The sequence below is a fragment of the Amborella trichopoda genome, chromosome 6 (assembly GCF_054954075.1).
Source record: "Amborella trichopoda isolate Santa Cruz 75 chromosome 6, AtrichopodaSantaCruz75HAP2 v2.0, whole genome shotgun sequence".
NCBI lineage: Eukaryota > Viridiplantae > Streptophyta > Magnoliopsida > Amborellales > Amborellaceae > Amborella > Amborella trichopoda.
In genome coordinates this window covers 8966518-9038606 of record NC_142341.1, presented here as the reverse complement: position 1 = coordinate 9038606, position 72089 = coordinate 8966518, and the positions used below count along the sequence as shown (strand labels likewise).

The 72089-nt window shown below is 33.8% G+C and overlaps 1 protein-coding gene across 5 annotated transcripts; it reads right to left on the bottom strand.

The window, feature by feature from the left end:
* Nucleotides 1–17692: 17692 nt before the first annotated feature.
* LOC18438003 (UPF0481 protein At3g47200) lies at nt 17693–55114 on the bottom strand. Of its 5 annotated transcripts, XM_088869630.1 has the most exons (6): nt 54970–55082; nt 53893–54257; nt 45558–45631; nt 22740–24267; nt 20368–21326; nt 17693–18275 (listed from the first exon to the last, which is right to left on the bottom strand). In XM_088869630.1, exons 5-6 carry the CDS (start codon nt 21274–21276, stop codon nt 17868–17870), a joined length of 1317 nt encoding a protein of 438 aa, XP_088725756.1. In that variant the 5' UTR covers nt 21277–21326; nt 22740–24267; nt 45558–45631; nt 53893–54257; nt 54970–55082; the 3' UTR covers nt 17693–17867. The 5 variants fall into 5 exon arrangements, 4 of the variants coding, with proteins under 4 accessions (XP_088725756.1, XP_020525507.1, XP_006848274.2 ...); XM_020669848.2 differs by lacking the exon at nt 53893–54257 and having other exon boundaries at nt 17693–18287; nt 54970–55078; XM_006848211.4 differs by lacking the exon at nt 53893–54257 and having other exon boundaries at nt 54970–55078.
* Between the last annotated feature and the right edge of the window lie 16975 nt (nt 55115–72089).

Below are 72089 nucleotides of genomic sequence, written 5' to 3'. Positions count from 1 at the left end.
AATAAATAAATCATAATCATCCGAAGCTCTTAGATATGAAATCAGTGGCATAGGCATCTATAACAGTTGGATGTGAAATCTAGTGACTAAAATTATGTCAATAATCAAGTCTAGAATCTAAAAAATTATTTCTTGAACTTTATGACATAGTCTTGATTGTTAGATTTCATATTTGATGGCTAAAATTGATTTTTACCTTACAACAGGTATAAATAGTCTTTGTAATATACAATATCATATCCAAATATAAATAGTCTTGTAATATAGAATCGCATATCCAAAAGGTTACGAGGGAAAAAGTGTTGTTGTCGCTTATACGGGTGTCTTAGTTTGGATCAAGGTTACAAAACTAAATATAACGGACCATAACGGGATCGGTTCTTTCCCTCGTTTATAACGACAATGGCCAATTTATAGGAAAAATGAAGGTTCTCCCTTAAAAGGGGAAATGCGAAAATGAAAAGAGACAAGGGAAGATAAGCAAAATATACAAATAGAAAGATAATGTAAAACAAAGAAAATATATAAAAACTGAGAAATTCTTTCCAAAAAATGCCAGCCGTTACTTCTATTAATTTGAAAATAAATACCATTATAGAATATAGACATATTCTAGCATCTTTTATTACTAAAGAGCGCATGTACTATGTTCTCTCGGGAGGGTAGTTCAGTTCTACTCCCTCAGTCAGATGATTTATTTGGGAGGATTTTTTTTAATCTAAAACTTGGGAATCACCTAGGAATTACTAGATGATTATTCTGAAAAGATAAAATATGAAATTTGAGTTTTCTAACATGTAGATCTCACCCCATGAACTTGGTGGATTGTATTGTTTTGCTTGTTTTTCTTAGATGCGTGAGTTGAGATTCGAACCCTTCCCGATAAACTCGGTGCATTATAATGGTTTGCTTTGTTTTCTTAGATGTGTTAATGGGTATTAAAACTCTAGGGAAACATTTATTGTTTGTTTACCTCATTGTGGTCTGCACCAAACATTCTCGAATACTTCACCTCCACCGTCCACCGTCGAGAGTGGATGATGGAGATTCATGTAATACACAAACAATGTACTGCTTGTAATATATTCTAGAAACCCCAAACTTGAAAATGCAATGTTGTGGACTTCATGTCCTAATACTGCACCCAAAGACTCACCCCCTTCTATGTCCTTTTTCTTTTTGTCCTTTTAATTTATAGAGCAATCAAGATCATGTTCAGGAGGGAGGACCACAAAAAAAAAAAAAAAACTGTCTTACAGGATATGTGTTTTGCTAAAACTTTGTGTATTTTCTTTTCTATTGTCCTCTAAATTAAGTAGTGGTAGCCAATCGCTTCCAAAATTGGTTACTGGAGCTCTTATCCTTACCAAGTCTTTAGTGTGTGCTACCCAAAAAATGTATTTATTGTGTGTCACCTTCACCCCACAGCTTCCTATCACTCAACATTTTGAGCAAATTCAATGTTCAAACCTGTCACACACATGTCCTTCCCATGAGTGCAGCTTCACCAGAAGCATTCTATCCATGGAGGGGCCCCCACATTGAGCATACGTACTTCACTTGTATTCTCCTAGTAAACGATAGTGAAAGTTTGATGCATTGATTGTGATGTTTTAAAAAAAGTTTTATGCACATGATTGTCACTTCTTTATATTTTCCATGAAGAGTCTGATAAACTAACCATTCACTTGAAAGACTATGTTTCCTTGAGTTTTATTTTTATACAAGTGGTGAGTATATGATTGTTCCTAGGATCAATTTTTACGTTTAGTCCCGTTGCTCGGCAACACGCAGTTGTGGGGATTTTTTTTGTTTTTTTGTTTTTGGTAATTCAGTAGGGAAGACAGGCCCTTACCTGTTTTTTCAAGTAGATTACGAGTTAACTTTTTGAAAGTATTAGTGAGATGGTATTAGTGGTTGGAATGAAAACCACAATGTGATGAGTAGGTTATGGGTATTTTTGTGACTTAAAAATATTAATATCTAACTCTAGTTCACCTGCCATCAATTTCAAATCAAGAAGAAGAAAATGGTTTTGGGCACTTATATTCATCCATGGTGGATGGTCCAAAGTCAATCTTGGAGGGTGAACTTGTCTGCATTTTTTAAGAGTCAAATGTGTTTTTCTTAAATTGATCTTAGTGATGAGTATAGAGGACTTAAGTGCTTTGGTCAAACGAATCCTCTAACATAGTGCTTTGATGAGGGGAGCAGATGTGCAATTTGGTCACATAGGACCACTAGATCTTTTCTTTTTTAATAAATGCCTCTATCTTTTGTTAAGAGAAATGTGGTCCTATGCGACCATGTTCAGAAAACACCTTCCACTTGGGTGGGTTTGGCTGCAAATATCTCAAACTATCCTTATTGTCTCTATAATCAGTTTAACGCGAAAAAATATATATAAAATATGATCCATATGATCATCTTATTCTTCACAATAACCTCATGATCATCAGGTTATCAATTATCACCCTCCTATTAATGGGTAAAATCAGTGGCTTAAAAAATGCCATCCTCTCGTCCGACTTGGAAATCAGTCATCTCGTATTGATTATGTATAGAATATCATCCGGATCTAAAAGAGAACTGGTGATTTACTACAGAAAAATGGTGTTTTGTTACAGTACAAATGCCGATTCACCTGTCAGTATCGGTCTTTGGCCGGTTTACTATTTTTGCATATGTTTTTTTGTCGGTTCACTATTTTTTCCGCACAGTAAAATGATGATCCAAATTGCCGATTCACCGATCCAAACTAAATTTTGTGATGCCTGATACGGATCACCGATTCGTTTTCTAAATCACCACGTAAAATTTTGATGGAAGTGAGTACAATCCAACTAATAAATTGCACTTTTCTTCATCCTCTCATCCTTGTCCAATCGCATTTGATTGAATAGTCAAACATTCATTGTTTTCAAGAGAAAGAACAGTTAAGAACTCAATCGTATCTCCAAATCAATTCCCACTTAAAGAAGTCCATTTAAAGAGCAATTAGATCTAGGATTTAACACCTTGAAATCCTTTTCGTTTCTTTTTCTTTTTCAATTAATAACAAAATGAATAAATAATCATTTCAAAATTTTGAGCTCATAAAATACACTAGCGTTTTCCTGTGGCACCAATTCTACAATTTTGCCCCCCAATACCACCAAATGCCTGCCCTTAGTTAATAGTTGTCAGCAATAATTGCTTGGTCTTAGATAGGTTAGGTACAGCATGGGGTTGGCTCGCTGATATCCTCCTTGATAAAATCTATGGTCACTAGGAATCGGGATTGGGCTTGGGCTTGGGCTTGAGTGATTTCTAAAGTCATCCTGGATTCTTGAATGGTGGATAACTTCTAGTCGTTCAAACTAAAAGGGAAGAAAATAGAGGCCCGTATCAGTATAATGTTTTAATTTTTTTTTTTCATTTTTTTTATTTTTTTCTATAGATTGGATTAACTTGGATTTTACGAGTCAACTTTCAATCGAGTGCACCAAAATAAATATAACCAATAATTTTTTTAAATAATTAAGGGCAATGATTTCATGCAACGGTTGTATAGTAATATAATGCAACAACTTTCAAAAGCTATGTTAGGGCTATTTGTTTGATCCAAAATTTAAAATATATGCTATTTTCATTCTAATGAACAATAATAAAAAAGAAAAAAAAATGAAATTGTAACCTAGAAAGTATTTTTTTAGTCCAATTAATATAGGCCGTCCATTTTGGTGAGATACTTAGATCTAGGCATTAGAATGATCTTTTTTCTTCAATTTTTTTAAATAATTTTATTATCATTAGATTAACAATATTATCAAAGAAAAAAATGAATTTGAATTCATAAAGACCTAGATCTTGGAATTTATCACATGGACGGTCTAGATTTATTGTTGGAGGGGACTCATTTTGACCATATATAGGGTGCAAATTATTATTATTATTTGATTGATTATTGAGATGAAGAGAGTATGCGTGCAAAATTTTGGGTCATACAAATACTACAAATATGGTTTTTTAGAAGTGTAGTAGCATTATACTATAATAGAACCGTTGCATGAAATCATTGCCTAAAAATTAATTAACCACAAAACCCCTAAAACATTCATGACTATTTTTGTCAATTTATATTTTTCAAATTCTTTTTTATATTTTCTTTTTTAGGTTCATCTTAATGCAGTAAACAAACATCAACATTTTCATTTGAATCAAATTTTGAGGAAAAAGATTTAAAACTTAAATACTATATACACTGGTGGCCATCCATTTTCATTCCTTCTAATTTGAACTACTGGGTGCTTGTGGACTATTTGAGTGTCCACAAGATGTAGATGCTATACCCTCCCTTTAAGTTAATCATAATTAATTTGACAACAAAATTTTCAAGACAATTTATACTTAAACCAGTAGTGTCAAGCATGTGGTTGGCATCAACTATAACACCGACTAACGTGTCTTCCTATTTTTCAGCATTTTAGGACCCAAAAACCACTCCAAGTCGCTGCAAATCCATTTTTGCACCATGAATTTGGAGCTTCAAAACAATGCATATCCGATAATCCTAACAAATTAAAATGAGCAGTAAGTTTATTAGTGATGTAAAAAATAATGGTGAGGACTACAAGAGGTGTGGATGGTGAGGGCGATGATGAGGACATTTCGAATGTTGGCCTTCTCCATACTGTTGTGGAGAAGGATATGATTGTTGATTCTTTTAAGAGAGCTTCCATGATGGTATTGGCTCTTTCTCACCACCGTCTAACAATCTTTTTGGTCTTGTAACTGGCCTAAAAGAGCGTGGAATCTATCGTATAAACCTGTTGTGAGAAAGCTGGAGGACAATCATTGTGTATTCATTTTGACGTTATCAGAGGATGTGTGGAAAGTGATGCAAACTCCAATATGACGAGTTTAAGGTAAGCTTTTATCTATTAGAGTATGAATCTCCCTTGTTCATTCATCTCTTATTCGTAAAGATTTCAGTTGGGTTAGATTTTACGGCATTCCACTGCATGCTTGGAACTTTGATGTTTTTCAAATTCTTGATAATTCATGTGGTGAGTTTGTTAGCATGGATCGGACCAGCCTCAATAGTCGTGGTGATATGTCATATATTCGGATGAGGATTAAGAGAATTCATTGCCACCTAATTGTAATGTGATTAGGCTCTCAATTAAAGGTGAGGATGTTTTTAGTTCGGGTTCAGATTGAAGGGCTTAAATCTGTTTTACATCCAGTTGAGAATGAGCGATCAGGAGAGAGTGTCCATGAATCTAAGGAAGCTGAGGAGCCAGATTGGCAGGTGGTGGGTAAGAGAGGTCGAATTGTCGACAAAGGTAAGGCCAAAGTGCAGGGGACAATGGTGGTTAGTCGTAGAAGACAATGGAGGCAAATCCACTAAGGAATAACATCCGTACACATGGTCACTACCAAAATGACAATTGGAATGAAAAAAGAAATAATTCTACAGTTACCAATTTCAAAAAGATATGGGTCTAAAAGAATAAGCAGGTTAAGCAAGTTAATCAGATTGACGGATACGCTAAATTAAATTGTTTGAAAAATGTTGACGTTCAAAGTTATGAGGTGGGGTCCACTACCGACAAGGAAAATATTAGAAAATATTCTATTTTTTATATAGATAAATCGGTGGTAGTTGGGAATGACATGGAAAAGGAGCTTTATCATCCCAAGGGCGGCGGTGAGATTTGTGTGGGGGATTTGATTGTCCCGATCAATCAGGTGCCCCTTGAGAGGCATGCAAGTTCATTGATAAGAATAAGTGGCTTTTATGCTATTAATTTTAGAAAGAGGGAGGAGTATAGCTTTGTGAAGACTGATATTTATAGTAAGGGGAGAGAAAGACCTCTTAGAGGAGATTTTGATATCTCTCTTCTTCTTGTTCAGGCTGCATAAAGCTATTGCTCTAGCTCTTGCTGTTGCGTGGTGGAGAGGAATGGAGCCCTGTTACCTATTGTTTCAGAGGATCATTCTTAGTCGAGTGGTTAGGGGGCCAAGAGTCCCTCTTGTACATTAGGGGTTGCCCATTGTTGTTTTAGATGGACTTGGTGCTAATATAAAGCTAATTCAGATGATTCCGGCAGCAGAGTCTTTTACGTTCTCTTCAGGCATGGAGGAAAGTGATTCTAACAATGAAGTGGAGAACCCACCCCCTTTGGCTCTTTTGAATGATGTTGGTGGGGTGGTAGGGGAGCTAGGTGTAGCTGAGGAAGGCTTGCACACCTCGGTGAGCGGTATTGTTGATTTGGGGGAGGGGGATGTGTGGTTATTGAGCTAGATGTGAATAATATGGGAGGGGACCAAAACATGTTGGGGTTGGGCATTGGAGATTAAAGGGAGGAAGGGGAGATTATGGATGATATGGTTCTGATGGATGATGATGCCGGTAGTGCTATCGTAATCGGGGAGGAGATTGATCAGGGTGATCACAATAGGCCATTGGTTGACAAACTCGAAGATATAGAAGCATTATGCGATGACATTTGTAATGATCCTAAAATTTCAAAAAAAAAAAAAGAGAAACTTTTAATAAGTGATGGTCCATATGAGCATGATAGTCCTTAGGGACCATCACTACTTTCAAAAGCTTTTGGTTTAAGTTTTTGCTGCTTTGCCACGTCCGCTTTGCCACGTCCTTTAGCGGACGTGGGCTTTAAACGTTCAGGTGTAATATAATTGTTACACCTCATGTATGAGGTGTAACTTAATAAAATAAAATAATAAGGTGTCTTAAGAATTAAATAGGAGAGGCGAGGACTCCCACCCTAGAAAATTTTTGAGATCTTTCTCTCTCTAGTCGAAACGTAGTGAGCTCTTTCTCTCTTTAGCCGAATTTTTATCGGAAGCTCCCTCTCAAATATTTTAGGCAAGTGACTTCATTATCTTGAAAAATAATCCGTTATTTTTAAAAATAAAATGAAATAATTACTTCTGCTTATTATCATGACTTTTAGGCGCAATAAATTTTATGCGCAAGCGACCTCATTATTTTGAAAAATAATCTTTTTAATAAAATTGTGATATTTTATCTATGTTAGAAATCTTAAATGCTGTAAATTCTTAGAAAAATAAATTAATTTATTTTTCTTGTCTATTGTTAGAAAATTGTAGATACTGTAAAATTATTAGAAATAAATGAGATTTCTTTCTACTGTTTTTGAATATTTAGACATTGTAAAATTCATGTGAAAATGACTGCTTTATTATCTGAAAACTGATATTTTTGCATTTGATTACAGCATTGTCTGTGAAATGTTTATTTGCGAATTGACATCCTATAAATTGTGATAATTCCGTATTCGTGAATTTTTATAAGAGCTTTTCTATACATATTAGATTGACAATTATGCTAGAATGTCTTTAAGAACTGCTACCTTTGTAAATTTGAGCCCAAAATATTTGACTGGTTATTTTTGAAATGTTATTGAAAGTGACTGTAATTAATGGTTTCAGTGAAATTCATATTAATAATTTCAGTGATATGTTGAGTATATGATATTGTAGCTTTCGAATGTTTAAAGAGATTTAGAAATACTTTAAGTATGCAAGTGGACTCATCCGGTTCGCCGGTGAGGTATAAGTGGACCTATCTGGGACGCCGGTAGGGATTACGTGGACGCATCTTGTACGTCGGTGAGGTATAAGTGTACCTACAGGGATTACATGGACCTATCTGAAACGCCGATAGGGATTAAGTAGACCCATCAGGACGCTGATGGGGTATATAGGTAACCTCCTTGGGACGCCAGTAGGGTAATTTGAGAAATCTTTTGAATTATGCATTGTCGTTACAATGTTATATGCATTTCAATTATTCGGATTATAGTTAATTATACATTTTTGAAAGTGAAACTGTTAACACATTTCTGTTAATAGATATCCTTTTTTAAAATATTGATATCTTTCAACCATGATTATTTTTAGGATTATGATGATTAATTACTGAGTAGCCAAACTCATCAAACTATGGTAAACATTTTATTTCAGGATAACTGCGGTTTCATTTTGTGTACTCCTCAGGATCAACTTTAGAAGATATTGTAGTTGTGCTTAAACTTTCTTTTGTTACTTTGTAAGAATTTGTCACTGTAAATTTGTCTTATGAAGAGATGTATATATGTTTTGACTGTCACATCTCAGGAATATCAGTATTGTAAATTCTTGGGGTGTGACAACATTGGTCTGGGATTTCGAGAGCCCATTGCCAAGGTGCTCTATGTGATAAATGATATGATCAAGAATGCTAAAAAGAAAGGAAAGCTCAAAACTGGTATGCCATCGGTGAAGGTGGATGATGGTGGGGGTGTTGATCATTCTGTTGTGGGTAAGTGTGTGGCTACTCCCACACGATTTTCACTTCATTTGGTTGCTAGGAGAGAGCTCCAGCCAAGGAAGCCTGCTATTGTTGTTGAGGAGAGAGGAAAGGAAGTTGTACCTGTTGCAGATTCAAGCTTGTCATCTAGCTCTGACGATGATCCTGGTTTGGCCAAAAGTGGATCCTCCTTGCGTTTTAATGAAGGTGTGTAGTTGGAATGTTCGTGGGCTTGGTGGGGCTAGGAGGAAATGGGAAGTCCAGCTCATAGTCAAGTCCCTTATGCCTGAGGTTTTGATGATGTAGGAAACAAAATTACCCAGTCCATCAGTTAATTTAGTTAGGGAAGTCTGGGGGTTAGGACCTTTTGTTGAGTCTGATTCTATATGCGCATCCAAGGGTTTGTGGTCCTTGTGGAACCCCATTGTTTTTAAACTTGTTGATTCTTTTCTCTCTGAAAGAATCATTTTTGTGATTTTGGAAGGTATTGTGGATGGTTTCACTTGGGTTTGCTGCAATGTTTATGGTCCGAATGATGATATGATTAAAAAGACGGTTTTTTGAATATTGTGTCCCATTTAACTATGAACTTGCCTTGTTGTATTGGTGGTGATTTCAATATGATAAGATGGCCCGCTGAAATCTCTTCTACTTCTTCTCTTAATAATTCCATGAGGATTTCAATAGGTTCGTTTTGAGGCACCAACTTATTGATTTGGCAATTAGTGGTGTGCAATATACTATAATAGCATCAATAATCTGATTCAAAGTAAGATTGATCGATTCTTGATCTCTAATGATTAGGAGCAACATTTCCCTTTGGCTCGAGTGGTGGCTTTTACCAAAATTTCCTCGAATCATATTCCTTTGTGTTTGCATACTAATAACAACCAATTCGTCCCTAAACCATTTCAGTTAGAATTGGTGTGGTTACAGGAAAGTGATGTTGTTGATATTATCAAACATACATGGCAAAACTCTATCATTATAGGATAGTATGGCTTTCGAGTGCATAAGAAATTGATAAGTATCAAGCATAAGTTGATTCAATGAAATAAAATAAATGTCAAATCAAACAAAGGATTCAAGAGAATATGTTAGACCTGGAGGTGGTGGAAGCTTAGATCCAAAATGGGGGCAACTTAACTGATGTGCTTCGTGAGGAGAAGGTTAGCCTTCTCAACTCTCTTCATGAGAAGCTTAGAGCAGAAGAGATCTATTGAAGCCAAAGAGCCAGGGTTAAGTGGTTTAAAGAAGGGGACTTGAACACAAAGTATTTTTATGCGATTGCGAACTCTAGGAGAAGATAAAATGACATGTCGCGTGTTCGCTTTGAGAGAGTTCTGGTAGGAGATAGAAATGTATGGGAGCAGAAATTTATTAACCATTTCCAACATCTGTTTACTAAGGATATGTCACTTACTCCTTTGCTGAATGGCCGTAATTTTCACAGAGGTTATCCTTGGAGGAGGCCAGGTCTTTGGAAGGTTGGGCATCTGAAGAGCAGGTTAAGCTGGCGGTGTTTGCTTTGCCGAGTGATAAGGCTCCTCGTCCTAACCGTTTTCCTTTAAAATTCTTTCAAATTCATTGGGATGTTGTGAAGATGGACGTGATGATGATGGTTAATGAATTTCTAGAGAGTGGTGCTCGCAACAAAGCTATCAATTAAACTTATGTGGCTTTGATTCTTAAGTGTGGGTCTATCTCAGGGATATCAGATATATGACTGATAAGTCTTCTAACCAGTATGTATAAGATTATTACTAAGCTATTGGAAGAAATTCTTAAGAGGGTTTTGAATGAAGTCATTATGGGGCCACAATGGGCCTTCATTCAATGCCAAATTATTACTGATGGGGTGCTCATTGCTCAGGAATGTATTCATTATAAGAAATCATTGGGTGAACCAGGTGTCCTGCTTAAATTGGATCTAGAGAATGGCTATGATTGGGTAGATTGGGACGTGCTTTTAGAAGTTATGAGATGCATGGGATGTGGTGATAGATGGTGCAAATGGATAAGGGGTTGTCTGGCTAGCACTCATTTCTTGATACTAGTTGAAGGATCACCGAAAGAGTTTTTCAGAGATACGAGGGGTCTAAGGCAAGGCGATCCATTATCTCCATTTTTGTTTACACTTATGGGGGAGGCCTTGAACCGGTGTATTGGGAATGTTAGAAGAATGTTCATTTGTTGTGAGGTGGGGTTGGGTCGCAAGGTAAACTTTGCAAAGACTTCCAATATTAGAGTGGCTTGTGGCAATGCATTTTAAACCCTCTAGCTGATATTGTAGGAGGCAAGGTGGATGAATTTCCTATAAAATATATAGGGTTGCCTATTTCTGATTATAGGCTACCTAAGGCGGTATAGGGCCCGTGCTTGAAAGAACGCATTTTAAGTTGGATTTGTGGAAGTAAAAAAATCTGTCATTAGGGGAAGGGCAACTTTTATAAAGTCTTCTCTTTCTAATATACCTGTATTTCAAATGTCTCTCCTTAAGATGTCTATCGTGGTGTAAAAAATTATAGAAAGACTAATAGGAAGGTTTTTTATGGGGGTCTCGAGAGTTTGACAAAAAAATATCATTTGGTGTGTTGGGATAGAGTGTGTACACCTATTTCTGAAGGTGGTCTGCGGATTAGGAGAGTGAAATATGCCAATCATGCGTTATTAGCAAAGTGGTGGTGGAGGTCGATGAATGGTGAGGAGGCTCTTTGGAAGGAGATTATAAAGCATAAGTATGGGGATGATATATTTAGCTTGTGGGTGGGGATGTAGTTTTAGATCCTAGTCATTGGTGTGGAGAGGGATTGTGCAAAATAGAAGTTTTGTTATAAGTTGTTCTAGATGGGAGATGGGGGATGGGTCACTGATTCCTTCTCGCATGGTAAATAGATAGGGTATGTTCCGTTAAGGTACTCGTTTCCCTTAATTTTTGATGCTTCTACTAGCCCTATGGTTACAGTTAGTAATATGTATTGTCGAGAGAGTGGGGTATGGAACATTAACTACTTGCATAAGAGGGTTAGTGACGACTTTATAATACAGATGACAGAGTTTTTGAGAATTCTAGATAAGGTGAAGTTTTTTCAAGGATTTCAGGATGAATTGATTTGGGAGGCTAAAAGTGATCGGTTATTTTCAATGAAATCAATATATAATCTTTTTTTTTATGGCAGGATTAGGTGGAATTGACTTTCATTGAGGAGAATATGGTCTTAGAGGATACCGCAAAAGGTAGAGGTGTTCCTTTGGGTGTTGTTTTAAGGCAAGTGTTTGAGTGGATAAGCTTGTGAATAGATGAAGGATCATCACTAATATATGTAGGCTTTGCAAGGAGTGTGATGAAAGCGGTGATCATTTATTTTTAGATTGCCCATTCACTAATGATATTTGGTGTTGGTTTCTTAGTAAATTGGGTATAGTCGGCCTGCTACCCCAGAGCCATACTAATATTCTAGAGTTTGTCATTTGATGGGCTGACTAAGGTGGAAAACATGATCTTTTAGATTGGAAGGGCGACAATGCTTTGAGAGATTTGGTTGGAAAGGAATAGAAGGGTGTTTGAAGGTTTGGTATTGAAGTGTGATTTGGTGAAGACGAAGATATAGCAATACCATTTGGAGTTGGTTCTCTATTACTAAAGAAGGCTTTGGGGTATTTAAGATTGATATGGATGTGAATGTTAGGAACCTAATGTCACAGAAGATGGTGAAGGTGAGGCATAAAGGGCGATGGACAACCCCAATATTAGGTAGCTTAAAGTTGAATTGTGATGAAAGTTTACTAGGCAATCCCGAGATAGCAGGGATAGGGGGTGTGCTGAGGAATCACCTTGGTGAGTGCGTTTTTCGCTTTGTTGCTCCGTGTGGTATTTTAACTGCTAATGAGGTGAAATTGCTTGCTGTGCTTTAAGGATTAAAAGTTACGAATGATAGTGGAATTCAGATAGGATGTGTGGTGGAATGTGATTCTTTAAACGTAGTAAATTGGTGCAACTGTGTTTCTAGGCCACCTTGGAGATTAAGATCGGAATGGATGGAAGTGATAGAATTGGGTCGTGGCATGAATCTGTATTTTCAACATGTCTATAGAGAAGGGAATGAGATTGCAAATGCTCTGGACAAGAAAGGAGGAGAAATGCAAGACCTGGTTATCTCTGATATTCTTATTTGATGTTATTTTTCTTCATAGCGTTGTAATTTCCTTTTAATTAATAAAGTTACTAAACATTATCAAAAAACAAATTAAAATGAGCGGACCTAAAGAGGGTATAAGACGGACCATTATTAAGGCTTTTTTTTTTTGTTTTAATTAATGATCATGGTGATCGAGATGATAGACCTGCCAGAGTTTTTTAGCCAAAATCAATATCTAACATGAAATCTAGATAGATTGGTGTTTCACACCTACTTCAATATAGTTTCATAGAAACGGTTTAAACCACAAAGTACTGAGAATTTATTATGTCTGATCAACAAGAGAGATTCAACAAGAGAGATTAACTAAGTTTCTCTTTCTACTTCACTAAGTTAAGGTTATTTTCAAATTATTTAAATTCAAAATTTCCACTGAAACCTCACTAGAAACAATTAAATACACCAAACTACCCTAATAGTTTTTTACTATGGTTATGATAGGGCGACCTATGTTTTCATCACTGTAATGTCACCAACTCCCATCTGATATGTGCTTTTGGTTGAACAAGATTTTGACATGTGTTAATCATTCACTATAACTACAATGGATGATTATTAGGTTTGACGCAAAGAGTTAGAGTTTGCGACAACTAGAAACTTAATCAACCGATATAAATATTACTTTTAAAGAAGCAATGCAAACTTTTCATATCTTAACCTTCTTAGGTTTTATATTGTGTTACCGTAGTTAAATTGCCTTGCATTTAGCATTATGTTCACCAAAGATTTGGTTAGACCTAGTCTTGCAACCATTTGAGTGTATAATGGGACTAAACTGCCCCATCAATCTTTTATTGTGGTTATGACAAGGCAGCCCTAGTTTTAACTGAGTTTCACCTACTCGCATCGACTCTTTTTTATCGAATAAGAGTTTGACACGTATTAATCTCTGTCATCCACTCTCACTTGCTTCATTGTTGCTACAGTAGTTAATTACTAGGTTTAAGATTAAGATTTGGGCTTGGGACACCTAGAAATTCAATTTACCCAAATAGGGTGTCTACACCGGTTTGGTCGAGGGAGGTCAATGGTTCGAACAATTAGAGTTTTTCGTAATACACCAAACAGGCCTACCCTTTTCTATAATAGTCATGACTTTAAAAAATCCATAGTCATGAAAATCACTACCATCCATTCAATTGATCATATGGCCAACGAGAAAAAGTTGGGCAAGCCAAAATAAAACATGATTCCAATAATAGGTCCTACTTTTTTCATCACCTTCCAATTATTAATTAGAAAAAAATGATCCTTAGTGTGGATTTTCTGCCCTCCTAAGTATAATTTGATCGATATCATCATGGAAGCTTCATGATCACAATGCAACTATGGCCACGATGCTTATCGAACATATCGTATGATACCTATTTAGTTACATATTTCATGATTTTGTTTTTCCAAAATTACAATTACCAATTGTAACATTTGAGTTTCATATTGGGTTCACTCATCAGTCCCATACCCAAAGCCCTCTAGGAACATGCCTATTTGAGTTTCGTATTAGGTTTTGGATCTTATAATATATTTCATCTTTGTATCGGAATGCAATCCTAATATGCTAGAAGGCCCGGAGCCCCATTTCGACGTGCTAATAATCATCTCAGACACATAGTCTTGCTTACATTTGTGGTCCATCTTGAAATAGTATATTTATTTTTGGGGAATAGAGAAAAAGCAAGGTCTATTATTATTGTTACTAAAAAATATAGAATGAGACAATTTACTGTTGGTACGGGCTGGTCACATTAATCTTGATCATTGGATGTGATTTTGGATAGTTGTAATTATTCCATTGGCCAAGCTCAAACTTTAAAAGAATTTTTCTCGAAGTTTGTGACACATTTAAGCTATCAAATTTCATATCAGATGGTTGTAAGTAATTGTGACCATCTTGTATCAAAGATAAATGATCTCGTTGCATACAATCTCTATTGTTGTTATTGTTGTCATCGTCATTATAGTGGTCTCATGGGCAATTTGGTAACGTTGTAGATAAGCAAAATTACTACAAATAAGTTCCCCCATGAACAACAGTAATTATTCCATTGGCCAAGCTCAAACTTTAAAAGAATTTTTCTCGAATTTTGTAACACATTTAAGCTATCAAATTTCACAGCAGATAGTCGTAAGTAATTATGACCATCTTGTATCAAAGATAAATGATCTTGTTGCATACAATCTCTATTGTTATTATTGTTGTCATCGTCATCATAGTCGTTTCATGGGCAATTTGGTAACGTTGTAGATAAGCAAAATTACTACAAATAAGTTCCCCCATGAACAACTGCAAACTGCATCGGGAAGTCTCACTCTAAAATGGGATCATGGAAAAAAAAAAAAAAAAAATCCTACATATGACCTTAAGGTATTGTCAAGGTTAAACTAGAATTTCATTTGGCCTTAATAGTATATTTGTGGGATCCAAACAATATGCAACATGTCATCTTATCTATCTCTAATTATCAACCGATGGTAACGATTACAATGATAAAATAATACATGTAGTATGAAACACAATAATTAATGCAGAATACAGAATAATATGCAATATATGTATATGTGCACATTCAAGAAGGAAGATTCAATTGGATTCCAATTCAATTGAATTTATATAAGAGGAATTCAAAGGGGAATCTAGGGTTTAGGGTCTTGGTATGGAAAAACATGATTAAGGTTTGGGGAATAAATAAAATTAGGGTTTTGGAGAACCTTAGGGCACAATAGACTTTGTTGGAGTGGAAAGAAGGGTTAGAAATTGGGGAACTCTTGAAGAGCCCTTAATTGGCTCCTCTTTCTACACCTAAAGGGTGTACATATAGCATTAGTCCTAAGATTTGATGAGAATTTGTAGCTATAATCTATTCAAAACATACCTCATGTGTGAATGAGTGATTCAGGAATCTATTCAAAACATACAACTCTATTTGTGTATGTATCTTACATAGACTCTATGACATGTTTACTAAATTGCTCATGACTTTTTAATGGAGCATCAAAGTGAAGCAATTCTTAATCATTTGGAGTGCTTATAAAATTCATGATAATTTCATACATTACCTATTTTAGATGTACTTTTAGGTTTTAGCTTTGTACTACTTGTGCTCTTGTAAGTCTAAACCCTATCCTAAATAACAGCACTAAGAGATGGGCTTTTGTTTATACTCAAATCTAGAAAAAAATAATATAAGACTTCCCTGACTATATTCACAAAAAGTTTAAAAAATATTGTAATATTGAGAATGTTAACTTTCAAAGAAGGTAATTTTTGGAAATCTTTGTATAGTCAAATTATAATTCTCAGGGTATAAATTTATGTCAACCTTCTCGGAAAAAACCTCTGAAATTACTTGAATTTAGTCAAATTGAATATTGGAAGGTAAAATTAGGTTTAAATGGATTAAAAAACTAAAAACCTTGGGTTGAATCTAGTGAACTGGATCTAATTAAGGTTATATTAGTTTTCCGAGAGACCTTGGGTTGAGCTAGGGTTTATTGGAATTTTGTACTCTCCACTATTTTGGTTATAACTTTCCACCAGAGTTTCTGATTGAAGTTTCCAACCTTTTTTTGAATTCTAATAAAAATATTGTCTACTGGAATTTTATTTTTATTGTTAATTTTTCGTTACAATTTTTCTTTCTAGCCATTGCTTATTGATGAAATTTTATACCGTTCACTGGAAACAATCCTCAAAATAACCTCTACCAAGAGTGGCAGATCACTTTTTTTTGTTTTTTTTTTTTGTAGTTGGGGGCAGTATAGGAAAAAATCAAATCGGAACGGTTAACCGGAGATGGGGCTAGAAGCTGCTCAACTAGCTTAATCGGTAAACTGACCGGTTCAACTGGCCTAACCAGGCAAATCCCGGGGGGGTAAAAAAAGTGTTAAAAAATACAAAAATAGAAATCTAATAAAATATAAAAAATATATTTAAAACATGATTAAACAAAGCACATCCAAATGAAGTTGAAAAAAAAAAATACATTTTAAATAATTGATTTGTGCCCAAGGATTTTTTATTTTCTAAAACAAATGAAAAAAATGTAAAAACAATTATTAATGGCCAAATTAATTTCCAATCTTTACCAAAATAATAAAAACTATTAAAAAATACATTACAAATAAAATCCTTTATGTTTTGAGATTTTATATATTTATTTATTTATTTTTAAAATACCTTGCTGTTCACCAACCAAAACTGATAAGTAGCCCTTTTCAATTAACCGGGCGGTTAGAATCTTTCCACCCGATTCTAACCGCCCGATTTTTTCTATGCTCGTTGGGGGTCATCATCTGGCCTACTTAGAAGTTATAACATACCATACAACTAATACTAAATGACCTCTAATTCCCAATTCAATCGCATTGAACTCCGGTTACAAATGAATAAAACCTCTTATTAGAAAAAAAACAGATGTATTATGCTCTAGTGGTAGCATTGCTATGCTCTAGTAGTAGTATTGTGGTGTACTATTAATGCACATCAATATCTGGTTGCTGCAAAATTTTAATTTTATTTTTAGAGATGTGGATAAAATTTTTATTTATTTTTATTTAAAGTTAATGGTTAGAAATAAATTTAATCCATGTATTTAATTTAGTTTGATAAATCTGTTTTTGCTTTTTTTCTTTTTGTGAGTTGGTTTTAGATAGGTTTATATGTATCTGCTCTTTTGTGGGTTTTTTCTTTTCCTCTAGTACTTGTGGGTACGTCCTAAAGAACCTGGATCGGCATGCTTGTGCTTGCTTCTTGCTGATTTTTTCTCTTATTTTTTGTTTCTCTTTCTAAAATGCAATTGGTTTGCCTGTTTTTGGCAGCCGATATTTCTCTCTCTAGAACATGGATTTTTTGTTGCTTATTGGCGTTTGGTAATTTTAAACTGTGTCAATGAACATCCTCACTTAGAAGACTTACTTGAAAAGAATTTTTTTCTATCTATAAACTTGAAAACCATCTAAAATTCACTAAGTGATTATTTTCAAAAGAAAAAAAAAAGTTTTTTGAATTTTCTAACATGTAGATCTCACCTTTCAAAAATTAGATGGTCTCCATTCAATTGTGACATTATTTCTTTCCAGCCCCAAGAGAACGTGATTTGTAATTTTAAAAAATTGGATGGTCTGCATTCAATCTGTGACATTGTTTCTTTCTATCCCATAGAGAAAGAGATTTGTAATTTTTTTTCATTTAAGTTATCTTACGATTTGAAGAGGTGACATTCATAAATTGGAGTTCCTAAAAACACCCCTCCCAACGGATTTTAGTTAAGAGAATAAATGAACAGTACGCTCCAACAGGCCCTGATGATGAGATCAAAATACAGTCATGGTACCCAAGGGTCGAATTACTTGTAATAGCTGAGAACCGTATACTGTGTCTGAAGCAGCGTTAGTAGCAGTAGCAATACTGCTGCCAACAACGATATGAGCGTCCATGGGTCACTAAGGTAAGTGTGGACGAAGTAAGCCCTCCACCTGTTACGACGCTTCTTGCAATAGCGGATGATCCTGGTCCGCACCCCCGTCAAGTGGGGATTTTCAGAAAAGACCATCCCTTTTGTGATTCTGTTGAAGACCTCAGCCACATCTGCATCACCTCCCATTCTATTCTCAAGGATGCCTGAAGAAACTAGCAGTGCAATGTCCATAGTTGTGTCTACGAGATCATCCAACAAGCTAACATATGAGCTGACCCAGTTCGAATGCCTGACGTGCAACTGTTCAAATGCCATCATATTTAAAAGAAAGCCTTCCTGTAACATGAACTATAAAATAATTAAAACAAAAATAGAATCAAGCTCTTTTTTTTCCGTTCTTTTCACAATTCTTGAAGCGTGTGTGTTCTTGTAATGGCATCAAATCTAGGGAGACTTGTTTGACAAAAAATTCTTTCTAGACCTCTAATGATCTTCACTACCTCTTTTATTCTTTTATCTTGTTTTTTTAACTATTTTTAAATTTTCTTTTAGGAGCTTTTGGCATGCAGCATTACTTGAGTTATTAGGACACGGCCAAGGGTCGAATCTTATGGCCAAAACATATTTAACTAAGGCACCAAAATTGGTGGACGGTGGACACTGTACCAAATCCATCCCTCCTTAAGGGATGTTGTGTTTTCCGGGATAAGCTTTCTTTGCTTCCCTTACAACATAAAACTTATATACTTCTCCTTATCCAACCATCCATTTTGAATGGATTACAAAAATGGCAATCAAAACATCATATCTCTACACTATTTTATTTTTAATTTTTTTTTATAAAATATTTTGACACCAAATTTTGGACGTCCAATCCTTTATTAAACTCACACATCTAAAAATTATAAAAACGATATTCTCAATAAATAAAATGACCAAATACCTTTGAAAGTTTTGAGGGGTATTTCGGTTATTATATTTTATCGAAAAATTATTTTTAATATTTTTTTGTAGGTGCGCCTCAATGAGAAGATGACACGTACCAAATTTCCTATCCATAAAATTTGTATAAAAAAATTAAATATAAAATACTCTGATGCATCGGATCTAAGATCAAATAGTGAGTGACTCATTTAATCAATATTGGAGGGCTAGACGGTAGGGGAGGCATAGATCCTCTACGCTCTAGGGGAAGTATAGAAACCTTTCTCATGTTTTCCCTAATCTAGAAAAAAAAAAAAAACCGTTCTCATGTTTTCTCATCGTATTGGAAACATGCTATATGTGTCAAATTAATAATAGAACATTGCATGAAAAGAAATAAATAAAATACTTTGATGCACTCAAGTTTTTCATTTCTATAATGTATTCAACACATCGATAACATGTGCTGGATTGTAAAATTGATTTATAAAACCAGCCTGCATGTTGAGTCGTTTAAGGAGACTTTCCCAACATGAAAGGTGTTTGCATTCAGTAGTCGCAAAAATAAGTAAATAAATAAAACAGGTACTTAAAGATCGAAAATAAGAAATCTGAATTTTCTTTCAATTACATTTTTTTGGTCTTTTATAAATACAAAACACTAAATAAGTTGATATAATCAGCGTTTTCAATTTTAATATATCTTGTTATCCGGTTTGGGCTTTGTTTAAAGTAGTAATTTTTTTTTTTGGTGGTAGTTCAGTGGGGAAGGTAGCCACTACCCAATTTTTCAAATAGTTTAGGATTTAGAATTTCAAATAGTTTAGGTGTTATTAAGAATGAAAACCACATGGTGGCGAAGAATTGGGGTTGCAACCACCACGACTCCAACCGATTTTTCCAGAATAGAGTGGTGATTCCCCTAGCCTTGGATGATTCAAAAGAGGCTATATTACAAGAAAAATTAGAATGGAAAAATAGAAAAACGAAAAATCAGGCACTTCCATGGATTTCTAGACAGAACAATTCACCTTTTTGATTCCGATCTAATTTGGCTGATCTTGAACCAGATTGGTAATGTCAATCACTGTGATATCGTGTTGATGATTACTACACTACATCCATCACAGGATTTAGGCATAGGGGCGAAGATATCTAATTTCTTTTATGAATCTTAATCTACTTATCTTGCATGATATTTTATGGTATGTCCCTCCACCTCAATAGGTGTACTTTGGTGACCATGAAGCTGTTAGAGATTCGGTCTAGTCAAAATTAGTTTGACTTCAAACAATAACAAATTTTAGATACTATTTAAAAAACATAAAATATATATCGAAAAAGAAAGTTGCCAAATTTTGGATGGACAATCTAATCAATTTGTACCAGCCAAACAGGTCAAATACTAAATTTATTTGAGTTTTAACCAAATTCAATTTTGCTCAAAAAAACGAGACCAGTCATAGCAACCGGTCTGCTTCAGTCATGAGAATATGATACGTACTGTAGATCCATGAATGGCTATCCATGGTAGCCGTAGTATTCCATGCTCGAAGGTGATATCCATGAGCCCACTCATGCCGCTAGTTTCGAACTTCACCCCAGCTTCATGCAACTCTGTAGCTGAGGGCAACTTCTTGAAATATGGCTCTGGGTCGCTTACCTCCTCAACCTCAGGCACCTTACCACACAGACTGCTCATCATGTAAATTTGCAGCGTATGCAACCCCATCTTGCCCTTGAAAACCTCCCCTTCGAGCTCCTCCCCTAAAAGCTCAAGCACCAGCTCATTCACCCGGGTGCAGATCCCTGTTCCAAGTGGGTCTAACAGAGTGTTCAAGACTATTACAGGAATCTGATTCTCCAGCATCATAAGGTCCTGATCGGTGACATGGTGTGCAAAGAACAATGCCGATTTTGAGCCGAACACCGGATCCTCAGCTGCATAGCCTGTCTCATCATCTGTTTGGCTGACACGGTGGAGTTCAAGCAGGAAACAGCCATCGAGCAGCATCATGTGAAGGAATTTGGTGCTGTTGAGAGGGGCCAGGTCGTTGGGCCACTCGTAGCAGTCCCGGATCACCTGCTCCTTGGCTTGAAGTGCAGTCAGATAGACTTGGAGAGGGTGGTTCGAGCGATCGAGGAAGTGGAGGAGCGCGCGACGCTTGTGTTGCTCCATGGGTTGGAGGTGCGGGGAGCCATGGTGGAAGGGCCCCAATGATACAACCCTGGGAATGAATGCTTCTTTGTGGAGCTCTTTGAGGAAGCCTGGAACTTTGTATATGCAACGTTGTTTCCATTTCTCGGCCTCCTCCTCTCTGTTTATAGTCACCTTCCCATTCATCAAATCCAACATCCATTGCGTTTGTGGTTGCTCCCCTCCTGTTCCCATCATTTTTGTGTCTTGTTTCATGAGCCTTTTAGAGCCTGGACTGTTTCAACAGACTAGGCCACTGATCGGACCTGTCTAGGAAATTAAATAATTAATAATAATAATAATAATAATAATAATAATAATAATAATAATAATAATAATAATAATAATAATAATAATAATAATAATAATAATAATAATAATAATAATAATAATAATAATAATAATAATAATAATAATAATAATAATAATAATAATAATAATAATAATAATAATAATAATAATAATAATAATAATAATAATAATAATAATAATAATAATAATAATAATAATAATAATAATAATAATAATAATAATAATAATAATAATAATAATAATAATAATAATAATAATAATAATAATAATAATAATAATAATAATAAGTTTATATAAGGTTGAGGCTCCAGAAAATCAAATTAAGGCGCACTCTAAAAATTCAATAGAAGAAGTTGTTTCGATGCTAAAAAACCTTTAAATATGATCATCTTGAATTTGAGATACATGTACATAAAAAAGAAAAAGAGGATGTCAATTCTTGAAAGTAGTGTATCTTATAATGCATTATCTAGACTCTCAATGTTCTAAGATTTTTAAGGGTTCATAGATATAGATATGATTAACATACACTATTTTTTAAAGATTGAAATTTCACAATTAGAGAGGAAAATATAATTTCAGTCTATCATAAAGATTTTCATTGCTGAAACGACATCTTTCGATACGATTTGAACGTGTGTCTTACTTTGATTGTTTAAGGCGTCAGACTTATACAAACCATACCCAAGAAAAAAATATGGAAAAACAAGAAAAACTCTTTAAAAAAATTCAAAAGAATTTTACAGATATGGATCCCCCAAACTATAACGAAACCCCCTTTCTCAATTCTATCCAACAACAAGCAATCAATCCCCCAAAATTTCCCTTCACAATAAGCATTTGCCCTCTCTCTGATCATTTCCTAGCTTCTTTCTCTCTCTAAGCTTTCTCCACTTTTCATGGAAGGAGTATTCAATTTCAATTTCAAATAATTCAGGAACAAAGCTTGGTGATCAGCGTTGTGGGTTGCCAAAACATGACATCCTGAGTTCTATTTGTAGGGGATCCTATCCCCCACAGAATTGCCCAAAAAAAAAAAAAAGGGTTCAAACAAGACTTTGATAAGCAAACGATAAATTTAGTTCTGCTTTTATTTGCTTTTGCTATTTATGTCGTTGATGTGTTTAAACAGTTAAAAGCATTACTCAAAGAAGATAGGAAAATGAAGAAAAGAGGAAAGAGAAAATGGAAAAAAGAAAAGTAATCAAAGGTACAAAACATAACTACAACGTATATTATTGCCGGATACTCGCCGGAAAGAATTTTTTTTTCCCAACCCCAACAAAGGGAAAAACAAAAAAATTATTTTTTCATTGCTTCTGTATTTTCTAAAGTAAATATTAAAGAAAAAATGAAAAAAGACTCACCCGATATGAGCTCTTGGCCAAAGTCTTGCCTGAAACGTCACCAGAATCTTGCCGGAAAACTTGCCGGGAACCCTTCAGTGGAGGCCGGAGATGGAGAGAGAGAGGGAACCTTTCTGCTCTCTTTTAAATGTATTGAACAAGACCCGGCTTCTATGCGGCCAAGCCAGCACATTCGGGCATACGTAGTCGTGCAGTCCAGCCCGCATGAAACAATTTTAAAAGGAGGCTAACTACAATATTTCTATTTAACCCTTTACAAATTTAATAAACCAAAAAGGTCCCTACCCACCCATTTTTTTTTATAGGGTGTGGTTTCTATAAAATTACAACTTTAAACAATCCAATTAAAGGGCACCTCCAAATTTTATCATAACATGTAATTTTGATGTAAAGATTCTTAAGATTATCTGAAAATCTATTTTCATATCCAATGATAAAATTTTAAAATCCAAAAACATTTAACATCAAGTAGATCTATAAACATATGAAAATTTTGAAAATGGACGATCTAGATAATGTGTTACAAGATGCACTATTTTTGGGACTCATACATCTCGATGTTGAGATGATCAATTAGAGGGTTTTTCAATATTAAAACAACTTTTTCCGATAGAATTTTGAGGTGCATCTTTAATTCTACATTTTAAGGTTGCAACCTTATATAAACTTTTTCCTTTTTTATAAGAAAAATGTTTACATAAAGCCGGAGCTCTAAACAACCAAATTAGAGCCCACCTCAAAAATTTCTCTAGAAGAAGTTATTTTGACTCCTGAATATCTCAAATTTATCATTCGGAAAAGTTTATATAGAGCTGAAGCTCTAAACAATTAAATTCGAGCCTACCTCAAAACGTTCACTAGAAGAGGTTGTTTTGATGCCCAAATATCCTTAAATTAATCATCTCGACATCAAGATGCATAGACATGAGAAAAAAATAGATTTCAAGCTTTGAAAATAGTGTATTTTGTAACATATTTTTAGACCATCAATTTTTAAGATCTTCAAGTTTTCATAGATCTCTCGATCTGCACTATTTTTTAAGCTTTAGAATTTATTAATAAAGATGAAAATATATTTTAAGGCTATCAATAAGATTTTCAGTATTAAAACTATATTTCTCGACACTATTTGAAGGTAAGCTCTAATTTGATTGTTTAGAGCCTATGCTCTATACAAACTGCACCCTTGATCACTTGGACATCAAGATGCATGGACATGAGAAAAAAATGGATTTCAAGTTTTGAAAATAGTGCATCTTGTAACGATTTTTGGACCGTCAATTTTCAAGATTTTTAAATTTTCATAGATCTGCTTGATCTACACCATATTTAAAGCTTTAAATTTAAATCTATTACAAAGATTTTTAGTATTGAAACTACATTTCTCCAAACTATTTGAAGGTGCCGAACTTCACCCTTTTTATAAATAACAAACCGAAAAGGGCAGAAAACATCATGCGAATGTTTTATAAAGAAGGTAAATGATTTTGTGGTCCTGCATGAGCAATCTTTCTGTTTGTTCATTCACCTGAAAATCAAGCAAGGAGCACTTCATTTTTGTTTTGGGACTTACACGTTTTCAACTTGGTAATTAATCTCCTCAAAGAATACAAATCATACACTCAAATGACTTCGAAAGAAAGAAGAAGAGAAAGTAAGGTCCGCATGGTACAAATTTTGGAGGGAAAGATATGAGAGTCAAGGAACCCAAATTTTATTTTTTTAAAAAATATCATCTAGTGATTTATAAATGGATCTCACAATTTCACATTAAAAAAAAAAAAAGTTAAGGGCCTTTCCTTTTTTTAATGAAAAATTACTTAAGTAATTCTATTTCTCAAAAGAGTTAGTGTACACTACAATTGGATTTGGTGCTATGTGAGATTGAGATTGAGAGTGATATTGATATGTTTCCTAAAGGAAATAAAAATTTAAAAAGATTAAGACTCTTGGATATATATATCTCTTGGTTTTTTGAGATGTATGTAACACCTATAGGAAGTTTCCTATTTAGTGTAGATTCTTAATCTTATATATATATATATATATATGTGATAAAAGTGCAGAGAATTTGTGTACCTTATTTGGATCACTATATGAGAATGATGGTTCCTCTAGAGAGAGAGGGGAGTAGGTCTTCCTGTGCATAAGATGCAAGGTTTATTCTTAGAGAGAAGAAAGCTTCTTATGGGGAGAAACATTAATGGTGCCTCCTGAAAACTCCTGTGGGAGGTAGGTCCTCTCCTATGCATAAGATTCCTTTAGGGGACAGGTTCTCCTCTGCATAAGATGCAAGGTTTCTTCTTAGAGAAAAGAAAACTTCTTATGGATAGAAATATTAATGGTGCATCTTGAAGACTCATCTAAATTGAGAGGTTGGTTTCTTGTAGAAAACCGGTTCCCATAGAGATGCTGGGTTGTTTCCCTTTAGGTTTCCTCCAAGAGAGAAGAAAGCTTTTTATGGAAAGAAACATTGATGGTGCTTCTTGAAGACTCTAGATTGAGAGGTTGGTTTTTTGTAGAGAAGTGGTTCTAATTAAAATATTGGGTTGTTTCCTCTTTTAGTTAGATAGAAATTTAGTTTTTTGTTGCTCTTGCGTTTCTATCTAGTATTGTCGGTAATGGTTGCTAAAAGTAAAAAGAAAAAAAGGAGAGTGGTTTAAAAATGTTTGCTCGACTGTATTTTTGTCGAGGTTTATTAAAAAATCTTTGATGTAACTTTCATTGGTATAGTGGATTTCAGATTGTCGTGCCCATGGATGTGTAGTCTTTCTATGTGAACCATGTAAATAATTGTGTTTTTGTGTATGTGTTTCATGTTTTATTTTTTGTACTTTATTTGTAAAAATTAACTCATCGGTTTTAGAGCTTCGACACACAACAAGCGGTATCAGAGCCCAATTTCGGAGTTTTCGATATGGCAATAAAAGTTTCGAATGCAAGTTTAGAGGTAGAGAAATATTATGGCAAATAATATTTTTTTAACAAGAATGATGAAGAAATTTATTTGGCAAAAGATGAACAATTTATGAAGCTATCCAATATATATTGGCATAGTGAGCAGGTGATTTTGATATCAAAATGGAGATTGTTGGATTTGATGCTATAAAAAATCAACCACATTAGAAAACCTCATATATGTGGGATTGAGATATTTTTTTATTATGTGAGATTGAGACTGATATTGATTTATTTCCTAAAGGAAATAAAAATCCAAAAAGATTAGAACTGTTGGATGGATATATCTATTAGTTTTTTAAACATATGTAATATTTATAGGAAGTTTCCTATTTAGTGAGGATTCCTAATCTTATATATATATATATATATATATAAAAGATGAAAGTGCAGAGAATTTGTGTGTCTTATTTGAGTCACTATGTGAGAATGATGGTTCCTCTAGAGAGAGAGGGGGGCAAGTTCCTCTAGAGAGAGAGGGGGGCAAGTTCCTCTAGAGAGAGGGGGGCCAAGTCCTCATGTGCATAAGATGCAACGTTTCCTCTTAGAAAGAAGAAAGCTTTATATGGTCCTCTTAGAGAGAAAAAAGCATCATATGGAGAGAAACATTGATGGTGCCTCTTAAAGACTCTTGAAGATTAAGATGCTGGTTTCTTGTAGTGAAACAGTTTTCATAGAGATTTTGAATTGTTTTCCCTTTTAAAAACTCATTTTGTCATTGCTTTCGCGTCTCTATCTGGTGTTGTCGGTAATGGTTCTCGCGTCTCTATCTAATGTTGTCGGTAATAGTTGCCAAAAGTAAAGAGAAAGAAGATAGAGTGGTTTAAAAAGTTTTTCTTAACTGTGTGTTTGTCGACGTTTGTTTCGAAATCTTTGATGTAATTTCATTGTTATAGTGGATTTCAGTTTGCCGTGCCCGTGGATGTAGTCTTCATAAGGTGACCCCACGTAAATATTTGTGCTCTTGTGTATGTGTTTCATATTTTATTTTTTGTACTTTATTTACAAAAATCAACCCATCGGATTTAGAGCTTCTGTGCACAACATATAAGCATGCCATTCACACAATTATAAAAAATTTCTATGGATTAGCCTGGTTAACTCGAATGAGACTGGTGGGGCTGGTCCAAATCCCCCACTGAAATTGGCGAGTCATATAAAAATATATTTTTTCCTTTAGAAAATATTGGAAACTCCTGGATTTATAGGTTCAGAAGGTTTTCAATGGCTTCCCAATCTAAGACAGCAAATCGATTAGCTATTTCCTACAAATCACGAGAAAATCTTACCAAGTATTTGAATAAAAGTCCCTAATTTACAACATCCCTGAATTCCACAATTTTTGGACTGTTTAGAATTAAAGCATCCAAAATTATCAACTATTTAACTTTTTTTTAATTAGCCAAAAAAAAAGGATAGTTTGTGGCAAATTTATTAAAATACCCAAATCTTATCTACTCATTTTACCCCTCTTTTTGTTTATTTTAAAAAAAAAACCATGAGTTTGAGAATAGTTTAAAATCGGTAAAATGTGAGATAGTTGACATGTTAGGTGTTCCCCTTTTTTTATTTTAAAATTTGGGATCCATGAATCACCCATGATTCTTTCCAAAAAAAACAAAAAAAATGGGTTTTTTTGGGTTTCTAAAGACTTAGTTCTGACTACTCCAAATTTAAACCGCCCCAGTTCAATATTTTGACATTAAGTTTTTCGACAAAAAGTCCAATTCAATATTTTTTATTTTTATTGTTTAAGTTTTGAGATTTGCCGCTAGGTCTAAGGGGCTCCATCACAAAATTTTGGACAAGGGAGTAAATGAACAACATGCACCCTAAGAGGGCATGCAATGTTTTTCTTTTTTCCAAAGTCCTTTTTGCCTATAAACGTAACTTGGAGCCCGAAGTTAACCTACAATTATCCCTAGATTAGTTTTCGCCCTAGGGAGTAAATGGACAATATGCTCCTGGGTAGCATAAATGTTTTTGGTATTCAGCTAATCAATAAAATACAAATAAACGAATGAGGGGATAAAACAACTAAAAAACATATCGCCATTAATTTTCTAAGGTCTTCAAGTAGATACCACCTCTTTTATTTTTGAATCGTCGTAGATGCCACCCCTAGGTACGCACAAAATTTAATGGAAAAAGTTTATATTACGTTGCAACCTTAAAAATGTAGAACTATGGATGCACCTCAAAAATTCATCAGAAAAAGTTGTTTTAATATTGACAAACCCTCTAGTTGAGCATTTCAACATCGAAATGTATAATTATGAAAGAAAAAAAGATTTTGAGTCCCATAAATAGTGTATCTTACAACACAATATCTAGACCGTCCATTTTCAAAAAAACTATATGTTTATATATCTACTTGATTTTAATCATTTTTGGAGTTTAAAATTTTATAATTAGATATGAAAATAGATTTTGAGCTAATCCTATGAATATTTTAGATCCAAATTATATGTTATGATCAAATTTGAAGGTGCGCCCTAATTGGATTGTTGAAGGTTACAACCTTATGGAAATCACACCCAAAGTTAATTAATTAAACTATTGGTAAAAAAATAAAAATTAAAAGCTTGAGTAGTTTTAATACCCTGAATTTTTTTTAGTAGCTTCAAAACTATTTTATCCCTTGTTATAAAATTTAGAGCTCCAAAAATAGCGTAGATCAAGCAGATCCATAAACACTTGATAATCTTTAAAATAGATGGTCTAAATAATGTACTATAAGATACACTATTTTTAAGACTTAAAATATTATTTTTTTCATATTCATTTATCTCAAGATTGAGATAATCAATCGAATGATTTTCGACCCTCATGACAACGTTTGTTAATAGATTTTTAGGAAAGCCTCAGTTCTATAGTATAAGGCCAACACCTTATACAGACTATTTTTTCACATAATGAAAGGCTAACTAATTTTTTTAAACCATGCTTGAGTAGGTGCTAAGAAATCAATTTGTTTCAACTTCATTAATATTAAATAGAAAATCTTAAATAATGAGTAGAAAGATTGGTATCAAGAATTGTAAATACTTTTTTGTTTTCATTAATAGTAATAAACAAAATAAACAAATGAGGTCAAGCGATCTAATGATTTCTTTACTAAGCAACGTGTGAATGAGCCGGCCCATTGACTCAAACGTTCATCAACTTCTATATATATATATATATATATATATATATATATATATATATATATATATATATATATATATATATATATATATATATATATATATATATATATATAGTTTACATAGAGTTGAGGCTTTAAACAATTAAATTTGAGCTTATCTCCAAAATTTCACTAGAAGAGGTTGTTTTGATGTTCAAACATTTTCAAATTGATCATCTCGGCGTCAAGATGCATAGACATGAGAAAAAAATGGATGGCAAATTTTAGAAATAGTGTATTTTGTAACACATTTTTGGACCGTTAATTTTCAACATTTTCAAGTTTTCATAGATATATCGATCTACACTACTTTTAAAGCTTTAAACTTTATAAATAAACATAAAACTATATTTTAAAGCTGTTACAATGATTTTCAATATTGAAACCACATTTGTTGACATGCTCTAATTCGATTGTTTAGAGCCTAGACTCTATAGATATATATATGCACTTACCATGTGCATAGGAAGCGATAATGGTTTAAAAGAATGTATAATAATATTTGGAGTGACATCTTATGAAGAACAACCGACATTTGAAATAGGCCACCTTACTAAGCAAAAGCTGCCGTGTTTGTAATCTTGTGGCCATGGTCTTTTTTTAACATAAAAAATAACTGACATTAAAAGGAGATGGACCCATTCCCAATTCCTAAAAGTAAAAGGCTAATTTGGGTAGAGTAACTTATAACCTAGAGGGCCAGGTTATGGAGAGTTTAATATGGGCGCCAACTAGAGTTTTCGGAGATCTCTAGGTTATTTGAATAGAAATCCAAAGGAAGAGGGACAAACTGATAGGGTGGCAACGGGTCGGGTCGGTTTTGGACTTAGACCCAAAAGAATTTATGGGACCCGAGTTATTTGACACGACTAGACTCGGACATGGACACGGACCTGACCTAAAAATGAAAAAATTATTTAAATATTGTGTATTATATATATATATATATATATATATATATATATTGTGTATTATATATATATATATATATATATATATATATATATATATATATATATATATATATAAAGAAAAATATCTCCATACTCTTTATTTTTAAGTTTCATTTCACGATAGACTCGAGATTTTAAAAGATATCTTGGGGCATAAAATTTGTAGATTTTATTTCTTCTAACCCCCTGAACTAATTTAAACCTGTTTTTTTAGATCAAACAAATCTTGGAAGATATGTTTTTTTCTAAAAAACATCCCCCAAACTTCTAGAGAGAGATAAGGCTTCATGGAGGTGAAAGGATACCGGGAGGAGAGAAAAAAGTGTAGGGAGAAACATGAGAGGATAGAGAGAGAGTGAGAGACACAGTAAGAGATAAGTTTGGGGTATATAAGTGAAGAGAGAGAAATGATTGGGTTTAGAAAGAGCATGTCTTTCTTACATTTGTTTAGGTTAAAAAATATGTTTAAAATTATCAGGGGGTTAGAAGGTATCTTTTAAAACTTTGAGTTTATCAAGAAATGAAACCTAAAAATGGAGGGCATGGAGATATTTTCCATATATATATATATATATATATATATATATATATATATATATATATATATATATATATATATATATATATATATATATATATATATATATATATATATATATATATATAGAGGAAAAAGTTTATATAAGGATGCTACCTTATAATGTAGAACTATGGATGCCCCTCAAAAATCTATCGGAAAAGGTCGTTTTAATGTTGAAAAATCCTTTGATTGATCATCTCGACATCGAGATGTATTGCTATGAAAATAAAAAGATTTTAGGTCTAAAAAATAGTGCATTTTGCAACATATTATCTACACCATCCATTTTTAAGATTTTCATATGTTCATAGATCTACTTGATTTTGACCATTTTTAGAATTTAAATTTTTATAATTAGATATAAAAATAGATTTTGAGATAATCCTAATGACATTTTACATCAAAATTATATACTATGATAAAATTTGAAGGTACACCTTAACTCTACACCTACGGATATATCCGTATGCAAACTGCACCCATATATATATAGGACAAGTCTTGCCAATGCCTATAGGCGAAAATGAATAGTGATTTCGCCTATCTTGTCATCGTCCAAAGTTCATCGTGATCGTGCGATGAACTTTGGATGGTTATAAAGATAGGCGAAATCACTGTTCATTTTGGCCTATAGGCATTTTGTAGTATCATATATATATATATATATATATATATATATATATATATATATATATATATATATATATATATATATATATATATATATATATATATATATATATATATGGAAAATGATTATATGAGCCAGTGGGCTCATAAGAAAAAATGAGGCCAACAGCCTAGATTGAATCTAACCCGATCTGACAATCACGGATGTCTGGTAGTGTTTAAATTTTAATTTTTTTTCTACAAATCCAAATAACTTGAAATTTTAGACGTGTGTTTATCAAAAATAGTTGAATCTTCTAAAAATATCAAAAACATATTTTACATAAAAAACATTGACCAAAATACCCTCGTAACTTTATAGGGGTATTTTGGTCAATTGGTTTTTTGTGAAATGTTTTTATTTATATTTTTATTAGGTGCGGCTTGATGAGAAGAACACAAGTCTAAAATTTCAAGTGATTTAGATTTGTAAAAAATATTTAAATTCAAACACTACCGGGCATCTGTGATTGTCAAATCGGCCCAGATTCAATCTGGGACGTTGGGCTTATTTTTTCTTGTGAGCCTACTGGCTCATAGGATCATATATATATATATAGGAGTAGTGATCCTATGAATAAAACCAAAAGATATTTATCAGAAAGGATCATTCAAATTCAAATTAGGTTATGCTATAAAAACAGTAGAAGAAAGTCTATCTGTAACTCAAAACCAAGAAGACTTTCAATTGTTATCAAGAAAAATTATTGAAAAACATAAAGAAAATAATTATAAGTATTTACACATTGGATTAATCCAAATAGCCATTAAACCTTTAACCCGTCTAGGGTTAAACACTTCAGTGCTTGTATGCCTAAGAGATACAAGACACAATAAGTTCTCAGATTCACTCCTAGGCATGATAGAATCCAGCCTCTGTAGTGGACCCATATACTTTAATTGCTTTCCAAATTTTCTGTTTCTTTAATAGACCCAAATATATGAGATATATTAACTATAAATTTGAAAACTCATGGATTTAATATGATACATGGTTCTCAGAATTTAGCAATAGTATACAAAATTTATTATAAAGTAATGAATACTCTCTGTCCTAATATTATGCAAGCTGTTAAAAAGGATCAAATTATATTATTTCAAACAAATATAGAAAAATCAAATACGATTATACAAAAAACCATTACTTGGTCCGATATTATTCTACCTTAATCATGGGCATTGCAAAATGCAAACCAGCCCAGGGAAGTACTTGTGAATAATATTCCAAACCAAATAATAGAACATCAGGATGAAAATATTGAAATAAAATTCCAACAGCCTATTGTACAGGATGATATAAATATTAATAGGAAAAGAAATAAAAAATCATTAATACCTGCTCGAAAATCTTGTCATACTACTCCCAATGTTATCGTACTTCCTTCTCCTTCAATACCTACAATATCTTCAGACTTCCAATTACAAGGAGTCAAAAGAACAGCTGATCATGTAGTCATTCCTACATATACATCTGAACCTGACATAGCTAAATTTCAAATACTTACATTACAAATAGAAGATGATATAGAAGAAGATATCAATAATAATAATGCATATATAGAAACATATTTAGCTACTAAATTAGAACGAAAAAAGAGAAAAATCGATATTACTTATCTCAAAAAAGATTATCTTTTTCTAGAAAATCAAGGTATTAGGGAATGGTATCTTCAAACTTTCCAATCAGCCTGAAATAATTTATACTGAAAGTGATGCAGTAAACACCTTAATATATATTATTACACTATATTTTGTAGGAAGTACGGCCCTATTAGCAGCAAGATCAGAAGATCTGCTATCCAATCTTCGTTGTCCTACATTATCCCATTATAAATGGTACAAGGATGTCTTTTTCTCAATATTACTAATACGAGAAGATTGTCAATTAGACCATTGAAAAGAAAAAATTTTTGCTGGTCTACCATACTTATTTGCAGAAAAAGTCAAAGACAGACTGAGAAATAAACATAATGGAGTTATAGTATACTCGGCATATACACTTGGAGAACGATCAGCAGAAATATGTACTGAAGGATTAGCTTTATGTACTGATTTTAAACTCAAAAGACAGTTAGATAAACAACAAATTACTAAGCGTAAAGAACTTGGTGATTTCTGTGAACAATTTGGATACCATTTAGATAGAAAAAATAAACCTGAAAAGTTATATAAGAAAAAGAAAAAATACAAAAAAGAAAAATATAAATCTAAATCCAATAAAGCACATAAACAATATAAAAAGTCTAAACAAATATTTATAAACAAATTCTCTCCAAATACTCAAAATAAAAGGAAACTTCCAGTATGTTATAAATGTGGAAAAGTTGGTCATTACAAACACCAATGCAAATTAAAAAAAGAAATAGAATCATTACACTTAGATGAATCAATCAAATCAAAATTATATAATTTAATAAATTATGATTCCATATCCTCAGATTCTACTGAATCACATATAGGAAATATTCAAGATGACGACCTTTTATGGACGGAGTCATCTGATTCTTCAGATTCTTCTACAGACACAGAATCATCACATCCAATGAAAGAATCTAATTGCACTTGTCCTATACCTACACATAATCTTCATATGCTTACCCAATAAGATAATCATATTTTAGATCTTATTGAGAAAATTACAGATCCAGAAGAAAAAAGATCTGTAATCGCTAAATTTATTACTCTAACTAAAACACAAGCAAAAACACCTCCTATTAGTAAAACACCTGATGAATACAATTTTGCTTCTATTATGAAAAGAGTAAGTGAACAACATATTACTAACCAAAAAGAACCTTCTAAAACATGAGATTAAAGAAGTCAAAAAAGAGGTTCACCAATTAAAAAATAGAATTAAAACTCTAGAATTAACAAATTTATCTCATCAAGTGTCAGATACAGATGAACTAGAATTCAATCATCTTATTACAATATATAGTCCTGATCCACAAGAAGATATACCAGAAACCTCAGAAGCTAAACCACTTCTGATAACAACTCCTTATGTCAATCTGATAGATAAAATTATTATTCAAAAATGGTTTGTTCAAGTCACTATAATAGTAGCAGAAGATTATCGATTTCAAACATCAGCTTTAATAGACTCGGGTGCTGACCTTAATTACATCAATGAAGGATTAGTACCGACAAAATATTTTGACAAAACAACTCAGATCCTAAATACTGCAGATGGCAGTAGACTCTTTATCAATTATAAATTATCAAATGCTTCTGTTTGTAATAATCACCAATGTATCAATACACCATTTATTATGGTCAAAAGACTAAGCCAATCGGTTATACTTGGAGTCCCATTTATTACAATATTATATCCCTTATCAATCGATCAAAGAGGATTATCTTCGAATTATCAAAATATACTAATACACTTTGATTTTATTCATAAACCGAAATTAAAAGAAATCAATAACGTCAAAAGTCAATTACACAATAAAGAAAAATTTCTTTGTACTTTAAAACAAGAAATTAAATATAAACATGTAGAAGAACAAATACAAAATCCTTTGATCCAACAAAAGGTTCAATCAATTCAACAACAAATCGAAACCTCTATCTGGAGTGAGCATCCCAATGCTTTTTGGGAAAGGAAAAAATATAGTATTAGTCTACCATATGAACCTGGATTTGATGAAAAATAAATACCTACGAAAGCTAGACCAATACAAATGAATATTACTTTATTAGATATATGTAGAATAGAAATTACTGATCTTCAAACAAAAAAGTTAATAAGACCAAGCGCATCACCATTGAGTTGTGCAGCTTTCTATGTCAATAAAAATGCTGAAAAGGAACAAGGAGTTCCTCGATTAATCATTAATTATAAACCCCTCAATAAAGTATTACAATGGATTAGATATCCTATCCTCAATAAAAAGGATTTATTAGATAGAGCAGCCAATGCGTGTATCTTTTCCAAATTTGATATGAAATCAGAATATTGGCAAATACAAATTCAAGAAAAAGATAAATATAAAACAACATTTAATGTACCTTTCGGACAATATGAATGGAATGTAATGCCATTTGGCCTAAAATATGCTTCATCAAAATTTCAGAAAATAATGAATGATGTCTTTAATGCTTATTATCAATTTATGATACTTTATATTGATGATGTCTTAATTTTTTCTGAATCTATAGATGAACATATTAAACATATTAACACTTTTATTCATGCAGTCCAGAATGCTGGATTAGTTGTATCAGTAAGAAAGATTATTTTATTCAAAACCAATATTAGGTTTCTAGGACACAATATTCATCATGGCACTATTATTCCTATAGATCGATCCATACAATTTGCTGATAAATTTCCTGATCAAATACTAGATAAGAGAGAACTTCAAAGGTTCCTAGGATGTTTAAATTATGTTAGTGATTTTTATCCTAATCTTGCTATAGATGCTAAACCTTTACATAATTGATTAAAAAAGAATCCTTCACCTTGGACGGATATTCATACTAAAGCAGTTCAACTAATCAAACAAAAAGTTAAAACTCTAGTTTGCCTTTCTCTTCCTCATCCTACTACTTTTAAAATAATTGAATGTGACGCATCCGAATTGGGATTGGGAGGTATTCTCAAACAACGCATTGATGGTCATGAACAACTACTCAGGTATATCTCTAAAGCTTGGAATCCAACCCAACAAAACTATTCAATAGTCAAAAAAGGCCATAGTCCAGTGTGTTATTAAATTTCAAAGTGATATTCTCAATCAACAATTTCTTATTCGAACTGATTGCAAAGCCGCTAGAGATATTATGCAAAAAGATGTTCAAAATCTTGTTGCCAAACAAATATTTGCTCGCTGGCAGGCTATCCTGTCCGCTTTTGATTTTACTATTGAACACCTTCTCGGGTCTTCTAATTCTCTTCCTAATTTTCTCACCCGTGAATTTTTCCAGGGGGGGCAACGCTGACGCCAACGACGATTCACCACTATCACTTGCACTACAGCTCTTTGCAGCTAATAAAAATAATACTCTGTCCAATCCATCTACTCTCATGGGCTCTCGTAGCAATTCTTCTCGCAATGAGAAACGCCCTCTGACAATAATATCATTTGAAGATGAGAACCCGCCTTTGGCAACCCTTTAACCTTCCATTTCTCCTATTCACCAAATCACTTACCCAGAGACTAATACATCCACTCCCGCCTATACTCCAGTGCAATCAAAACCAAATCAAAGACCTAATTTTCCTTGATCTGCATATATTGAAAGAGCATACCTTATGGATATTACCATCGATGACCACCAAACGAATATGGACCCTATCAAACTTGCTCCACTATACCTGATAAACCATTTGAATCCAACCAATGGAGTCAAAACTCGAGAGTACTATGAAACAATCCTCATGGAAACATGATCCATCTCTGTTGTCCATTATTACCAACAAAATACTAGAGTAATTGCATATTCAAAAATCCAGATCAAAAAATTACTTTCCTATGATGAGTGGGGTTGCAATCCTGCTCAAGGCAAAAACTACACAATCCTGATTTTTCATACAAATACTACAATTATGTCGAATACATAGAAGCATGGCATAAAATGTTTTATTACCAAAATCCAAACAATACCCATAGTTGGTATATTCAGTTTCGTTTACCCATTTTTGAAAGATTCCCCAACTGGTTTAAAAATTGGTTTTTAGTTTGGGGATCAACTACTGCAATTTTACCTCCTGCTTTCCAAAAAGTACAGGAACAATTCGTGATATTCAATAATAGTGATAATAATACTGACAATCACTTATACTTTGTTGCACTATACCAACTCCCATGGATTATGAAATGGGAATACTCAATCTCTGTCAATAATACAGCCGACCATACCTATATTCCAAGACTGGGCAAAACCATCTCAGTTAAATGGTGGGACATCTTTAATATGGATCCCACAACCATAGTTCCCAAAAGAATACATCCACAAAAACCCACATATAACCCAAGTCCAAGTGAACATAATACGGCCAATACTTCCTTTGACTTCCCCACATATTTAAGAAATATGCTCCAATCACACCCGAATGCTTCCAAAGAAACCTTGGAACAACAAATGAAGGAAATCTTTGCAGAAACAAGAAGAAAACCGGTCTCATCAGATGAAATCGTACAATCCTCACCAGCACACAACAATAGATATTTTCCTCTAGAAGAAACAGACCCTGAAGAAGAAGATGATCCAGACGAATTCAGTCAACGACCATGATTCAACACTTCACTATACTCTCCACCGACATACGACAAAATAAGACTATGCCAAGATGCTCTTCACCGACACAAATGACAAACAATTACTAGTCCAGGATACCATCACTGTGCACACCGACATATGAGTCAAAGAAGACTATAGCCACTCAAGAAAAACGACAAAGCCTACCGACGCAAGAAGACAAAAAAGATACTATTACAAGATGCCAGTCTTATTCCCGACAAAAAACACTATTTCCTTTTGTTTTTTGTTTTTGTTTTTTCTCTTTTGTCTTGTCCTTTTACTTTATATCATGTCTCTCCTCTTTCTGTCCCATCAAGGTCATCTCCCTTTTTCTTTGCTTCGTCCTTAAGCTTCCTCACTTCGCCTATATAAGCCACCTTCGACCTTCACAATAGCAGGTCGCAAAACAAGCTCCCTTATCTTCTCAGGTCCCGGAAGCTCTCTTCCTCTCTCATCTCTTCCCTTCTCTGCTTCTCTGCTCTGTCTCTCTCTCTCCCCTGAAGACACTCTGCTATACAACAGCTATCCTGACCTCATAGCTCATGAATACCAGGTCACAATAGTTCACTTTGATTTCCAGGTTCTATCTTTTCCTCCTTTCCTTTATACCTAGTATGTGTGATTGTAATCTTCACTCTCTTTCTTCCTATTGCCCTTAACACTGGAAACTATTTTCCAGTTATTGCATATGTAAATAGTAAGTTTGTTTACAGTTTGTTTCTTTTATAATAGATAGTGTCTTTTGTAGTTTGTACTAATTGTATACAGTCCGTTACTTGTAACTTTATAGTTTGCATTTCTTTTCGATGTAACTGTACAAATTTCTTTAAGAATGAATTATTGATGTTATGCAATTCAAAATAGTGTTTAGTTTTAAAATAAGGGGATTTTAACCACACACAGTGGTTAGTGATAGATATATCAATCTTACCTTTCATCTGCATAATTCTCTTTTGTCTAAACTTTTATTAAATTTTACAAGAAATACTAAAATATAACAGTTTAATATTCACATACTTACTCTAAACAATATATAATGTTTTTACTGTAGGTCCCGACGCGTTTTAAAACGCGCCGGGATCTACAGTAAAAACATTATAACATTATATATTGTTCAGAGAAGGGAAGAGATGAGAGAGGAAGAGAGCTTCCGAGACCTGAGAAGATAAGGGAGCTTGTTTTGTGACCTGCTATTGTGAAGGTCGAAGGTGGCTTATATAGGCGAAGTGAGGAAGCTTAAGGACGAAGCAAAGAAAAAGGGAGATGACCTTGATGGGACAGAAAGAGGAGAGACATGATATAAAGTAAAAGGACAAGACAAAAGAAAAAAAATAAAAACAAAAAGCAAAAGGAAATAGTGTTTTTTGTTGGGAATAAGACAAAATGGCATCTTGTAATAGTATCTTTTTTGACTTCTTGCGTCAGTAGGCTTTGTCGTTTTTCTTGTGTGGCTATAGTCTTCTTTGACTCATATGTTGATGTGCATAGTGATGGTATCCTGGACTAGTAATTGTTTGTCGTTTGTGTCGGCGAAGAGCATCTTGGCGTAGTCTTATTTTGTCGTATGTCGGTGGAGAGTATAGTGAAGTGTTGAATCATGGTCGTTGACTGAATTCATCTGGATCATCTTCTTCTTCAGGGTCTGTTTCTTCCAGAGGAAAATATCTATTGTTGTGTGCTGGTGAGGATTGTACGGTTTCATCTGATGAGACGGTTTTCTTCCTGTTTCTGCAAAGATTTCCTTCATTTGTTGTTCCAAGGTTTCTTTGGAATTATTCGGGTTTGATTGGAGCATATTTCTTAAATATGTGGGGAAGTCAAAGGAAGTATTGGCCGTATTATGTTCACTTGGACTTGGGTTATATATGGGTTTTTGTGGAGGTATTCTTTTGGGAACTATAGTTGTGGGATCCATATTAAAGATGTCCCACCATTTAAGTGAGATGGTTTTGCCTAGTCTTGGAATATAGGTATGGTCGGCTGTATTATTGACAGAGATTGAGTATTCCCATTTCATAATCCATATGAGTTGGTATAGTGCAACAAAGTATAAGTGATTGTCAGTATTATTATCACTATTATTGAATATCACGAATTGTTCCTGCACTTTTTGGAAAGCAGGAGGTTAAATTGCAGTAGTTGATCCCCAAACTAAAAACCAATTTTTAAACCAATTGGGGAATCTTTCAAAAATGGGTAAACGAAACTGAATATACCAACTATAGGTATTGTTTGGATTTTGATAATAAAACATTTTATGCCATGCTTCTATGTATTCGGCATACTTGTAGTATTTGTACGAAAAATCAGGATTGTGTAGTTTTTTGCCTTGAGCAGGATTGCAACCCCACTCATCATAGGAAAGTAATTTTTTGATCTGGATTTTTGAATATACAATTACTCTAGTATTTTGTTGGTAATAATGGACAACAGAGATGGATCATGTTTCCATGAGGATTACTTCATAGTACTCTCAAGTTTTGACTCCATTGGTTGGATTCAAATGGTTTATCAGGTATAGTGGAGCAAGTTTGATAGGGTCCATGTTCGTATGGTGGTCATCGATGGTAATATCCATAAGGTATGCTCATTCAATATATGCAGATCGAGGAAAATTAGGTCTTCGGTTTGGTTTTGATTGCACTGAAGTATAGGCGGGAGTGGATGTATTAGTCTCTGGGTAAGTGATTTGGTGAATAGGAGAAATGGAAGGTGAAAGGGTTGCCAAAGGCGGGTTCTCATCTTCAAATGGTATTATTGTCAGAGGGCGTTTCTCATTGCGAGAAGAATTGCAGCGAGAGCCCATGAGAGTAAATAGATTGGACAGAGTATTATTTTTATTAGCTACAAAGAGCTGTAGTGCAAGTGATAGTGGTGAATCGTCGTTGGCGTCAGTGTTGCCCCCTGCAAAAATTCACGGGTGAGAAAATCAGGAAGAGAATTAGAAGACCCGGGAAGGTGTTCAATAGTAAAATCAAAAGCGGACAGGATAGCCTGCCAGTGAGCATATATTTGTTTAGCAACAAGATTTTAAACATCTTTTTGCAGAATATCTTTAGCGGCTTTGCAATCAATTCGAATACGAAATTGTTGATTGAGAATATCACTTTGAAATTTAGTAACACAATGGACTACGTCAAGTAATTCTTTTTTGACCATAGAATAGTTTTGTTGGGTTGGATTCCAAGCTTTATAGGTATACATGAGTAGTTGTTCAAGACCATCAATGAGTTGTTTGAGAATACCTCCCAATCCCAATTCGGATGCGTCACATTCAATTATTTTAAAAGCAGTAGGATGAGGAAGAGAAAGGCAAACTAGGCTTTTAACTTTTTGTTTGATTAGTTGAACTGCTTTAGTATGAATATCCGTCCAAGGTGAAGGATTCTTTTTTAATCAATTATGTAAAGGCTTAGCATCTATAGCAAGATTAGGATAAAAATCACTAATATAATTTAAACATCCTAGGAACCTTTGAAGTTCTCTCTTATCTAGTATTTGTTCAGGAAATTTATCAGCAAATTGTATAGATCGATCTATAGGAATAATAATGCCATGATAAATATTGTGTCCTAGAAACCTAATATTGGTTTTGAATAAAGTAATCTTTCTTGCTGATACAACTAATCCAGCATTCTGGACTGCAAGAATAAAAGTATTAATATGTTTAATATGTTCATCTATAGATACAGAAAAGATTAAGACATCATTAATATAAACTATCATAAATTGATAATAAGCATTAAAGACATCATTCATTATTTTCTGAAATTCTGATGGAGCATTTTTTAGGCCAAATGGCATTACATTCCATTCATATTGTCCGAAAGGTACATTAAATGCTATTTAATATTTATCTTTTTCTTGAATTTGTATTTGCCAATATCCTGATTTCATATCAAATTTGGAAAAGATTTAAGCTTTGGCTACTCTATCTAATAAATCAATTTTATTGGGGATAGGATATCTAATCCATTGTAATACTTTATTGAGGGGTTTATAGTTAATGACTAATCGAGGAACTCCTCGTTCCTTTTCAGCATTTTTATTGACATAGAAAGCTGCACAACTCAATGGTGATGCGCTTGGTCTTATTAACTTTTTTGTTTGGAGATCAGTAATTTCTTTTCTACATATATCTAATAAAGTAGTATTCATTTGTATTGGTCTAGCTTACGTAGGTATTTGTTTTTCATCAAATCCAGGTTCATATGGTAGACTAATACTATGTTTTTTCCTTTCTAAAAAAGTATTGGGATGCTCACTACAGATAGAGGTTTCGATTTGTTGTTGAATTGATTGAATCTTTTGTTGGATCAAAGGATTTTGTATTTGTTCTTCTACATGTTTATATTTAATTTCTTGTTTTAAAGTACAAAGAAAATTTTCTTTATTGTGTAATTGACTTTTGACGTTATTGATTTCCTTTAATTTCGGTTTATGAATAAAATCAAAGTGTATTGGTATATTTTAATAATTCGAAGATATTCCTGTTTGATCGATTGATAAGGGATACAGTATTGTAAGAAATGGGACTCCAAGTATAACCGCTTGGCTTAGTCCTTTGACCATAATAAATGATGTATTGATACATTGGTGATTATTACAAACAGAAGCATTGGATAATTTATAATTGATAAAGAGTCTACCGCCATCTGCAGTATTTAGGATCTGAGTTGTTTTGTCAAAATATTTTGTCGGTACTAATCCTTCATTGATGCAATTAAGGTCAACACCCGAGTCTATTAAAGCTGATGTTTGAAATCGATAATCTTCTGCTACTATTATAGTGACTTGAACAAACCATTTTTGAATCATAATTTTATCTATCAGATTGACATAAGGAGTTGTTATCAGAAGTGGTTTAGCTTTTGAGGTTTCTGGTATATCTTCTTGTGGATCAGGACTATATGTTGTAATAAGATGATTGAATTCTAGTTCATCTGTATCTGACTCTTGATGAGATAAATTTGTTAATTCTAGAGTTTTAATTCTATTTTTTAATTGGTGAACCTCGTTTTTGACTTCTTTAATCTCATGTTTTAATTCTGAAATAGAAGGTTCTTTTTGGTTAGTAATATGTTGTTCACTTACTCTTTTCATAATAGAAGCAAAATTGTATTCATCAGGTATTTTACTAATAGGAGGTGTTTTTGCTTTTGTTTTAGTTAGAGTAATAAATTTAGGGATTACAGATCTTTTTTCTTCTGGATCTGTAATTTTCTCAATAAGATTTAAGATCAGATTATCTTCTTAGGTAAGCATATGAAGATTATGTGTAGGTATAGGACAAGTGCAATTAGATTCTTCCATTGGATGTGACGATTCTGTGTCTGTAGAAGGATCTGAAGAATCAGATGACTCCGTCCATAAAAGGTCGTCATCTTGAATATTTCCTATATGTGATTCAATAGAATCTGAGGATATGGAATCACAATTTATTATATTATATAATTTTGATTTGATTGATTCATCTAAGTGTAATGATTCTATTTTCTTTTTTAATTTGCATTGGTGTTTGTAATGACCAACTTTTCCACATTTATAACATACTGGAAGTTTCTTTTTATTTTGAGTATTTGGAGAGAATTTGTTTATAAATTTTTGTTTAGACTTTTTCTATTGTGTATGTGCTTTATTGGATTTAGATTTATATTTTTCTTTTTTGTATTTTTTCTTTTTCTTATATAACTTTTCAGGTTTATTTTTTCTATCTAAATGGTATCCAAATTATTCACAGAAATCACCAAGTTCTTTACGCTTGGTAATTTGTTGTTTATCTAACTGTCTTTTGAGTTTAAGATCAGTACATAAAGCTAATCCTTCAGCCCATTTTTTAGTTGATAGTTCTCCAAGTGTATATGCCGAGTATACTATAACTCCATTATGTTTATTTCTCAGTCTGTCTTTGACTTTTTCTGCAAATAAGTATGGTAGACCAGCAATAAATTTTTCTTTCCAATGGTCTAATTGACAATCTTCTCGTATTAGTAATCTTGAGAAAAAGACATCCTTGTACCATTTATAATGGGATAATGTAGGACAACAAAGATTAGATAGCAGATCTTCTGATCTTGCTGCTAATAGGGCCGTACTTCCTACAAAATGTAGTGTAATAGTATACATTAAGGTGTTTACTGCATCACTTTCAGTATAAATTATTTTTTGATTTTGTTCATTTTTTGCAGTCCATTGCCTTGTATTGGTAAGGATTCTATTTTTGGTTTCATCATCCACATAGAAATCCCACCAGCCTCTTAACCAGCCAGTGAATCCATTTACTATTGCTTTGACAACTTCTTGGTCTGGATTGCCTGCCATTTTGTTTGCTGAAATAAACATTGTCATATGTCTCATGACATCTAATATTTTTAATTCAGATAAATCATCTATTGTCCAATTAACTATTGATCTTCCTGAATAGGAAACAGCTTGTTGTATGGCATCTTCTTCAAGCTGTACATCAACAGGTGTAGGTCTCTGATAATATGGTAAAGCTGTAATTGGTTTCCATGTTTTACCATAAGCGATTCTGTTTATATCCATGGGTAAAATATCCATAAAAGCAGATTCTTGGTTTTGAATGGTATCTTCTATAATTGGTTCCTCTTCTTGGAGCATCATTGTTTCATGTTCTGGTATTTTTACTTTTCCCTTATCTGAAGATTCTAGTAAAAGAACAGGTATATTGGGTATTGGTATAGGAATACTGAGTTTAGGAGAAGGGATTCTTTTAATATCTAATTGGGCTAATTTGAATATTAACTGATCCATTAAAGTTTTATTATTTTCACCGATATGAAATTTATTTTTATTGAGTTCTGGGGGTGGTTTAAACAAAACTGCTTTAGGAGGAGAAGGAGTTATTCCCTTAGTTGGAAGAGTAACTAATTGTTCTATTCGTTCTGCTTGTTTTCCTAAAGATTGCATATATAAATTAGTATAATTGTTTTGTTCCACGATATGAGGTATTAGTTCTTGTTTTTTCCCTATTTCTTTGGGTAGGACTTTATATGGTGTTGCAATAATATCATATAGAGATTGTAGTGGTTCTCCTTTGCTTAACGAGGTTATGACACCTTTGAGTATTATACTTTTTTCAGGAGGGTGTATACTAGCAGTAGTAGTACCATCCGTACTAATATATGTTTTTTTTTCTATGGTTTGAAGAGTATTAAATGGAGGAATGTTTATTTTATATTGAGTACATATTTCTTGTAACAATATAAAAAATCCTTTTGTTTCTCTTTCTTTTTTTAAAAATTTATTATATTTTTTATGAAATACTTCTATTAACCTTGGTTGGAAAGTTTGAAGATACCATTCCCTAATACCTAGATTTTTTGGAGAAAGATAATCTTTTTTGAGATAAGTAATATCGATTTTTCTCTTTTTTCGTTCTAATTTAGCAGCTAAATATGTTTCTATATATGCATCATATGCATTATTATTATTGATATCTTCTTCTATATCATCTTCTATTTGTAATGTAAGTATTTAAAATTCAACTATGTCAGGTTCAAATGTATATGTAGGAATGACTACATGATCAGCTGTTCTTTTGGCTCCTTGTAATTGGAAGTCTGAAGATGTTGTAGGTATTGAAGGAGAAAGAAATATGATAACATCGGGAGTAGTATGAGAAGATTTTCAAGCAGGTATTAATAGTTTTTTATTTCTTTTCCTATTAATATCTATATCATCCTGTACGATAGGCTGTTGGAATTTTATTTTAATATTTCCATCCTGATGTTCTATTATTTGGTTTGAAATATTATTCACAGGTACTTCCCTGGGCTGGTTTGCATTTTGCAATGCCCATGATTGAGGTAGAATAATATCGGACCAAGTAATGGTTTTTGGTATAATCGTATTTGATTTTTCTATATTTGTTTGAAATAATATAGTTTGATCCTTTTTATCAGCTTGCATAATATTAGGACAGAGAGTATTCATTACTTTATAATAAATTCTGTATACTATTGCTAAATTCTGAGAACCATGTATCATATTAAATCCATGAGTTTTCAAATTTATAGTTAATATATCTAATATATTTGGCTCTGATACCAAAACGCACCGGGATCAACAGTAAAAATAGTAAACTGTTAAGAGTTAAAAGTTACAATATTACTGTAGAAACCTATTTAAATTTACATCTAAGAAAATTGGTTCGAGAATTAAGGCAAGAGACGAAAGGAAAAGTTTAGGCAAAGTACCTGCCAAGGCCAGGACAAGCTGCTTAGGGGAACACGCTGGACCCTTGATCGTCCAGATTGTCATTATCCGCAACCTACAGATGGCAAATTTAATTAAGAATCTTAAAGGTAATACTGCAACACAATCTCAAACCTTAAGAGTTAAAAATAAAGAGGAGATCATCATAAATGATATTGAACATCATATCCAACATTGGAATATTCCTAAAGTACCAATAAAAGATATTTATCAGAAATGATCATTCAAATTCAAATTAGGTTATGCTATAAAAACAGTAGTGATCCTATGAGACCCTCCCACCCCCATGTGTGTAGGACCCCAAATGATCACCATTAAATTTGATACAAATCTCTAGAAAAGTTATCACATAGGTGTGGGACTTGAGTTTTCTAAATATATGTACTAAATTTAATGGTGATCTTTTAGGGTCTTATATACATAAGTGTGAGAGGGTCTCACAAGGTCATCTCCCTATATATATATATATATATATATATATATATATATATATATATATATATATATATATATATATATATATATATATATATATATATATATATATATATATATATATATATATATATATATATATATATATATTTAAAATTTAAATATTATAACTAAATAATGTACTCATATTTATTTAATTTTTTTTAAAAAGTATTAAAATATCATATATTAAAATATTATTTAAATAATAACACTACTCGGGTTGGGTCGACATGGATCCAAACCCGGACCCAAATAGTATTTGGGTCCAAATATTGGACCAGGACCCAACCTATCGGGTCTAATTTTAAGACTCATATCCGGTTGGGTTTGGGCCCATTGCCACCCCTAGAAAAACATCTTAAAAGAGAGAAATCAAAAGACTAGAGACTAATGTTGTCAGATTCACTTCAGAGTCTTTTTCGGTTTGATGAGAAAAATGAAGCAATTCGGTGCTTAGGCCGATTCGGGGATAGATTTCAGAAGTTTTTTTAAAATTTAATATAAATAAATTAGATATTTATATATAAAATATATAAAAATAATAAAAAAAATAAAAAATAAAAAATTTTAAAAGTATTTTCATATAGGTTTTTTTTTTTTTAAACCAAACCTTAGCAAATTGAAATAGGCCGAAGCAACCCGAAACGGCAATACCCCGCTTCTATGCTTAAAATCCGAAGCTTTCGGCAAAACGAATTTGATAACATTGGTAGAGACCAATAGCGAGTGACAACATGTAAGAGAAAAGGAACCCAAGAGAAAGAGAGGTTTTTTTGTTAGAAAATGTAGCTAGGTTTTGTGAAAGAAAGATAGTGACAAATCAACTACACCTCTGACATGCCTTGGATCCAATGTTTAGAGAGAAGTAGAAGAAGCGTCTGGTCGCCTTTTTTGTGTTCCAAAATTTCAGTTATGTATGTGTAATATAAAAGTTGCATCGAGGTTTGGATCCTCTCCCGCAACCAAATTGCGATTACATCAGGTTTTAGATCCTCCCAATCCCGATTGACGAGTACTTCACAACTAGTGTTATACTGGGGAAAGCCCTTAAGCAATCCAGCCAATGTAGGAGGAGAGGGTGAGGTGAGTCCACAATATGACCTCCCTTACCAACCCCCAGGGACTATGAGCCTGGTGAGGGAGTGTGACCCCTTCAATTTTGGCTATGGGAGTTCCTAGAAACCCATGACCTTGAACCACGCTAGAGCAAACTCCTTACCAGTGTTTGTAAAATCGAATCGGAATGGTTAATCAGATACGGCTCGAAAGCGGTTCAACCGGCCTAACTGATAAAACGGTCTATTCAACCATTCTAACCGGATAAGTCCCTTGTGGTAAAAAATGTGTTAAAAAAAAATAAAATCTAATAAAATATATTTAAAGACTAATTAAACACATCTAAATGAAGTTGAAAATTAATGGAATTTTTTTTTTTTTAAATAATCGATTTGTGCCTAGGTATTTTTGAATTTTTTTAAAAAAGATGGAAAAATGTAAGAAGTAAGTATTAATGACCAAAACAAATTTTAATCTTTGCCATAATATTAAAATAATATAATACAAATAAAATTCTTATTTTTTAGATTTTATATATATTTGATTTTTTTTTTTTTTAAAATACCTAGCCGGTTCCAAAACCGGCCGTAATCGGAACAGGCCAGTAGTGGGTTCCAATCTAACCGCCGATTAGATCGCCCGGTTTTTGTAACCTTGGTCCTTACTACGCTATACCTTGTAGTCATGGTCCATATTCCTAGGAAATCATGGGAGGAAATAGTAAAACCACTAGAATTATCCTAAATTCATCAAACTTATGGCGATCAATCCAAATCTATTCCTATTCAAACCTACAAAATGTAACCAATTGGGCCACAGTGGCTTCAGGGACTCCACTCGAAGTGTGTCACAGTTTCCTTGGCTCCAAATTTTTCTGGAAACGTGGTTACACAGTTTTTGGCCCATATAAGCGCCTCTACTGCTGTTTTTTTGAGATATTTACATATAGATTTTTGAATTACAGAGACCTTATAACTCTGAATCCGTTAGGCCTTCAACTCTAGGAACCCTTAGAAGTTATAAAGACCCTAGGATTCCTATTCCAATAAATCATGTAGACATTGAAGCCTATAAATGCCCATGCCCAAAAATTCCAAACCCTGAGCTGCATTCAATTTCAAGTCAAGAGAAATACTTTTGCTAGTGAATCAAGAAGCCACAGAATTCAGATCTTTCCTCACCTTTGGTACTCAACTTAGAAACCCTCGGCCATTAAACATCATTCTCTATAATTACAATAAGGCCTTGAAAGTCAAAAATCTAAGAAGAACATGTCCTAAGCAAACAAATTAAGAGTTCAGACCCCCTAGGAAGGACATATGCCCTAGCTCAAAATCTTCTTCCAAGATCAAGAAATCGTCTTTGGTTTAAGCAAATCTGTAGAGTTGGAGATGAAGACCCTTTAATTTCTAGTTTAGTCTGGGCCACCAACTTTGGGTGTCAGGCAGGAGACCGGCTTCCAAATAAGTAGTCTTTTCTTTTCTTAAATTTTTAATTTTTTTCTTTTTGTTTATTTTTTTAACTGCCTTCTCGGTTTCTTTTCAGTTTTTTACGCAATATCATGCCGGTCCTGCTAATAGTGCATGATAAGAAGTTTTGCTCCTGCAAACTCATCTTCTCGTATATTGTAATTCGACGGATTCCACTTTCTTCATCATATTTAAAATTAACCTAGTTTAAATATGAAAAAAAGCAATAAAAAATGACCTTGCATAGTCTCAATTTCTCAATGACTCTTCTCTATTTTACTGTTTAAACTCTATTTTCAAATTTAATTCAATAAAATATAAAAAGAAAATACTAAAAGAGTGAGATAAAAGCAAAATCGTATTATTTCTATCTTCCCTTATTTCAGTTACCTGCAACCCACAATTTCGTGATTGCTTGCTTCATACTGCTACAGGCTTGCAAGAACTTTATTTATTTATTATCCTACAGACCTGCAGATGAGCTATTTTCAACACTATTTTCCTAGAAATGCAACAAAAAAAAAAAAAAATCCCCGAAGTCGTCATTAACACTCAAAGAGGCACCTAGCTTTTATGAGTCTGGAAAATTTTGAGTTATTCAAACTTTAATTGTTAGTATCCCTCTGGTATTTCTTGCCCTAAAGCAACCAACAATAGTAGGACCCATTCGCAATACCCATAAGGGTGGCTTGGGATCTATGTGGATGCACCTAAATTGTCTCGGCGCCAGTGATTATGACTGCGATTATATGAAAATAACCAGAGAACGAACACTCCATAGGACAGATTAACCCTAAATTCCATATAGTGAGAAAATGAGATTTTATATATTTGAGGATCATTCCATATAGTGAGAAAATGAGATTTTATATATTTGAGGATCGTGAGGAGTTCTAGAGACTCTCAATCTCTGTTACATTTTAAATCATACCATTGTACATATTCGATCACCCTTGATTCGAGTCTTAAAGCATATCAAAAGGTTTAGAGGGAAAAATATCCAAAGATTATTACACAGAGACTTTAGATGATATTTTGTGACTTGGAGCAAGTAATGGAATTCCACTGATTAACTACACTGACATGAGTGCATTAGTTGATTCAACTTTTTTTTTTTTAAAAGTATGGAAGTCCAATTTAGTTGCAAGAAAATTCAAATTTGGTTGCAAGTCCAATTTAGTTTGGTTTGGAAGTGTAGTGATATGCAGCACAATTTAGTTTGGTTGGGAAGTGTAGCCATATGATGCTTCAGTTGAGTTGATTTGAGGGAAGTCTCTAGGCTTTAAAAAAGTAAAATTATGACATTTCACATATATTTCCCAAAACTGGTTGAAAAGTACTAAAAAGATAAATGTTAAAAAATGTTGAACAAGTAGCATTTGCCATGAATGACAAAACGGTTAAAAAAATCTACTTGTGCTTGGAGAATTTTCGAAAAGCCAAAAAGTGAGACATAGTACTTCTAATAAAAAACACTCCGTTTCTTAGTTTACATAAAAAATTGTTTTAATTTTTTTAGTATAAAATTATAAATGTAGGTAATGAGATAGCATACACTTAATTCATATAGTTTCATGTTTTTTGAAATTTTTGTTTTTTTGTTTTAAAATTTTTTGACCTATTTTAAAAAAATTTTGTGAGCCCAAACGCGCCTAATTAACCCAATTCCGATTCCCGCTCCACGTCCCCCTAACCGTTTCGATTCAATTTTTCGAACTGCAAGCGTTCCATCTCCCATGCAAAGTACGTGCATTTTTGTGAATTCCAATTTTTAATAATACATCAATCTTTCAACCCTCTGTAAGGCTTTCTTCTTTATTTTCATTTCGGAAGTGTGATATAAAATTCTCTTGTTGAATTTTTGTATGGCCATTAAGAGGAAGCAACAAAATGGTTTGCAATTTTCTTTTTTCTTTTTTTAAATTGAAGTTATCCTATGGTTTAAAGAGGTGACATACACAAATTTGAGTTCCAAAAAACACTGTTTGAACTGATATTGGTTGAGGGAATAAATGGATGATATGCTCCTACGGGAGTATGAAATTATTTGGTTTAAATGTAGTTCTGCCAATCCAGATAGTGATTTTAATTGGTAAGGAACAATGATTTTAATTGGTAAGGAACAGTATTCACAAAACCAGCCGATCTAACCACGAACTGACCGGTTGGATCAAAACCGGCCAGCCGATCTAACCACGAACTGAACGGATGGATCAAAACCGGCCAATAGCCGGTTCTAGTTTTGAATGATTTTGATGATCAACCGATTTCTTAAAGTTTAAATAGAATACTGCTTCACATCTATATTAAATATTTTTGAATAATGTATTGGTTAGCGTTGGCAACTATACTTTTTACGAACTGTGGTTTGAATCCCACCATCAGCTAAGAATTCATTATATTGGTAAGAAGTTCAAAAAATTTACTTGCCACATTAATCGAACTTGAATGTTCTCGTAAAGAAGTAATTTGTTATTAAACCCACTAACCAATGCATCATATACTATTTAATTGCCTAGTAGATCTATTAACCAATATGTCATTTGCTACATATTTACAAAAAGAATGGTCTTTATTGTATATGACTTAATTTTTTTCATTTTCTTTTAAAAAAAAGTTGGTCAAATAAATTTTTAACACTATTTTAATATTATTTACATTATGATAAAGATTAAAAAAAATTGTGGTCATTAATATTCACTTTTATATTTTCCCCATCCTTTTCAAAAAAATTTTAAAATACTCCTAAACACAAATCAATTCGTTCAAATCTATTTTTTTCAATAGTTTTCAACTTCATTTGAATGTATTTTGTTTTAATCACATTCTTTATATGTTTTACATATTTTAGTATATTCTTTTTTGTATCTTTTTTATTTTTTCCAACACTTTTTTCTAACACTTTTTTGATCGTTCGGGACTTGCTCGATTAGAGCAGTTGAATCGGCCAGTTTACCGATGAGACCGGTTGAATCGCTTCCTGGCCATGTTTGGTTAACCATTTCAGTTTGATTTTACGAACATTGCTCAAAAATCAAACATGCCCTAATGATAGGATCATAATACAGTTTCATGCTATGGGTGCAGTTACAGCTAGAAATAAATTTTCATGCTATGGGAGCCATTACAGCTAGAAATACGTTTTATGGGTGCAATTACAACTAGAGGAAGTGAAAACCCATGGATTAAATTACTTGCAGAAGCTGAGCACAGTGTACAGAAAGCGTTAGCAGCAATAGGACGACCACTGCCAGCAACGATATAAGCTGGCTTGGGTCACTAAGGTGGATGTGGATAAAAGTAAGCCCTCCATTTTCGCAGATGAGCCTGGTCCGCACCCTTGGGATACTCAGAAAAGACTATCCCTTGGTGACCTTATTGAAGACCTCGGTCACATCTTCATCACTTTCTATACTTATTTTCTATAATTTCTGAAGAGACTGTCTCTTGGTGACCTTGTTGAAGACCTCGGCCACATTTTCCTCACTTTCCATTCTATTATCTGATTCTTAAATTCTATTATCTGATTCTTAAATAGACTGACAGTTCAATGTCTTTGGTTGTGTCCATCAGATCATTTAAGAAGCTCATATAACAGCAAGCTACATCTTCATTACTTTCTATCCTTTTCTATAACTCACGATATTCTCTTACTCCTGAATAGACTAGGAGTTCAATGTCTTTGGTTTTGTCTATCAGATCATCCAAGAAGCTCACATAACAGCAAACTACATCTTCATTACTTTCCATCCTTTTCTATGAATCCTGATATTCTTTGACTCGTGAATAGATTAGCAGTTCAATGTCTTTGGCTGTGTCTATCAGATCATCCAAGAAGCTCATATAATAGCAAGCCACTTCTTCATCACTTTCCATCCATCCTTTTCTCTGACTCAGGCCACATCTTCATCACTTTCCATCCTTTTCTTCATCACTTTCTATCCTTTTCTCCGACTCAAGCACATCTTCATCACTTTCCATCCTTTTCTCTGACTCCTGATATTCTCTGACTCCTAAATAGACTAGTCGTTCAATGTCTTTGGCTGTGTATATCAAATAATCCAAAAAGCTCACATAATAGCAGGCCACATCTTCATCACTTTCCATCTTTTCTTCTGACTCCTGATATTCTTTGACTCTTGAATAGATTAGTAGTTCAATGTCTTTGACTGTGTCTATCAGATCATCTAAAAAGCTCACATACACATAACAGCATGCCACATCTTCGTCACTTTCCATCCTATTCTCGAACTCTTGAAGAGACTAGCAGTTCAATGTACTTGGTTGTGACTACTAGACTAGCACTTCAATGACCTTGGCTGTGTCTATCAGATGGTTGTGACTCCTAATGAGACTAGGAGTTCAATATCCTTGGCTGTGTCTATCAGATGGCTGTGACTCCTGAAGAGACTAGGAGTTCAATGTCCTTGGCTGTGTCTATCAGATGGCTGTGACTCCTGAAGAGACTACCAGTTCAATGTCCTTGGTTGTGTCTATCAGATTATCTTAGAAGCTTACATGCTGACAGGGAGGATACTCAAAAAATACTATCCTTTGGAACCTTGGAAACCTCAACTACATCTTCATCACTTTTTATCTTATTCTCTACGACATCTTCATTATTTTTCATCCTATTCTCTATGACTCCAGAAGAATCTTTAGCACTTTCCATCCTACTCTTTATGACTTCAAAAGAGACTAACAGTTTCACTTTCCATCCTATTCTCTACGACTTCTGAAGAAACTAGCAGTTCAATGTCCTTGACTGTGTCTATCAGATCATCCAAGAAGCCTAAATAAAAGTTGATTCAGTTCTAATTCTTGACATGTAACTGCTCAAATACCATCATATTTAGGAGAAAGGCATCCTGTAACATAATTTACAAAAACAGTTAAAACAAAATTGAATCAATTTGTTTTTTGTTTTTTGTTTTTTTTTGTTCTTTTTGCAATTATCAAAGTGTATGTGTTCTTGTAACAATTTCTTTTCTTTTTTTTTCTTTTTTTTTTTTTAAAATTATCGAAGTGATACTCTCCATCATCGCATAATGAGCTCAATCTATGACAAAAATTATAAGAGCCATCTTAGGGAGCAAAATCTAGGATACTAGGGGGTCAAAGGTTTAAAAATAGTTTCATAAACTAAGGTTGGGCAACTAGGCCATGACAAGAGCACATCAATTTACCAAGTTTAAAGGGAAAGCATTCTATCGATCCTAGCCTAGTCTGCTACAGTGTTTACCTTTCCCCTCTTTTTTTTTTTTGAAATTTTGTTGGAATTTTATCCTATAAATCAAGCCACTATGATACATACCATAAATATATGAATCGCTATCGATGAAAGCCGCACTAATCCGTGGTGAAAGGTGATGTTTCCGATCCCACTCATGCCATTAGTTTTGAACCGCACTAATCCGTGGTGGAAAGTGATGTTTCCGATTCCACTCATGCCATTAGTTTTGAACCTCACTCGAGCTTCATGCAACCCAGTGGCAGAGGGAAACTTCTTGTAATATGGCTCCAGGTCGCTTATCGCCTCGACCTCAGGCAAGTCCCCAGACAGACTGTTCATCAGGTAAAGTTGTAGGGCATGCAACCCCATCTTCCTCGCGGAAACCTCCATTTCGATCACCTCCCCCAATAACTCAATCATCAGCTCTTTCACCAGGGTGTAGATACCTGTTCCAAGTGGGTCCAATAAAGTGTTCAAGACCATTAAAGGGATCTGATTCTCATCATAAGGTCATGATAAGTGTTGTGGTGCGCACAAAACAATGCCGATTTAGAGCCGAACACCGGCTCAAGGGACAGGTTCACTGGTTAGACCGATCTACGAAATCAAATAATTAAAAATAAAAGTGAAAAAAATGGGAAAAAGAAAGGTGAAAACATGGACAAATCTTAAAACAAAAAAAAAAAAAAAGAAAAAAGAAAAAATCATGATAACACTACAAATAATCAATTCCCCCAAAACTACAACCAAACGCCCTTTCTCAATTCCATCCAAGAAAACAATCAATCCCCCAAATTTTCCTTTCACAATAAGCATTCACCCTCTCTTTACAAACCCATCCGACCATTTCCTAACTTCTTTCTCTCTCTAATCTCTCTAATCTTTCTCCATTTTTTTGTGGCACTGAAGGAGATTCAATTTTAATTTCAAACGATTCAGGAATACGCTCAAGGTGGTCAAGGGGTAGGAACCCCATCCCTACTGAAATACCCAAAAAAATAGTTCAAACAATTCACGTTAATGCCGGACTCTCGCCGGAATATTGTCGGAAAGTAAAGCACAAACTATTCCTAAACCCTACAAAGGGGGAAAAACAATTTCCACTATTTTTGTATTTCTAAAATAAATATTAAAACTAAAAACAAAAAAAAAACTCACCTGGTACGAGCTCCGGAACAAAGTATTGTCCGCGACGTCACAGGAATCTCGCCGGAAAACTTGCCATGAACCTGGACGCTTGGTAGAAGAGAGAAATGATCGAGCCCTTTCCTCGCTCTATAATCTCCCTCTTATAAGGAGACCTAAGTGCAATTTTCATCATTTACCCTTATAGATTCAGTAAGACAAAAATGTCCCTGCTGCCGTTCTTTTAACAAAACGGAAACGTAACGGCATGAAATGATTTTATGGTCCCGCAAGAACAATCTCTCCGTTTGCTCGTTCAGCTGAAAGCCAAGCAAGGAGGGCCTCATATTTTTTTGGTACGTAACCTCTTCAACTTGGTGACTAATCTCCTCAAAGAATTCAAATCATACACTCAATGACATTAAAAAAAGAAAACAAAATAATTTCTGCATGGTACAATTTTTGAAGGGCAAGGTCTATAAGAGTTGAGGAACACAAAATTCGTTCTTTTTTTTTTAAAAAAAATCTTTTGGTGATTCAAGGATGGATCTCACACTTTAATTAAAAAAAAAAACTCGTAAGTACCTGAAGGAGTTAGCATAGCGTATTATAATAATTTTGGGGCATTTGCTTGGATCTAAGCCTCAAAGAACCCAAATATCTTGTCATCGTCTTTTTTTCTCTTCTTTTATTTGTTTGTTTTTTAAAACAAGCACGTCGCAGTTCATATATAGTTCTTAAAATTTTATTAAAAAAGCACCAAAGACTGTATCTCCCATAGAAGCATGCTATTCATGCAACAATAAATTTTTTTATTAATCTCATAGTTAACTCCAATGTTCAAAACTGGTAAAGCTGGTCAAATCCCTTACTGAAATTGGCGAGTAATAAAAAAAAACATAATTTTTTCTTTTAGAAAAATATTGGAAACTCCTGGGTTTACAGGTTCGGAAGGTTTTATTTGGCTTCCCAATCTAAGCCCGCAAATTCATAGGCTATTTCATACAAATCATGGGAAAAATCCTATCAATTTTTTTAATAAAAGTCCGTAATTTACAACATCCATGAAATCCACATAATTTACATCCATGAAATCCACAATTTTTTGGGTTGTTTAGAATTAAAGCATCCAAAATTATTAACACTTTATGGGCCAAAGGGATTTTTTATGGGATATTTATTAAACTACCACAAACTTATCAAACTCATTTTACCCATCTCTTTCGGTTTATTTTAAAAACACCCATCAAAATATATATAATCATGAATTTGAATAGTTGAAATTCGGTAAAATGATAGGTAGTTGACAACTTGATATGTTAGGTGCTTCTTTTTTCCTATTTTAAATTTTGGGATCCATTTAAGAATCACTAATAATTATTTTCAAAAAATAAAAAATAGGTTTTTTGATTTTCTAAACACTTAAATCTAACCATTCAAATACTGATCTGCCCCAGTTTAATATTTTGACATTAACTTTTTCAGATACAAAGTCCAATTGAGCTTTTTTTTTTTTTTTTTTTCTTTTTGAGATTTCTGGCTAGGTCTACATTCCCAACTTAAAGGAGGGAGTAAATGGATTTGAAAAGTCATTCTTTTTTTCATAAAAGCAAGTTCTAGGCCAAAATTGGGAACTGCAAATTACTTACTAGTTTTAACCCAAAGGAGTAAACGAAATATGCTCCGCCGGGAGCATGAAATCTTTTGGCATTTAGCTAATCACAAAAACTACAAAGGGCAAAAACCAACGCAAGTGGAGGGCACATCACATATTTATGTAGTCGCTCTTTGCCTCATCATTCAATAAATTTTCTAAGGCCTACAGCTAGATACCACTTGTAAAATTAGACCTGAGTCAAAGTTCATTAGTTAAAGTATTACTTAAAAAACAAAGGATATAGAGCCGAGGCTCTAAACAATCAAAGTACAACACACCTTCAAATAGTATCTGGTTTCAATATTTCAAATAGTATCTGGTTTCAATATTGAAAACCTTTGTGATAGCCTTAAAATATACTTTTGTATCTAATTATCAAATTTAAAGCTTAAAAAATAGCATAAACTGAGTAGATCTATAAAAACTAAAAAATCTTGAACATTGACGAACAAAAAATGCGCTAGAAGATGCACTACGTTCAAAAGTTGAAGCCTTTTTTTTTCTCATGTCAATGTATCTTAATGTTGAGATGATCAATTTGACTATATTTGAACATAAAAAACGCCTCCTCTAATGATATTTTAGAAGTGGGCTTTAATTTGATTGTTTAGTGCCTCAGCTCTATATAAACTTTTTCTATAAAAAAAGCTCGGTGGTACATTGCAATATAATATTTCGGATCAAAATGGGCCTACTTTATGCGTAAGAAGAGACTTATAGTGGGCCCACTTTATTAGTAAAACCGATTCTTCCGTTTGCTTATTAGTTTATGGTTTGCTATTTTTGGTATCCCTTTTTTTATCAATAGTTTTATCTTAATTAATTATTAAATTAGTTGCATTTTTTTTTTTGAGCAATAGCAAAAAATCACTAAACTACAAGTTGTCATTATCATGGCAATCTTTTCTCAACTATTTGTGAGCGGCAAAAAATCATTAAATTACAAGTACACCTGGAAAAATATTTCACCTAGGTTTTTCTTGACATGAAGAAAGACATCCAAGCAACTTCATGGTGACTTGCTGTAGCGTTAGAGAGGAGTTCCAATCAGCTTTATGCCACTGTGTGCTAATTGACACTCCATTCCACCTAAAACCAACTCTCAACTCACTCTCTTTTACCACTATTTCCAATAAAGAAATCAAACTATCCCTTAAAATGTGCATTAATGCACATCATGATAAACAGAGTCTTAAGTATTTTACATCACAAAAATAAATAAATGAGACTGAGATCACCGTGCATGGATCACTCGAAGCGCGCATACGAATAAGCAACATAGGAGAGAGAGAGAGGTGGAGGAGAACACCATAGTATGCTTTACAGTGGGAGATATTCACAAAAAAAGAGAAAATTACACTTTTTTAATTGTTAGAAAATATATTTATGTATAATTGGGCTTTAAGCCCCCCTAGTAAGATGTATTATTGAGCTTATAGAATAAGTGAACAAGTGTTTCAATTTATAGGGTTATAAAGCTATATACTACTAAAAAAAAAAAGCTATGCAATGAACCACCTTCCTAATATGGATACACATAAAAAGAAGAAAAGTATTATACCAAAAAATAAGTGCAGATTTCTATATTTTCTACACGCCCTCTCAAACTCAAGATGCGTTAAGAGAGAGTAATTTGAGTTTAAACATCTGAAGCCGAGCCTTAGTAACAAAGCAAGAACAGAAGAAGCTTAAGCAGCTGCAAATTAGCAATCCGCAGAAACCGACATCTTGAACGGAGTAGTTTTCACATAACAGTAAATCAACAGGCATTCAGAACAGACAAGTTCGAGTAAACTTGATAATCACGTAAGACGGAGTAATGGAAAGCTTCATCATCCAATGGGATTGAGTAACAGAAAACTCAATCATTAAACATAGGCATCCAGATCAGACATGATCGAGTAAACTTCATCACACAGGATGAAGTAACAGAAAACTCCATCATCTAATAGGATTGAGTAATAGAAAATTCAACCATTAAACATGATTAAGTAATAGAATTCTTGATCGTCTGCCAAGACTGAGAAATTTGATCATCAAACAGGTGACACTTGGAAGAGCTAACGGAAATCAGCGGCAGATCAAGAAGCACCGTTGGACTTTAGATTCGGAGTTGAGAATAGTAAGATCCAAAATAAATCAAGGAGTCGAAAACATGACTCTGCAGTGAGACAGATCAGAGAGTCGAAACATGACTCAATGGCTGTTTTGTAAATAGTGTAGTAGATTGGCCGTTTTCAGAAGCTAATTTCAGAGGTGGATTTAAAGGTAGGTTTTAAATCCGACACAATTAGGGTCCGACATCAGATGGGCTTTCTGGTTCACAGATCAGATTGGAAGCAGATCTTAGAGGAGAGAAACAACAAGCAGACACAACAAACTGGATCAAAGGTAGAGAGTCGAAACACGACCTGACAGAAGACAGCGTTGAGTCGCCCATTAGGTCATTGTACATATACATCTGTACAATCAGCCTTACCTCACATTCTCTCTCTACCATCTCCACTGCTTCACAGTCCCTCTCTGGTTTCAAAGCGCGAGGGAACATATTACAAAATTTGGGGAACAGATTATAAACAGTAATGGTTGCAAAATTTTGGACGTGATATCGTGGATACCGAATGGTTATGTGGCAGTAGGCACATAAGCTTATTTTGAAGGTTTAAAGGATCATAAGAAAAAAAATAGGGAAAATATCTACATATCCTCTATTTTTAGATTTTATTCTTTAATAAATGCAAAGTTTCAAAAAATATCTTCCGACCCCCTGGCCACTTTAAACCTATTTTTTAACCTAAACAAATGTGAAAAAGAAATACATGCTCTTTTTAAACCCAATCCCTTCTCTCTCTTCATTTATATACCCCAATATTTTCTCTCTTGTTGCTTGTTTCACTTTCTCTCATCCCGTGTTTATCTAAACGCCTCTCTTTTTTCCCTCCCTGGTAACCTCTCACCACCAAACATCTCTCTCCTCACATGTTTATCCAAAGACCTCTCTCTCCTCTTGTGTTTATCCAACACTTCTCTCTCACTCTTCCCATTAATCTCTCACCACCAAGCATCTCGCTCGTCTTGTGTTTATCCAAACACCTTTTTTTTTTATGCTTATCCAAACACACATCTCTCTCTCATCTCCATAACGTCTCACCGCCAAACACCTCTCTCTCTTCTTATGTTTATCTAAACACCTCTCTTTATCTTTGTATACTTACTGTGTATTTGGGAAAAGAGAGAGTGAGGGGAAAGAGTTAGGAAATGTGGAGAGAGAGCAGGAGGAGAGAGAGTGAGGGGTTAGAGATGAGAAAGATGGAAAAAGAGAAGGGGTATGGGGAGAGAGAGAGAACTTTGGGAGGATGGCTTTTAGAAAAGGCATGGCGTTTTAGATTTGTTTGGCCTATAAAAAATAAGTTTAAAGTAGCTCAAGGGGTTAGAAGAAATAAAATTTATAATTTTTATGCCCCAAGATATCTTTTAAAACCTTGGGTCTATTGTGAAATGAAACCTAAAAATAAGGGGTCTCTAGTTATTATCCCAAAAAAAAAATGGAACAACGTTATGTTTGCAAAGCATAATTTTAGAGAGAGAGGTAAGTGCAAAGACGGAGCTTGCTTGAGTCAATGGAAGGCAGGTGAACGTCAATGATTGACGCAAGAGCAATGGAAGGCAGCAATGGGGACGAGTCCCTTCTATTCAAATAATTAAATAAAGGAGGTGTTGGGGATGCGGCTGGAGATACTGGAAGGTCCTTTGGGCAAGCAAAACAAGACAAAAAACAAAAACAAGAAGATGGAGAGAGAGATTGTTGACGAAAGAAGATGGAAAAAAAACCGCAAGAAAGAAATACCAAATTTATGCGAGAGTGCATGTTCCTGAAAATTATTTACAGAGTTAGAGAAAAATCGATCGAGACATAACCTTTATTTGATACCATGTTAGAAACTGTATTTATGTATAATTGGGCCTTAAGCCCCCATAGAAGATGTATTATTGAGCTTATAAAATTTGTGAACAAGAGCCCAATTTATAAGGTTACAAAACTGTGTACTACTAAAGAAAGTAACCTATGCAATGGACCACCTTTCTAATATGGATACATATAATAGGAAGAAAAGTATTATAACAAAAAATAAGTATAGATTTCTATATTTTCCACAGTAATAACTAAAATTTTATCCATTTTAAATGGGAGGAATACAAAGAGAGCTTTGAATCAAATGGGTGTCACAAAAGGAAACAACTCGAGAAAGAAACAATATACAAAGTGGTATTGGGTGAGTGTGGCCATTAATGGCCTTATTAGTGCTTATAATAAATATTTTGCTATAATAAAACATGAACTGTGGGAATGTGGTCCTGTGTGGACTATACTAAGTAAATAATGTTTGCTGATATTGAATTGAGCTTGACGAGCTAAGACAATAGGTTGGAAAAAACTTATGTTACCTAGGCATAGAAAACCATCTGATAAGTGTTCTAATAGGTCATCGCTTGATGAGGTCGGAATATGCCTGGATGAGTGAGCTGATAGACTATGTGACCCTTGTGTGTGATGGTGGCCTTCAGAAACGAGGGTCAAAGCCTCATCTGCGATCCATCACATGGCATGCATATATGATAGTCGTTCACATTTTAGAGTGAAGCTTATGCATGTGCGTCATAGGAGCGGTGGTCCACAAACTAAGATTACGACCCCTTGGCTCATCGGTTTTAGTGACCCACTAATGAGCCTTTGCATAGACTGTGGGTCATGAGAAACATTGGGTCGATATGATAAAGCAAGTGTGGACTGTAGTCTATGGTTGAAAGTGAAGTGCCCCAGTGTTTATTTATTTAATTCCTAGACCAAATGGATTATTTTCCCATTAAATGACTTTAATTATGTGAGTTTTAATTATATATGATTTTTAGAATTGTTATTTGAATTTTTTTTAAATATCTGGATATTTTTATTTATCCAATTTAGATTTATAAAAATAGATATATTGATTTTAGATTGATTTAAATATTCAAATTCGATTTTATGGATTTTTAAAAATCATATAATTAATTAATTTTAATAATTTTAATATTACATGGGAGGCCCAATATGTTAATGGACCCACTATTGCATGTGGGTGGGGCCCATGAAGTACCACTTAGGGTGGCACCCCCCACCCTAATGAAACTTTTCTTATGTTAGTTCAAGTTTCGGCTTAAAGAGAAACCTTTGAACTGTTTTGGAAAGATTTTGCCTTGAGGAAGCTTTTAAAGGATTTTTGGAAAACATTAGAATACTTGTGCATAGTTTTGGTAAACACTATATTATAAATATAATTATTTTATTTAATTTATATTGATGAAAAAATGATTTAAGAACGGGGGATAAATGTTTTAGCATCTTCCATGTTGTTGATGACGCATCTATAGAATTGAGGGCTCACATCTCTCACCTCACAAGTCACGCAAGATCAATGGTTCATATTCAATTTCGTAAGAAGATGCAAGCCAAGGAGAATCTTAAAAAACCCTAATCTTATTCAAGCACTACAAAAATGTATTAATCCCGACCTAAATCTCTACACATAAATCTCTCTTCTCTCTCTAAACATATATCTCCCTCTAGTTGGTAAGTTGAGAGGAGGCACGCCCCAACCTAGAACCTCTCTCTCTCTCTTCCAAAGTTTTGTAAGAGGAGGCACACCTCACCTAAATCTATCTCTCTTTCTGCTTATATTATGGTGGTGTTGATCTTAAGGGTTGGGTAGTAGTAAGTAGATGCTATATTTCTTGAACTAGGTTTTGTGGATTTGAACCAAAGTATGATATTTGTGATCTAAGAAGAATTCATAGTTCCATTTGAGGGTTTTGGCCTAAACTTGCTTTCTTGGTTTGAGATTGAAGGTTGATCATTGATCCCTCACCATCATATGGTGGTGACTCGGTGTGGGGTGTAAAAATCCCGATTGAGGTAATCTTTACCACTTTCTTTTTTATTTCTTATCATATTTAATAATATAGTCTTTATATTCTCAAGCATAAGAATTGTGACTATTTTCTTTTATTAAAAAAAATTGGTTTAGTGGCCAAGGTTTTTAAGATATTAGATTTGATAGTTTTATTTTCTTTGAAGCAAAAGTTATTGTAATAAAACTACTTATAAGGGGTCTTTACTAAAAGAAAAGAAAAAGAAAAGAAAATGGGTTAAAAAGAAGAAAAATAAAAAAAATATATTCCCCGACAAGATCCCATTAGTCTTTCTTTCAAGTGGGAGCCTCCAAATTGTCAAAGAAAGAAGCAAAAGGGTTAATCAAGCGATAAAAGCAGGTGTGGCAATATGTCGGGTATGGGTCCAGTCCAACTAGACCCGGACCTGGACTTGAATAGTATTTGGGTCCAAGTTTTGGACTCAGACTGGACCCGTGTTGGATAACTTGGTAGGTCCCTGGTCGGGCCATTGCCACTCCTAGATAACAGGTAATAGATGCCCTACTTACGTAGAGAGAGAGAGAGAGAGAGAGAGAGAGAGAGAGAGGTATGATAGCCAAAGCAGAAGATCAAGATTGGGACTTTTTCCAATTTTTGGATGGTTAAGATCCTTAACCATTGTTTTTTTTTGGGTAATTTAGCGGAGATGACGAGGCCCAACCCATTTTTTAAAATCATCAGTAGTTTTTAAAATGTTAGGTGAGAATGAAAGCGTAGACTTTAGTTGGGGCACAAGTGGGACTACCACCACAACCCCAATCCCATTACCAGATCCTAAACCATTATCAAGTGCTAATTGCTCATGCCCAAAACCGATTCTTTAGCAATTTACAAGATTGAGAATAGTAGTCTACTACCGTCTTCATAGTGAAGGCACATAGCAATCAACAAAAGCCCTGTAGCAAGTAGGGAGATAAGCGTCCATGGAACACTCACATAGGTATGCAGAGTAAGCCCTCCACTGACTTGCTGTCTCCTCCAATGTTTAATCAGCTTCCCCGTCGCCTCTTTGAAAGTACCATTACTAGGCCTGGCAATCGGTTTGGCCTGACCTACCAACCCGGTGGGTCAACCAAAATTAGGTTTGGGTTCGGCTCCAGGTCCGTGGTTTGGACCGGGGTGCAAGTCCAAATCACTTGGACCCGACCTTGGTTGAGATTGGGTCTTGGTCAAACATGAACCCCTATCGCAGCGTGTTGGTTTGGTCTGGGATAACCTGACCTGACTCGGTATAAGTATAGAAAATATATAAAAAGCATATATTAAATATGGGATATATTAGTGTCCATAATTTTTTGAATATATTTATAAAATGCTCTATAGTGTGAGCACCTTCACAAAACACATTAGATATTATATATAACATTTTTATAAAAAATTTCTAAACCTTGGTACAGGTTGGGTCTTGGTCTAAATAACTTGGACCATGCCTGGGTGCAGGTCGGGTTCAGGTCCATGTACAAGCTTGTCAGGTTATGGTCGTGGACCCTAACCTGCCCTATTACCATCCCTAGTCATTGGGAAGGATTATTCCATTGCTGATGCCATTGAACATTTTCAGAACCTCCGGACATGTTGTGTATATGCCTACAAACACAACCGTGCAGCCTTCGATGAGTCTATAAAAGTGGTCGATTACACGAACCTGACCCAAAAACCAGCCAAGGGACGATTCCATATATCTAGGGAACAAGTCGATTCACCCGGCCTAATTAAGCAGGTTTCGGCCAAAAGAGTGTTAAAAAGAAATCCTCTGAAACATAAAAAGTATACTTAAAGTATAATTAAGCAAAACACATCCAAATAAAGTAAAAAAAAAAACAGTAAAATAAATGTATTTAAAAAGACCATTTGTGTTCCAGGGTTATTTTAGAAAAATTAAAAAACAAAGAAAAAAAATTAAAAACGAAATATTCATGACTAAAACTCTTCTCAATATTTTTTTAAAATAAAAAATTCAAAAACACATTACAAACAAATCCCAGACTGGCAGAAGCACTTGGCCAAAATTAGCTCGGCCAGTGGATGGCTCCGATTTGATTGGCAAGTTCTGAGTCCATCTGACAGAGTTGTCGAACACTAATTGATAAGGTTCCTCCAGGACGCGACCTCGGTTTCCAATTATACGTGCAACTGCTGGAACGTTATGAAGTTCTTATTTACACAACCCTAAATTAGGAAAAGTAGCTAGTAAGTAACAAAAACTTGTCATTTTACAACAAAAATGCCACTTTACAATTTCAAGAATTGCAGTGTTTCTCTTCGAAGACATTTCTGCTTGAGAATGGGCTACGGCCTTGGCAAGCTTTATGATAAAGTTTGTTACTCCATTTTCACCAAAAAGTGGAGGCCCAAATATCCTGACTTACCCCTTTTACATACAAAAAAAAAAGTAGAAGACATTTCTACTTGGACTGCATAACACTTCGAACAATTTTTTTTTAATTTTTTTTGGGGTAAATTACATATCAAACACCTCAAATTACAATTTTCCACAGTAGCAAACCTAATGGTTGAGAAAGATTTATTAGAAAATAACAAACTGTATAACGAGAGATTGAGGTTTATGGGTTTTGAAACAAATAGCCCGGGATGCGCTGTTTCGGCAAAAAACATGGGAATAGCTGGCGAGTCATAGATCAGCGTATGGTGAAAAACACCGGAAATCGTGTGTATGATGTCATAGATCGGCGTATGACATTATAAAATATTCCCTTAGTGTATGACATCATAGATTGGCGTATGACATTACAAAATCTTCCCTTACATAGGAAATCATTATCGTGTGTATGATGTAATAGATCGACGTATGACAATACAATCTTCCCTTACTTGAGAAATCATGTGTATGACGTCATAGATCATTATCGTGTGTATGACATTATAGATCGGCGTATGACATTACAATATTCCTTTATACGGGAAATCGTGTGTATGACGTCATAGATCGGTGATGACATTACAATCTTCCCTTACACGGGAAATCGTGTATATGACGTCATAGATAATTATCGTATGCATGACGTCATAGATCGGCATATAACATTACAATCTTCTTTTACATGGAAAATCGTGTGTATGACGCCATAGATCGGCGTATGACATTACAATCTTCCTTTATACAGGAAATCGTGTGTATGATGTCACAAATCAACGTATGACATTACAATCTTGATGTCTACAATCTTCCCTTACACGGGAAATCGTGTGTATGACATCATAGATTAACATATGATATTACAATCTTGACGTCATAGATCGACGTATGACATTGTCATACAATCTTCCTTTACACGGGAAATTGTGTGTATGACATCATAGTACAATCTTGATGTCTACAATCTTCCCTTACATGGGAAATCGTGTGTATGACGTCATAGATCGACGTATGACATGACAATCTTGACGTCATAGATTGGCGTATGACATTACAATATTCCTTTACACATTAAAATGAAATCGGCATAGAACATTACAATCTTGATGTCTACAATCTTCCCGTACAAGGGAAATCGTGTGTATTATGTAATAGAACGGCTTATGACATTACATCTTCCGACATGACGTCATAGATCAACGTATGACATTACATCTTCCGACATGACGTCATAGATCGGCGTATGACATTACATCTTCCAACATTGCATCTTCCCTTACACGGGAAATTGTGTGTATGACGTCATAGATCGGCGTATGACATTACAATCTTAACGTCATCGATCGGTGTATGACATTACAATCTTAACATCATAGATCGGCGTATGACATTACAATCTTAATGTCATAGATCGGCGTATGACATTATAATCTTAACGTCATAGATCGGCGTATGACATTACAATCTTCCCTTACACGTTAAAATGACATCTTGGATCGCCCTGATGACACAAGGTTGATAAACCCATTTACACGTGGCCACACATCATTATTTTGTGGTAGTAGGGCTTGGTTTTCTTGTTTTATAGGGCTTCTTCTTCCTACATCTCTTTGATGTGGGACAATTCCTCAATATACTTTTTCTTTCGAATATAGCCGTCTATTCACGTAAATAGTACAACAAGTGGTTTGTGGTATATTTGGTTATCACGTTCTGCTTACTCACTGAAGGTTCCTAGTTCAAACATCTTGGGTGGCACCATCTTCTTAATACAAATACTTCTTGTTATGTTTATTTTTCTAGTAAAAAAAAAAAAAAAATACAACAATTATTTCTTTGTCGAAAATAAAATAAAAGGTAATGCAACAAGTATCATATTTTTTTTGTCAAAAAAATAAAAGGTAATACAATAAATATTTCTTGTCAAAGAAAAAAAATAAAATCTATTTCTTAATACAACAAGTATTTCTTGTTATTTTCTTATTTTTCTCGTAAAAAAAATAATAAGTAATACAACAAGTATTTCTTGTCCAAAAAAAAAAAAAAGTAATACAACAAGTATCATATTTTTCTTGTAAAAAACGAAGAAGAAAGTAATACAACAAGTATTTCTTGTCAAAAAATAAAATAAAAGGTAATACAACAAGTATCATGCTTTTCAAGTATGCATTTAAACTGCGATTATTATAAGCTTAAGCTTAAATTAGATATGTAAAAAGAATACAATACAGGCTTGGAGCATGCTAGCTCTTTTTCTCTCTTATCTATGAATTCCTATTGTTATATTTTATTTTTACCTAAAAATAAATGGTCAAATTATATTTTTATTTTTAGAACATGGTGGTCTTTAACATAAATTTAGGAATATTAATTTAAAGATAAGGTTCATACAATGAGGCCATTTGAAACTTCTCTCTCTCTCTACTAACAATCTCGTTTATTAAATTTATTCTAGAAACCTAAAAAATTAGATTTTTGAAAAATTAAAGTGTTATTTCGAAAATTGGTATGCATTCTAATAATTTTTACATTGATAACCAAAACTTTTATTTTGTTTATTAATTTATTTGTATTATAAATTATTTAATGTACTATTTTTTCTTACAGTTGTCAATAATATATTTTAAATTAGATGATATTATAAGATATTTTGGATTTGTTATTATTTGTATAATAAAATAATTATAAATATAAAAAAACAATTTCAATTTCAGTATATAATATTATAGTTATTTATGTTGTAATAATTTGGATTATAGTTAGTTAGGTTGTAATAATTTGGGTTTTTTTTTTAGCGGATTAGTGTTTTCCGTCAATTCGAGATTTTAGTGGCCATTTTTTCATCGATTTAATCCATTCTTTATTGTAGTCCATATATGATAATATACTTCATCCATAATAATTCTATGATTTTTCTTTTGTGTGATATAAAATTTAATGGTTAAAAAGTTCATATAGGGAAAGAACATATTATTATTCACATATCGATGAAAAAAATGAAAGTTAATAATATAGTACCCAATTTTTTATTGGATTCCTAAAAAACAACATCTATAATGAATTTTAATAATTTTTTTTTGATTTTTTTAAGGCTTAATCTGACCAATTCTTGATCTAAATCATCGATTCACCAATCCAGATGGATTTTTGAAGTACCCGATTTGAGGCACCGATCCATTTTTTAAATTACTAAGTATGACTAAGCTGTACTTATACGTTACATCTGTACCTCTCTCTCTAACTCATGTTTCTCTAAGTAGAAAGAGAACTGAAAACTCTTTACCATTATCTGTGTTATAATTCACATCCATTTTCTTGTTAAAGTACTAATATTATTATATAGAAATAATGAAAAATGGCTTAAACATTTTTAAATAATTGGCAAAGGCCAAAGAAACGACTATTGCTGTGTAAGATATAAGGACGAGGTTTGCAACCTTAAACAATGAAACTACGGCGCACCTCCAATGTTTGTCATAAGATGCAAATTTGGTGTAAAAAATCTTTAGGTGCGCAAAGTATGATTTCCGCATCTAATTATAAAATTTTAATCTTAAACAATGGCTCAAATCAAAGTAAAAATATAAAGGGTGTGGTTTTTATAAGGTTGCATCTTTAAACAATCCAATTAAGGCTCACTTGCAAATTTTATCATAACATATAATTTTGATGGAAAAAATTCTAAGGATTATCGGAAAATCTATTTTTATATCTAATTATAAAATTTTAAACTCCAAAAATGGTTAAAATCAAGTAGATCTATAAACATATGAAAATCTTGAAAATGGACGGTCTAGATAATGTGTTGCAAGATGCACTATTTTTGGGACTCAAAATCTTTATTTTTCTTCATATTCATACATTTCGATGTCGAGATGATCAATTATGTGGTATTTCAATATTAAAACAACCTTTTTCAATGGATTTTTGAGTTGCATCTTTAATTTTACATTTTAAATTTGCAACCTTATATAAACTTTTCCAAATATAAATGCATAAAAATCTTGAAAATAAATGGCCCAGATAATGTATTGCAAGATGTTCTATTTTTGGGACGTCAAATTTTTTTTTTTTTTCCCATTTTCAGGGAGCGGGTCGAGGCCTGCATCCTCAAACTGTTGTTTTTCTCGAGAACATAAGAAATAAAGCACGGTCTGAGGATGGGAACCTCGGACCGCTATTTTTCTCAAAAAAAAAGAAAGAAAGAGTAGTCCAAAGATGGGGACCTTGGACAGCTCAGGAATTGAGGCTTATATAGTCCCGAGGGCAGTATGAGGAATCTAACCTCCGACCGCCTGGGCACTGCCCCTAAAGCTTGGGACACTGCCTTACAAACGAAACAACTACAAAAAAGAAAAAAATTTAAATCGCATATGAGGATGACATCTTTGGACCGAGGGGCAATTATGGAAAGAAAAAAAAAAAAAAAGGTTGACCGACCTTCCTTGTAATTTCTGCATATAATCGGATCATTTTGTATTTTAGGTAAAGTTTTCGGGTCACCCTTTTATTTTTTTTAAATCCAGGTTTTACTACTTTTCAACTTTATTTTGTGGTGTTTTGTTTAATTATGCTTTAAATATACTGATTATGCCGAGTGAACGAGTTGGTTTCCGAGTTGCTTGAAGCTGACCCTTGGCAACTTTTTGGGTCCTGTTTGTGTAATCGAACACTGTTGGTCACGACACCAGTCGACGATCTGATTGGTCCTTTCTTTATAATTATCTTTCTATACTCCCTTTTCTCTCTCCCCTCGTGGTTAAAATTAAAACTGCTTGTAAACAAACTTGATTGAGTCATAATATCCAAATTGTATATTGGATTTTCCTCTACAATTTGGAATAAATTTTGGTCTAATTTGAGCGAGTTTTACGGGGTATACAAGACTTGGAGATTAGGGTATCAGTTTTCAAATTTTGTGAGTCAGATAGGCGCACAGGTTGGTTTTCTATGTTTCTTAGGTTCAAGAGTGTCTGGGATGTGACTAATTTGATATGCTAGGAGGGTTAACAGTTTAGGTTTTATGTCCAATAAGGTGGCCAGGAGAATCCATAAGGTTTCTAGGTATTTCGATTTCCTGGAATTCCCTTGGCTAGGAAAGAGCGTCTACACCTTGTTTCTAACTTGATGAAGTTGCCTAGCCTTCCATTTCACCTGATTACATATTTTGAGCGGTTTATGGCACGGTTTCTCTTCTTTTTCATGTTCCATCTCTTTTAACAAATTTTAGGGATGTTATCAAATTACCCACGAGAGATCTACAATTTAACACCTTACCCATCTCTTTTGATTTAATTTTAGCATACCCTTAAAAGAACTATGATTTTTAGTATGAATAGTTACTGATGGGTAGGATGTTAAATAGTTCATTATGGGTATTTTGATAACTTTTCCTATATTCGATATTTTGATAATTTTTCTCATAGGCTTACATGGAAGAAGAGAGATCAAGGATTAAAAAAGAGAGGATTTTTAGGCCGTGTTTGATAAGCATGCGTTTTTGAAAGTGGGAGGAGTTGAACCTTCGAACAACTCCCACTTCCATGTTTTGTGGGTAATGGAAGCTTAAATTGAGAGCGCGTCCTTCCATGCGGCGCTCTATAAAAATTAGAGCAGAGAATGGGCCGGATCGGGTCTAGATCCATCGGAATTTGGATTTTGGATCTGAAATGGGTCGCATCGAGTCTAAATCCAACAAAATCCGGATTTGCATCTCAAAAGCATACATGGGATCTTGATCCGGATTCAGTTATATGGGATTCGGATCAGGATCTCGAACCGATGGGATCCAAAAAATTATTTCATATTTATAAAATAGTATACAATCTTATGATAATTGGGTCAGATTCGGATCGGATCCATGTACACCTTGATCCTATTGAATTATTATTAGAATTCAAATTTTGGATCCAGATCCAAGCTGTCAGATCCAAATCTTGGATCCATACTCGGATCCAAATAGGATCCAAAATTCGGGTTTCGGATCCAAATTGGGTTTGTGGTAGATGCTACTTCCATGCTGTAAAATGAAAGCCGCACTGGCCATAACCCTTCCCATGTTTTTCTAACATGGCCTTAAAGTTCAGCTCTAATTTAAATACATGATTTTTTCTAATTAAACCCTCAGAAATCCTATAATTTACATTTAGAATAGGATGTGAACTATTAAATTACTTTAGTTGCCACTTATTTTATTTCATTCCAATAAAAAAAGTAAGGCGTTTTTTTTTTTGTCATTTAAAAAAGGTATATATGACATTTTCATTAAAAGAGACGAGTGGTTCGGCATTTGAAATCTAGATGCTTTATTAATATTAATGTCATTATCAGGGAAAGGGGCTGGGGACGTGGAGGTAGTACCGTACACCCTAGTCACCACGTCATGGTTTTCATTCCCATCACTAACACCACCTACCTTCAAAAAGCTACCTTCTAATCTACTTGAAAAAATCGGCAGGGCTTGGCTTCCCTCAAATTACTAAAAGAAAAGAAAAGAAAAGAAAAAAAGCCAATATCTCCTATTGAAAATTTAAAAAACGAATCGAAAAGACAGCATCGACTGTCATTTTCTACAAGCATCAATTACGCTCTATTAATGATAAAAATGATATTAATTATTTCACAGGCATGGAATGAAATAAGGGGCAGATAAAGTAATTCAACGGTTTACCCCCATTCAAAATGTAATGTGTTGGATTTTGAGTGGTGTTAAGCAATGATTTAAAAATCGATGAGTCGAACTGTCCGGTTCGACTCGAGAATCCATACAGCCCGTGCTAGTTCCAGCACAAAATCGAGAACCGCTTGGTTATAGAGCAGAACCGCCGGTTCCCACTTGGTTCCGTCCGATTCCCTCCCAGTTCTAGCGGTTCTCACTCGGTTCTGTCCAGCTCCCTCCCGGTTCTAGCGGTTTCCTCCCGGTTCTAGCCGGTTCCCTCCGGTTCTAGTTGGTTCCCTCCCAGTACTAGCCGGTTCCCTCCCGGTTCTAGCCTCAAAAGCACCTTCACACGTGTGTATGCGTCACGCGTGCGACACGCACCACTCCCACATATGTGACACGAGCGGTACACACTCCCACACATGTCATACGTACCTGTACGCGTGCATGTGTGTACACGTGCCACACACACTCCCACAAGCACATGCACGCGT

Coding starts and splice junctions, on each gene's coding strand:
- LOC18438003 (XM_020669848.2), bottom strand. CDS start 21,276: ATGAAACAAGACACAAAAATGATGGGAACAGGAGGGGAGCAACCACAA. Junction 18,288..20,367: donor TAGCCATTCATGGATCTACA/GTACGTATCATA, acceptor ATTATTTTATAG/TTCATGTTACAGGAAGGCTT.